The following is a 60948-nucleotide window of genomic DNA, read 5'->3' as shown; positions in this document are numbered from 1 at the left end:
CAATTATACACACAGCCAAATACCAGGTATGGGCACGACTACAGCAAGGAATATTCCAGAAGTGGTTAGAAAAAAGTTGTTATTATAGCATATAAACTTAATGCGAGTTGTAGGTATACAGTGTGATTGTATTGCAGCCATTAAACATTATTTACAAGTCAAATGGAACATAATTTGTCTTCTCCAGCAAGAGGTCATGACTCATGCAGAGGGAGGAACTAAACCACATTTTACTTTCATGTTCACAGCCTCTGGAAATAAAGATCAGAAAGTAGGCTAGGCTGTGAACCACACAGTGTTTCAGCATATCTCATTTTAACTTACTTTTATTTATTATCTAAACACCCTAACTAACTAGCAAATATGCCGAAACTAACGCTCATCAGATTGTGCTTCTGGCTTTGTCTGGCGCGAATGGTGGTCTATGGAGGTAAGTTGAACCGACTGGCCCAGCTGAATGTAGTGTTTGGCATACCTAATATTTGTTAGGCTACTTGTTTGCTATTGTGTGCTAATTGTATAGCCTAGCCTACAACATCACATCATAATCCCCACCAAAAATCTCAAATTTGGACTCATCAGACCAAAGGACAAATTTCCACTCGTCTAATGTCCATTGCTCGTGTTTCTTAGCCCAAGCAAGTCTCTTCTTCTTATTGGTGTCCTTTAGTAGAGGTTTCTTTGCAGCAATTTGACCATGAAGGCCTTATTCACACAGTCTCCTCTGAACAGTTGATGTTGAGATGTGTCTGTTACTTGAACTTTGTGAAGCATTTATTTGGGCTGCAATTTCTGAGGCTGGTAACTCTAATGAATTTATCCTCTGCAGCAGAGGTACTCTGGGTCTTCCATTCCTGTAGTGGTCCTCATGAGAGCCAGTTTCATCATAGCGCTTGATGGTTTTTGCGACTGCACTTGAAGAAACTATCAAAGTTCTTGAAATATTCAGTATTGACTGACCTTCATGTCTTAAAGTAACGATGGAATGTTCTTTCACTTTGCTTATTTGCGCTGTTCTTACCATAATATGGAGCCAGTTTCATCATAGCCCTTGATGGTTTTTGCGACTGCACTTGAAGAAACGTTCAAAGTTCTTGAAATATTCAGTATTGACTGACCTTCATGTCTTAAAGTAACGATGGACTGTTATTTCTCTTTGCTTATATGAGCTGTTCTTGCCATAATATGGACTTGGTCCTTGATTTCTATTTGCCATATCTTTTTAAACTGTGCTGTGATGTTTCACAAAAGTTCTGAACCTTTCTATTCTCATAGATTTTACAGATTGTAAAATATATATATATATGTTTTGCTTTGAGTATTATTATATTATTGATCGATTGACTATGACTTTTGAAATCACCCTATTTGCAGAGGGGGACATAACTTGGCAGGGGGTCTGGGTGTCCTTCCATTGTTGGGGGCATCTAAAGCACATTTCCTGCATTTCTACACAATCTAATATGACCCATGGCCCTTCTAGATGTCTATTTAGAACAACAAAAAGTAAGCAAAAATGTCCACAGTCATCAAGCTAGGTAAGACATTATTAAATATGTTTAAGTGATTGATAAGACTGAACTAGATCCATGATAATTCAATAATCAATATTGTGTTGCACCTTTAACCAATAGCCTAACAAATGAACAACTCTTACAAATAAAGTACAGTCTTAACTTTTGATTGTCTTTAAGACATCCTCTATATCAAATTTCAGCCAGACCGCCTAGACAACCCGAGCTGCCTACACGCCCGACTCCCACCAGTCTAGTCAATAACCTCAACTCTCTCCAACACAACTTCCTTCCCATCTTTTTTTTTTGTCTCAAGGGAAATATTTGGATGAATGAAAACACACATACACCTACACATTAACACACAGAAAGGGTACCCCCTCCATATAATTCATATCTTAGGCCTAATAGTACTGTAGAGCTCTTTCTACTTGCACACAATATAGCTGGGTCACCCCGTCCTGTCCCTAATAACATACTCTTTGCCAGAATTCAGCCAGCCTTCACAAGACCACAACTTATGCAAATATGTCCCCTTTTGTGCTTTACACCTCCAGCAGAATAATACAATGTCTTAGTGCATGATATTCAATTTCACTGGCATATAGTACGTTCTATGGATGGTCTTAAACTGCAGGAATTTATGTCTGAGATTATATGAACATGACTGGGCATTCTAACATATCTGTATCCATTCATCGTCATCAATAGCGTCTCCCAGGTCTCCTGTTTTGTGTCATTGGGAAAAGCCTCTATCAACCCTTGATACAGTTTGGAAATCAACTTTGGAGGTTTGTCAGACTACCTTAAAATAGCATCTGGCTTGTCCAGTGTTTGCTGGACAGAGAGAATAAAGTGTTGTATCTGCAAAAATTCACCTCACCTCTGTCACAGACTGGTCTTCCCTGGCTGCCTGACCCTGCTGAGACCCCTGTCACCATCTGATCCTCCTAAAATGAGGCATGACAAAGAATTACCTTGGTGTACATTTGTACATTATATTATCCAATAATAGAATAAATGGTTCAATAATTTAAATGACCATTATTCCCAGATCCCAGACTGTAGCTTTAAGCTTAAGCTGCTGCCATGTAGCTACTGTAGGTCTACCCATCAAATCAAGATGGAACTTTGTATCATTCACTGAATATACTGCAAAATTCACCTGAGCTCCATAGACTGGTCTTCCCTGTCTGTCTGACCCTGCTGGGAATCTTCCCACTCCTAAAAGGCACAGTAGGCTATAAAAATAGCTCAAGAGAAAGTGCAAGTCTCTCCAACTTCAAACTACATCTAGCATATTGGCTGATATAGCCCAGTAATACAATGTAAGGGCCATGTGAGAATCTCTGGTAATTTAACCTTTTTCTGAAGTTATTTTTGCGCATTTGATATTGCCTATAGGGCGGAAAATTGCTGGGACCATGGCTGGCAATGAGTTGCGTCACATACGCCTAAAATAACATTGCGAGACCGCGGTTGGGTTTGGGACCAGTTCTTGTGGTAGCGGGTGGGAGTCGGACAGAAATCCAGCGGGTGCGGGATGAAGAAATCGGTCCCGCACAGACCTCTACTGTGCCCCATGACAGTGAAGCCTGTAACGTTAGAGCTGTTTATTACTTACTGTGTCAGTGTGAAAGTAGGGATTTGCTATGGAAACTGACAGATCAATAAAGTCACATTGCCATACTGACTAATACAACTCACATTGCAATGAAAAAACGTCAGAATATCAATCTTCAATCGTTTGGCCGATGGTTTCATCATTTGGTTCAGGTCTAGTTTGATTGAGGCAGAAATAATAGCTAATGTAAGCCATATTTTGCCCAGCTCTCTCTCTAACAGTACATCAACTGGCGAAAGCTTGCCAAGTTCATTTACTTCTGAAACAGGAGAAAACAAAGGCTACAAAACATTTCCATACAAACAACTGCTTTTAGATAGTAATAATAGCCACCTCATATTGCTATCTGACAGATAACTAGAGGCTAGAGCTGACCTGGCTGTGGTAGCTACTCACTAGCGTAGCTTATTAATTCACCTCAGTCGAGAGGGGATGAAACATTAGCTAACATTACATGTCAGTTACAATACTAGCTCAGCACTGCGAATAAACACTAGTTTCATTTTTTTCCCGATTAAGTTAAACAGCAGTTACCTTGCCAGCTATATCAGTCAACTAAAGAGTAGCCAATTTATGTTCTGCTACCTTTTACAACTCGGTGAAAGACCGCAACACGAACACACTGAATCATGCTCAACTTTCCCGTGCTGGTCCAGCCAGCCTACCAGAAGCTTTGCCTTCACAGCCTGTCAGCCCGCTCTTTGGTGTCCGCGCAGTCCTAAATCCAGTCGACTAAACACTCCAAACAGCCTACCCGACCGCTCGGAGGCGTCCGCATGGTCCTAAAGCACACTGTTGACGCATTTTGTATCACATTCCAATACTAAAACTGGGGGGGGGGGGGGACAAAAGTGCAATTTCAGAATGTGGGGGGGGACATGTCCCCCTGTCCCCAGTGAAAGTTGCGCCCCTGTATATATGTAAGATAATGTGCCATATGAACACTATGTGCGCTGCAACTTCAAGTTAGAAGCGCAGCAGCCGAGTCGGAATGATTTTAAATGACGTCTATGTGGGTTTCGTTGCGAAATAAGGACTGCACCCTTCTTATTCCGTTTAGCTACACACAGAGCCAACTTCAGGAAGTTATCGGATATTGAGTCCTGGCCTAACCAAGGCTCAAACCTACAGAAGGGTCTGCATGATCATGGCAGGGCTGGCGTTATGGGCGGGCCATAGGGGGGCTGGCCCGCTCTACCTTACCTTCTTGCCCAGCCAAATAAAATATTGAAATATTGATCATTTATTTGATAAAGAATCAGAGTGAGCGAAACAGCGCCCCTCTGTCTCAGTATGTGTAAACAATGTATCTGATTCTGTCTGGACCAAAAGAGTATGGCATGTCATACTATTTCTGTCCAGACAGCATCAGATACATGGGCTATATATAGGATGCTGGCTTCCCCTAAAGTATTTACTAGGGATCCCCATTAGCTGCAGCTACTCTTCCTGGGGTCCAAACACATTAAGGCACTTACATTACACATAAAACAGAAGATAAATCAGTACATCTTATAATATTATTACACCACTGTATATCTACAATACAAAATGTATAATACCACCATACAACAATATTACAATGTACGTGCGTGTAGTGAGTGTGCTAGCTTTTGTGTGTGTATGCGTGTTTCTGTACCTGTGTGTGTGTCTCTTCACTGTACCCGCTGTTCCATAAGGTGTATTTTTTTATATTTGTTATATCTGATTCTACTGCTTGCATTAGTTACATGATGTGGAATAGAGTTCCATGTAGTCATGGCTCTATGTAGTACTGTGTGCCTCCCTTAGTCTGTTCTGGACTTGGGGATTGTGAAGAGACCTCTGGTGGCATGTCTTGTGGGGTATGCATGGGTGTCCGAGCTGTGTGCTATTAGTCTCAACAGTCAGCTCGGTGCATTCAGCTTGTCAACACTTACAAAATCAAGTAGTGATGAAGTCAATCTCTCCTCCACTTTGAGCCATGAGACATTGACATGAATATCATTAATGTTAGCTTTCTGTCTACATTTAAGAGCCAGCATTGCTGCCCTGTTCTGAGCCAATTGTAATTTTGCTAAGTCCCTCTTTGTGGCACATGACCACACGACTGAACAGAGTGTTTTGCCACAATTATATAATTACTCCTGTCTAAATAAAAACATTTAAAATACTTCAACAGAGAGCATGACTTAGCCACAGAGGATCATTAAAATACTTCACCAGAGAGCATGACTTAGTCACAGAGGATCATTAGAATACTTCACCAGAGAGCATGACTTAGCCACAGAGGATCATTAAAATACTTCACCAGAGAGCATGACCTAGCCACAGAGGATCATTAAAATACTTCACCAGAGAGCATGACTTAGCCACAGAATATCATTAAAATACTTCACCAGAGAGCATGACTTAGCCACAGAGGATCATTAAAATACTTCACCAGAGAGCATGACTTAGCCACAGAGGATCATTAGAATACTTCACCAGAGAGCATGACTTAGCCACAGAATATCATTAAAATACTTCACCAGAGAGCATGACCTAGCCACAGAGGATCATTAAAATACTTCACCAGAGAGCATGACTTAGCCACAGAGGGTCATTAAAATACTTCACCAGAGAGCATGACCTAGCCACAGAGGATCATTAAAATACTTCACCAGAGAGCATGACTTAGCCACAGAGGATCATTAAAATACTTCACCAGAAGCATGACTTAGCCATAGAGGATCATTAAAATACTTCACCAGAGAGCATGACTTAGCCATAGAGGATCATTAAAATACTTCACCAGAGAGCATGGCTTAGCCACAGAGTATCATTAGCTTATTAAAAAGAAAATATCTGTGGATTGCCTATGCCTATTTTGGAATCCCACAATTTGGGCAGTGGGCGTGGCAATATGTCTAGCTGATTGAGTTGCGGCTGTCAGTGAAAAGCATCAAAAATATGTGTTAAGAGAATGTGTCTTAAGTATAATTTTTAATGTTGCAACAAGAAGAAGGGGAGGGTTGTGCCGATTCATTGTTTCATTGTGTGAATTGTTTGCCCTTTGATTGTTTATTTTTTTAAAATAAATTCCTCATTACATAAAGTATTCAGACCTCTTGACTTTTTTTACATTTTGTTACGTTATAGCCTTATTCTAAAATTGATTTAAGAAAAACAAAATCCTCATCAATCTACACACAATACCCCAGAATGTCAAAGCAACAACAGGTTAGTAGATATTGTTGCTAATTTATATATAAAAAAAAAAACTGATATCACATTTACATAAGTATTCAGACCCTTAACTGTTGAAGAACCTTTAGCAGCGATTATAGCCACAAGTCTTCTTGGGTATGACACTAGAAGCTTGGCACACCTGTATTTGGGGAGTTTCTTCCATTCTTCTCTGCAGATCCTCTCAAGCGCTGTCAGGTTGGATGGGGAGCGTCGCTGCACAACTATTTTCAGGTCTCTCCAGAGATGTTTGATCAGGTTCAAGTCCGGGCTTTCGCTGGGCCACTCAAGGACATTCAGAGACTTGTCCCGAAGCAACTCCTGCGTTGTCTTGGCTGTGTGCTTAGGGTCGTTGTCCTGTTGGAAGGTGAACCTTTGCCCCAGTCTGAGGTCCTGAGCGCTATGGAGCAGGTTTTCATCAAGGATCTCTCTGTACTTTGCTCCATTCATCTTTCCCTCGATCCTGACTAGTCTCCCAGTCCCTAAAAAAATCCCATGCTGCCACCTCCATGCTTCACTGTTGGGATGGTGCCAGGTTTCCTCCAGTTGTGACGCTTGGCATTCAGGCCAAATAGTTCAATGTTGGTTTCATCAGACCAGAGAATCTTGTTTCTCATGGTCTGAGAGTCCTTTAGGTGTCTTTTGGTAAATTCCAAGCGGGCTGTCATGTGCCTTTTACTGAGGAGTGGATTCCGTCTGGCCACTCTACCATAAAGGCCTGATTGGTGGAGTGCTGCAGAGATGGTTGTCCTTCTGGAAGGTTCTCCCATCTCCACAGAGGAACTCTGGATTCTCTGTCAGAGTGACCACCGAGTTCTTGGTCACCTCCCTGACCAAGGCCCTTCTCCCCCGATTGCTCAGTTTGGCCGTGCGGAAGAGTCTTTGGTGGTTCCAAACTTCTTCCATTTAAGAATGATGGAGGCCACTGTGTTCTTGGGGACCTTCAATGCTGCAGACATTTTTTGGTACCCTTCCCCGGACCTCGACACAATCCTGTCTCGGAGCTCTACGGACAATTCCTTCGACCTCATGTCTTGGTTTTTGCTCTGACATGCACTGTCAACTGTGGGACCTTATATAGACGTGTGTGCCTTTCCAAATCATGTCCAATCAATTGAATTGACCACAGGTGGACTCCAATCAAGTTGTAGAAACATCTCAAGGATGACCAATGGAAACAGGATGCACCTGAGCTTAATTTCGAGTCTCATAGCAAAGCTCTGACTACTTATGTAAATAAGGTATTTCTGTTTTTCATTTTTTATAAATTTGCAAAAAAATCTAAAAACCTGTTTTTGTTTTGTCATTACTGGGTATTGTGGGTAGATTGATGAGGTTGGAAAAATAACAATTTAATCCATTTTAGAATAAGGCTGTAACCTAACAAAATGTGGAAAAAGTGAAGTGGTCTGAATACTTTCCGAATGCACTGGGGTATTGATTTTTTTTAAACAATCAAAATGGCAAAGAATTCACACAATGTAACAATGAATAAGCAAGAATTCAATTGATTAGTTCTAAGCAAGCTCCCTCAACGTTATCAGGACAGAGAAACCACACACATGCTCATAACTCACATGGCAAAAAACAATGAAAAAATGTACAACTCCTAAATGATGGTTATGAAATAAACCAAAACTTGTTTCTCACAAGTGTAGGAGGTTGTAATTTTTGAAAACAACGTTTCCACTCCGAGAATGAGAACGGTAAATGACTGTAATACATAATTAACAGTAATTCATGTAACCAAAGAGGGATTAACGGTACATTTACTAGGCCTACTGGTTGCATGTAATTGGGAATTTATAAAAAGTAAACAATCAAAAAGCAAACAATTCACACAATGAAACAGTCAATGGGCAAGGATTGGTGGGAGACTGCTAAGTGCATTCTGGAGAGCTGAGTGCATTCTGGAGAGAGATGCCCATATCTTCGACACTCCGCTTCTTCTTGTCTCAACATTTTAAGTTATACTCAAGACACATTACCTTCACACATTTTAGATGCTTTTCACTGACAGCCGCAACTCAATAATCAGCTAGACATACTGCCGCGCGGACTGCCCAAATTGCTGGCTTCCCAAATAGGCATAAGCCTATGCACTTGTGATTTGAAACAATCCACAGATATTTTTTTTAAAGATGCTCTGTCGCTTAGCCAAGCTCTCTGTTATAGTATTTTGAATGATTTTATTTAGACAGGAGTAATTATATAATTTTGGCTAAACATACATTTACTTTAGGGGAAGCCAGCATTCGAACAGTGCACTGTGCACCCTCCAACTTTCCTTTCTAATTCATAAGTGGCTGAAACCAGAAATCGGTACATAATGACGAGATACTCATGTCTCCGCCCGTGCAATGCAAGTCAATGTCCCAAAGGCGGGAATGCAGGCGACACGCTTAGGTCTGCATGTTTTTCCAATGAAAACGCATTGGGCTTATTCAGGACAGATTTTGGCGAGAGTGAGCCCTCTTGCTTCGCCACTTCCTCTCTGCTGAAACTAGCGAGAGAAACAGTGCCCCTCTGATTTGCTATATGTAGCCCTGATGCTGTCTGGCCAGAAAAAGTATGACATGCCATACTCCTTTTGTCCAGACAGCATCAGATACATGGTCTACACTTAACTAGACAGAGGGGCGCTGTTTTGCTCGCTCGGACTCTTTGTCTGAGATTGATGCGTCTTTCTGTCGGCACGCATCTCGGTCAAATAAATGATCAACATTTCAATATTTTATTTGGACGGGCAAGGAGGTACGGTAGGACGGGCCAGGCCCTCTAAGTCCCGGCCCATAACGCCTGCCCTGCTTTTGGGCAAATATTGATATAATAACCATCATATCGAAGTAAATTTGGAGTCACGCGATGATATGTTGTGTGGTCCTCACACTACGACTCGGGAAAGCATGCAGTTTATTAGGCTACAGATTAAATAAATTATGATGAACTTCACAGGGTGGTGAATGTGTAATGTGATAAATGTGATGCTCCTTTCCAATAAATATTGACAGTCTTATTCCGGTGACATGATAATATCAAATACAAATACAAATACAAATGACAAATAATATCGATAATAATCTCATAATGTAGATAATTTACCCACAATGTAGCTGCAAACTGTTGGCTAGAGCGCATGTGCCAATACCAGAGTGGGCAGATTTGCTATATAACACAACAGTCTATGTAACACAGTCTATATAACACAACAGTCTATGTAACACAGTCTATATAACACAACAGTCTATATAACACAACAGTCTATATAAAACAGTCTATATAACACAACCAGGGGCGGTGTGTTCATTAGGGCGATATGGGCGACGCACTGCCAAACGGGAAAAGGAAGGGATTTTTTTTCTAATCAATTATATCACGGCAACAGTAGTTATCAGTGTTCTAATCTAGACATCTGATCTGCCACTAAATGTCCAATCAGGCTAAAGTCGTGCTTCAAATGGCCCCGCCCCTTTTGGGGCGATTTCAGTCAGGTTGAAAATCGCCCAGGGGTCTCTCATAGACTATCATGTAAAATCTTTTTTTTTCAAATATCAGAGCTTTCAATACAATCTCTATGGGTTTCTGAGGGCTTGCACTTACGCGCTTTCGTCATACGTAACATAACCATGAACGTAACTAAGAAAAGAGCGGGTAGCAGCGTCAATCAATTCACGTACTACTATCAACATGGCTAGCGTTCAGTGCAACTCGATTGTCTCTTTGAAAGAAGTTCACATCAAAGACTATTCAAAACGAGCTACTGGAGTGTATGCTAGCGGTCATGAGGGAACATATTGTGGAGGAGGTGAAGTCGGCGAACTTCGTAGCTATCCAAGCTGACGAGACCACGGACGTTTCTACACAGACACAGCTGGTGCTTGTGCTGAGGTACATAGATAGCAACCACAAAGTGCAGGAGCGCTTTTTTGAGTTCCTTCCCATCTCGGAATCAACCTCAGTCTCAATCGCCAGTGTGCTTTTGGAGAGACTGAACGATCTTTTTGCCGACGACGTGAAAGTCAAACTGTGGTGCACTGGCACTGTACCAGGTTCTCATGAGCTACAACCTCCAGGAGACGTTCTCTGAGACTGTGACTCTGTTGAACATCCTCATAACTACTCCCATGACAACAGCTGAAGCTGAGAGATGTTTCTCAACTTTGACACGAGTTAAGACATTCCTGCGAAATTCAATGGGCCAGGAACGTCTGAATGCACTGGCCATGCTTTCCATGGAGAGGGAACTAGTCCTCAGCATGCCTGATTTCAATGAGAAAGTCATTGACCGCTTTGCTGCATTGAAAGAGAGAAGAGAACAGTTTCAGTACAAGTAATGTAGCCTCTCTCTCTCTTTGTCCCTCCCTGTCTGTCTCTTTAACACACACACGCCCAAATCAGTTCACAGTTGATGTTGTTTAAAATAGTTATTTTTCATTTAAAAAAAAGTAAAAAAATAAATAATAATCTGTTCATGTTCATTTTTACAAATCTATACAATTGGCCAGAATATGGTTGTTCATATTTACAAATCTATACAATTGGCCAGAATATGGTTGTTCATTTTTACAAAGCCATACAGATAGCTGTGTTTACCTTTTCTAGAAATTATTTTCAAATTCTGTTTTCAGGCAAAATGTCTATCACTGTTCATTTTCACAAATCTATACAAGAGGGCAGAATATGGAAGTCTATAAAAATTTATTATTACCAATAACTTGCATCAATGTTTTCAGTAGCCTCTATCAAAAGCTCCTGCTTGCTTGTTGTGAATTATGCTCAGGTGCACATATTTCCAATTCAACCATGAGGCAAAAAATGTGGTAAAAGCTCTTGTTGATCCTGCAATCTGAACAAATACCAAGATGCTGTATTTTCAGCTGATATTTCATTTGTTTATGGAAATGCATATTGTTTATGCAGTGTTTAGGAATGTGAAAGAACACCCTTGATTATTTTTACTGTGATAACTTATTTTGCTTTTGTAAGCCAACACTTTTGAGATCAGTCAATAAATGCTTCTGGCATTGACTTATATGCTGCCCCTGTCTTCATGTTGTTGCTGGACATATCTTTTTTAAAATGTGTGTAGGTCACCTAAATCATCAGAAAAATTGCCCCCCCTGAGAATATTTTCAGGAGCCGCCACTGAACACAACAGTCTATATATTACAACAGTCTATATATCACAACAGTCTATATAACACAACAGTCTATATATCACAACAGTCTATATAACACAACAGTCTATATAACACAACAGTCTATATAACACAACAGTCTATATAACACAACAGTCTATATAACTGTTATGATGAGTTTCTGGTATTGAGAAGTTCATGATGCAAGAGAATATGGGACACAGATGGAGAGTTAATACAGACATCATTTAATGGTTACAATAATGGATTCAATGACAGGCGGTACGGACGTAGCCTCCTGCCATCTGAATGAATTCCATACAAAATCTCTCAGTTTATATAATGCTCTCCCGATCTACTTCTTGATATATATTATCTGTCACTCATCTACCACAATAGTATCCCCGTACTTGATATTGTGTCACCCTAGCCAGGCCATTCCCTCACGTACACCTTCTAAGATTATCACAAGTGGCCCCCAATCTATCTTGGCACGCATACCTTCTGTCCCTTATCTAGTGACCTCTATAACCCATGACGTGTCGTTGTCCTCTCTCCTACATGCAGCTTAGGAGTTTACCAACATTAAGAATCTTGTATCAAAAGTCATTATAACAATAACACAACAGTCTATATAACCCAACAGTCTATATAACAAAGTCTATATAACACAACAGTCTATATAACACAACAGTCTATATATCACAACAGTCTGTATAACACAACAGTCTATATATCACAACAGTCTGTATAACACAACAGTCTATATATCACAACAGTCTATATATCACAACAGTCTATATAACACAACAGTCTACACTACCGTTCAAAAGTTTGGGGTCACTTAGAAATGTCCTTGTTTTCCATGAAAACATACATGAAATGAGTTTGAATAGGACAGCAAAATGCATAGAAATAATGATTTTTAATACAAAATAATAATTGTGTCCTTCAAACATTGCTTTCGTCAAAGAATCCTCCATTTGCAGCAATTACAGCCTTGCAGACCTTTGGCATTCTAGTTGTCAATTTGTTGAGGTAATCTGAAGAGATTTCACCCCATGCTTCCTGAAGCACCTCCCACAAGTTGGATTGGCTTGATGGGCACTTCTTACGTACCATACGGTCAAGCTGCTCCCACAACAGCTCAATAGGGATGAGATCCGGTGACTGTGCTCTCCACTCCACTATAGACAGAATACCAGCTGACTGCTTCTTCCCTAAAAAGTTATTTCATAGTTTAGAGCTGTGCTTTGGGTCATTATCCTGTTGTAGGAGGAAATTGGCTCCAATCAAGCGCCATCCACAGGGTATGGCATGGCGTTGCAAAATGGAGTGATAGCCTTCCTTCTTCAAAATCCATTTTACCCTGTACAAATCTCCCACTTTACCACCACCAAATCACCCCCAGACCATCACATTGCCTCCACCATGCTTGACAGATGGCATCAAGCACTCCTCCAGCATCTTTTCATTTGGTCTGCGTCTCTCAAATGTTCCTCTTTGTGATCCGAACACCTCAAACTTCAATCCGTCTGTCCATAACACTTTCTTTCCAATCTTCCTCTGTCCAGTGTCTGTGTTCTTTTGCCCATCTTAATATTTTCTTTTTATTGGCCAGTCTGAGATATAGCTTTTTCTTTGCAACTCTGCCTAGGTCAGCAACCCGGAGTCACCTCTTCACTGTTGACGTTGAGACTGGTGTTTTGCGTGTACTATTTAATGAAGCTGCCAGTTGAGGACCTGTGAGGCGTCTGTTTCTCAAACTAGACACTCTAATGTATTTGTTCTCTTGCTCAGTTGTGCACCGGGGCCTCCCACTCCTCTTTCTATTCTGGTTAGAGCCAGTTTGCGCTGTTCTGTGAAGGGAGTAGTACACAGCGTTGTACGAGATCTTCAGATTCTTGGCAATTTCTCGCATGGAATAGCCTTCATTTCTCAAAACAAGAATAGACTGACGAGTTTCAGAAGAAAGTTCTTTGTTTCTGGTCATTTTGAGCCTGTAATCGAACCCACAATTGCTGATGCTCCAGATACTTAACTAGTCTCAAGAAGGCCAGTTTTATTGCTTCTTTAATCAGCACAACAGTTTTCAGCTGTGCTAACATAATTGCAAAAGGGTTTTCTAATGATCAATTAGCCTTTTAAAATGATAAACTTGGATTAGTTAAACACAACGTGCCATTGGAACACAGGACTGATGGTTGCTGATAATGGGCCTCTGTACGCCTATGTAGATATTCAATTAAAAATCAGTCATTTCCATCTACAATAGCCATTTACAACATTAACAATTACTACACTGTATTTCTGATCAATTTCATGTTGCTTTAATGGAAGAAAAAATTGCTTTTCTTTCGAAATCAAGGACATTTCTAAGTGACCCCAAATTTTTTGAACGGTGGTGTATATAACACAACAGTCTATATAGCGAAACAGTCTATACAACATCTATATAACACAGCAGTCTATATAACACAGTCAATATAACACAACAGTCAATATAACACAACAGTCTATATAACACAACAGTCTATATAACACAACAGTCTATATAACACAACAGTCTATATAACACAACAGTCTATATAACACAACAGTCTATATACCACAACAGTCTATATAACACAACAGTCTATATATCACTGCTTTAGCAGACATATACATTATGTTATCAGTAAGTGTTTCTGTGTGTGTGTGTACGTGTGTGTGTGTGTACATGTGTGTTTACGTGTGTGTGTGAAACAACATTTTTCGGTAAACTTTCCAAATGTCGACAAAACAAAATACGCTAGACAAGGTGGGATCTTTAATTGCGCTTTTATGCGCTTTTATGGTTATAATAACCATCATATGGAAATAAACTTGGTCACGCGATGACATGTAGTGTGGTCCTCCTACTACGACTCGGGATAGCATGCAGTTTATTAGGCTACAGATTAAACACATGATGATGAACTTCACAGGGTGGTGAATGTGCAAGGTTATGAGTTTGATGCTCCTTTCCAATAAATATTGACGTTCTTATTCTGGTGACATGATGATCGATGCTTTGTTGCAATTTGATAAATACAAATAATTTCGCTCTTATCCATAATAATCTCATAATGTAGATACCTTAGCTGTAGATAACAGTTATGTAGATAACAGTCTATATAACACAACAGTCTATATAACGCAAAGGATTTGGACAAACCATCAGTAGAGTGTAAAATGCGATGGAAACCCAATTAAACTTGTATTTTTTATTCGGTACATGGGAATTTAATGGCATAATTTGTATTTTCACTACGTCATCATACAGCCTTGTCATGAGCACTCTCTCTCCCTGGTAGCAACATTAATTGCATTCAAATCTCTGCCACTCTGCTCACTCTCTCCCTACTCTGCCTAACGAGCTCCACCTGGCTCCGCCCTGCTCTGCTCTTGTTACCTGGCCAGCTGCACTGCATTTCCCACTCACCATCCTCACCTTGCCTCACTCTGTTCTAATTACTCTGCCAGCTGAACTGCATTTCCCCACTAACCTCTCCCAGTATATCAAGCCCTGTTTTTCAGCCAAGCCCTGTCAGATCGTCTTCAAACCCGGACCAGTAACCTGCCTGTCTGCGCTCTGACTCCTGTTTGTGATACCGATCCTTTCTTGACTGCCTCCTTGTTCTACTGCCCCGTCTATCCCGACCTGCCTTCTGGACCTCGACTACTCTCCGATCTTCAGCCCCTCCGGTAACTCGATTCTGCCTTCTGTCTCTCACCACGATATTTGCCCAGCCCTGATCTGTACTTCTGCCTGCCATTCATATTGCTGTTGTGTGTGTGTTCCCCCAGGTCTCCGACCACCAGATGAGCGTGCCCAGACGCTTCACCACCCTCAGCCCGATACGCCGCTCCATCACTGGGGAACACACACACTAAGCACTTGGACTGGACACCCCCGGACATTTGGTGACCCCCGGAGCACAGGTACCCACAGGACCCTGTAAAACCCCAGAGCCCCAAGCACCCCTGGAACCCCTGACACCCCTGGCACTCCTCTTCCCGCCTGAAACCTTCAATAAAGAACTCTGAATTTGAACTTGCGCTCTTGGGTCCTCTTCTGTCCGTGACAGAACGATCTGACCATCATGGACCCAGCGCACTCCCTGACCACGATGGAAGAAGAGCCAGAGATGACTGCCCTACAGCGACTGGAACGCTCTGAGGGAGACATAAATCGGATGGCTGGCGACATCGCTTCCCTTCTCCAGCTATTCAACCAGCAGCAACAACAGTTCCAACTGCAGCAACAACAGCTAGCCCAAGCCCTGCAACTACTCTCAAACCCGGCTACTCCACCTGCACCCCCCCCTGGTCCTTCTGTTCCTGTACCACCGACACTCCTTCATCCCTCCGCTGGAGGTCCCAATGCTGCAGGCCCGGCAGTGCTGCCACCAGATCCCCACGCTCCTGAACCAAAGATTGGGAACCCGGAACGTTTTGATGGCAACCAGAAGCAAGTAAGACCATTCTTGAGCAGCTGCCGAATCCAGTTTGCACTACAGCCCAGGACTTTCTCAACAGAGGGAGCCAAGGTGGGGTATGTCATCACACATCTCACCGGTCGAGCTCGGTTGTGGGGAACGGCGGAATTCGACCGGCAAACCCCAGCCTGTGCCTCCTTCAGTGCCTTTGAGGAGGAGATGTTAAAGGTCTTTGACCTAGGCTCGCCAACAGCCGAAGCGTCACAAGCTCTGCTCACCATCCGTCAGGGCAATCGGACAGTGGCAGACTTCTCCATTGACTTTCGTACCCTGGCCAGTCAAAGCTCGTTTAACCCAGAGGCACTGGTGCAAGCCTTCCTCCATAGCCTGGCGGACTATATCAAAGACGAGCTTGTTTCCCATGACCCGCCCTCAACGCTTGATGCCGCCATTGACCTTGCCGTCCGCATTGACCGCCGTATACAGACCCGGAGGAGGGAGAAGGGCCGTCTCAGTCAACCTGCCATCCGCACTCGGGTCGATACCGCTTCTGTCCAGCCCCTGCCTGTCAAGTCCCATAGCCAACTCAATCAGCCTGAGCCCATGGAGATTGGCCGTGCCTCTCTGACTCCCGAGGAGCGTCGGCGCCGTCTAAGCTCCAACCTTTGCCTCTACTGTGGTGGCGAAAATCACCGTGTCGCCACTTGTCCGGCAAAAGCCGCAGCTCACCAGGTGTAGGGGAGATCCGGGTGAGCTCAACAAGCCTTCAGTCTCCCTCCATCCGAAAGACCCTGCTTCATCTCCGCCTTCAGCTTTCTGACAAGACTCATACATTGGCCGCCCTTGTGGATTCCGGAGCCGAAGCAAACATCATGGACCCTGAGCTTGCACAGCAACTGGGCGTGAACCATCATCAACTGACACAACCCATTCCTGCACGAGCCCTGGATGGGCATCATCTTGGCACTGTCACTCATATCTCCGCCCCTGTGACAATCCTGCTGTCAGGAAACCACCAGGAGTCCATCCAGTTTCACCTCCTACACTCACCTGGCCAACCACTCATTCTTGGATACCCGTGGCTCCGTCAGCACAACCCCCACATCGACTGGGAGACAGGAACAGTCCGTGAGTGGGGAAGGAGTTGTCACCAGACCTGTTTAAGGGGGGCCACCCTGCCCGTTCACCGGGAAAGATCTAGCGCTACCCCCGACATATCCAATGTTCCGGCCTGTTACCACAGCCTGAAAGAGGTGTTCAACAAATCCAAGGCGACATCTCTACCCCCACACAGACCCTATGACTGCGCGATTGATCTCCTGCCTGGCACAGCACCTCCCAAGGGTCGTCTGTATTCACTGTCAGCCCCGGAAAGAAAGGCCATGGAGGACTACATTAATGACTCTCTTGCCGCCGGGATAATTAGACCGTCATCTTCCCCCGCAGGAGCGGGATTCTTCTTTGTCGGCAAGAAGGACGGTTCTCTTCGTCCATGCATAGATTACCGGGGTCTGAACGACATCACGGTTAAGAATCGCTACCCACTGCCCTTACTTTCGTCTGCCTTCGAACTGCTGCAGGGAGCCACTGTATTCACAAAGCTGGACCTTCGCAATGCCTACCATCTGGTGCGGATGAGGGAGGGAGACGAATGGAAGACAGCGTTCAACACACCAACCGGCCACTATGAATATCTCGTCATGCCCTTCGGCCTCACCAATGCCCCAGCAGTTTTTCAAGCCCTAGTGAATGATATCCTCAGGGACATGCTAAATACGTTCGTATTTGTGTACCTTGACGATATTTTAATATTCTCAAAGACTCTGTCAGAACACACGCACCACGTCCAGTTGGTCCTGCGCCGCCTGCTGGAGAACTCTCTTTTCGTGAAGGCAGAGAAGTGCGAGTTCCATGCCAAAACCGTTTCATTCCTGGGGTATGTGGTGACCGAGGGCAGCATTCAGATGGATCTCACGAAGGTGTCGGCTGTCACTTCCTGGCCAGTTCCTGAGTCTCGGAAAAAGTTGCAACAGTTCCTGGGCTTTGCCAACTTTTATAGGAGATTCATCAGAAACTATAGCACAGTGGCTGCACCCCTCACGGCGCTAACCAGCACTAAACAACCGTACCAATGGACATCAGCTGCTGATAAGGCCTTCAATATCCTCAAGACATGTTTCACTTCTGCTCCCATCCTCCAGATGCCAGATGCAGCAAGGCAGTTTGTGGTGGAGGTAGATGCTTCGGACGTGGGAGTGGGTGCAGTGCTTTCTCAAAGAGCAGCTGAGGATGGCAAGATGCACCCCTGTGCCTTCTACTCCCGTCGGCTAACCCCTGCCGAATGCAACTACGACATTGGGAACCGCGAGCTGTTGGCTGTCAAGCTCGCCCTTGAAGAATGGCGGCACTGGTTAGAGGGGTCAAAGGAACCATTCGTAGTGTGGACAGACCACAAGAACCTGGAGTATATCCAAACAGCCAGGAGGCTGAACTCCCGTCAACAGCGGTGGTCTCTGTTCTTTACGCGCTTCAATTTCACGCTCTCCTACCGCCCGGGATCTCGCAACATCAAACCTGATGCTCTTTCCCGGATGTTTCAGAAGGACGAGACCACCGCCATGACAGCCCCCATTCTTCCCAGCCACTTGGTCGTAGCGGCCCTCACCTGGGAGATCGAGAAGCAGGTCATGGAGGCTCTTCGGGACCAGCCAGGTCCAAGCACCAGCGCCCCCAACCGTCTGTTTGTTCCAGCAAATCTCAGGTCACCTGTGATTCAGTGGGGGCACGAATCCCGTCTGGCCTGTCATCCCGGCATCACTCGCACCCTTCATCTGGTCCGCCAGCGGTTCTGGTGGCGGCGGATGAGACGGGATGTCAGAGAATTCATCCGAGCTTGTCCCACTTGTAACCGAAACAAGACCCCCAACCAGCCTCCTGCTGGGTTGCTGCAACCCCTACTCATACCCAAGAGGCCCTGGTCCCACGTTTCACTGGACTTTGTTACGGGCCTTCCGCCCTCTGACGGACACACAGTCATCCTTACCATTGTTGACCGCTTTAGTAAGATGACCCACTTCGTGCCCCTTCCCAAACTACCCTCTGCTAAAGAGACCTCCCAGGTGGTCCTGGAACATGTGTTTCGTATCCATGGCCTACCCCAGGATATAGTGTCAGACCGGGGCCCGCAATTCTCAGCAACCTTTTGGAAGGAGTTCTGTCATCTCCTTGGGGCCACCGCCAGCCTATCGTCTGGATTCCACCCGCAGTCAAACGGCCAGACTGAACGCATGAACCAGGAGCTGGAGAAGGCACTGAGGTGTGTGGCTTCCCAAAATCCCCGGGCCTGGGCTCAACACCTGCTCTGGGTGGAATATGCCCATAATTCACTCACCAGTTCCTCCACCGGGCTCTCCCCCTTTCAGTGTGTCTACGGGTATCAACCTCCACTGTTTGCCAGCCAGGAGGCGGATGCCACCTGTCCGTCTGCTCTTGCGTATGCCCGCCGCTGCCGCCGCACTTGGGCCCAGGCTCGCACTGTGCTCCTGAAGTCTGGAACCAGCTACGCCGTCGGTGCCAACCGACGGAGGACCCCAGCACCTACTTACCGGGTTGGTCAGAAGGTCTGGCTGTCTGCCCGGGATCTGCCGCTGCGGGTTGAATCACGAAAGCTGGCCCCTCGCTTCATTGGTCCTTTTCTTGTGCAGAAAGTCATCAGTCCAACGGCGGTCCGACTTCAGTTGCCCGCTTCCATGCGGGTCCACCCCACCTTCCACGTCTCCAAGGTCAAGCCGGTCCATGAAAGTCCCCTGGTCCCTGCAGCTCCGGCGCCACCTCCTCCGCGCCTCGTAGATGGCGGTCCTGTCTTCACCGTCCGGCGGCTGCTCCGCTCTAGGCGAAGGGGTAGGGGTCTCCAGTACCTCGTTGACTGGGAGGGATATGGTCCAGAGGAGAGGACCTGGATCCCGGCCAGGAGGATAGTGGACCGGACCCTTATCACTGACTTCCACCGACTACATCCTGATCAGCCTGCAATCCGTAGGGGCCGTCCAAGAGGGGTTCCTAGCCGTCCTGCCCGCCCTGCTTCCTGTCCTGTGCCTGACCCTGCTCCTGTCTCAGTGCCTGTCCTGTCTCCCGACCGTGACCCTCCAGCTCCTTCTGAGGATGAGGAGATTCACTCGGACCGCTCGGAGGAGTTCTGACCCGCCGCCTGCTCCCCTCCACCCTCCCGGCATGATGTTGTTCTTGGGACTTCTGGGGCCGTCCCTTGGAGGGGGGGTCCTGTCATGAGCACTCTCTCTCCCTGGTAGCAACATTAATTGCATTCAAATCTCTGCCACTCTGCTCACTCTCTCCCTACTCTGCCTAACGAGCTCCACCTGGCTCCGCCCTGCTCTGCTCTTGTTACCTGGCCAGCTGCACTGCATTTCCCACTCACCATCCTCACCTTGCCTCACTCTGTTCTAATTACTCTGCCAGCTGAACTGCATTTCCCCACTAACCTCTCCCAGTATATCAAGCCCTGTTTTTCAGCCAAGCCCTGTCAGATCGTCTTCAAACCCGGACCAGTAACCTGCCTGTCTGCGCTCTGACTCCTGTTTGTGATACCGATCCTTTCTTGACTGCCTCCTTGTTCTACTGCCCCGTCTATCCCGACCTGCCTTCTGGACCTCGACTACTCTCCGATCTTCAGCCCCTCCGGTAACTCGATTCTGCCTTCTGTCTCTCACCACGATATTTGCCCAGCCCTGATCTGTACTTCTGCCTGCCATTCATATTGCTGTTGTGTGTGTGTTCCCCCAGGTCTCCGACCACCAGATGAGCGTGCCCAGACGCTTCACCACCCTCAGCCCGATACGCCGCTCCATCACTGGGGAACACACACACTAAGCACTTGGACTGGACACCCCCGGACATTTGGTGACCCCCGGAGCACAGGTACCCACAGGACCCTGTAAAACCCCAGAGCCCCAAGCACCCCTGGAACCCCTGACACCCCTGGCACTCCTCTTCCCGCCTGAAACCTTCAATAAAGAACTCTGAATTTGAACTTGCGCTCTTGGGTCCTCTTCTGTCCGTGACAAGCCTTTTATCCGCAAAAACTCAGTTTAATGGAAACATATCTCTGGTGGGAAAATGTGCATATTGTTTTAATGCAGATTTTTGAATATTCACATGAAAATCAGTCGCAAATTGGATGGAAACCTAGCTGGTGATATAATAGTGGACAACCTCAGAGGCAGGGTGTACCCAAAGATTTTCATCTATGGTGTAGCGTAGATACATTTCCGCTCCAGTGGTGGTGGTGAGGGGGCAAATACTGGCAAAGTGGGCAGACTAGATAGACCAGGTACGCCCAGCAAGCAGAATTCTTGACATAAAAAGTAAAGGTTCATAATAATGTCACTTTCAATGCCAATAAGGTTAGGACCACATATTCATACCCTAACCATAATGTGTTACTCTGGATACATTGATACTCTTTTACATGTATGAAATGTCTGCTTTTCCAGATGATCTTTATCATAAAGTGGGAGGTGAGCTCGTGTTGAAGCCAGACAAGTCTACAGTGCCTGGCCCCATCACAGGCATCATATGGAAGCATGGGAAGAACAAGGTGGCAGAGTGGGACAAGGATTTTGGTATGGAAATCTATGCTCCCTTCAATGGCCGCACAACCCTGGACCAGACTACTGGAGAGCTGAGAATCAGTGGATTGACGAAAACAGACAGTGGAGTTTATTCTGTGGAGTTCAACAGCAAACTGCTTGACAAGACATATAAACTGTCTGTTATCAGTAAGTGTTTATGTGTGTGTGTGTGTGTGTGTGTGTGTGTGTGTGTGCATACATCTGTGTGTATGTACATGTGTGTATGTGTGCGCGTGGTCGTGCACGAAACAGCAGGTTATTCAGTGCCTCACAAGCATTTTCCCAAATTATTCCTGTTTCTTTCCTCTATTTACAGAAGCAGTCCCGAAACCCACAATCACTTCATCCTGTACCCCAGACAAAACCTCCTGCACTCTGACCTGTGAAGGTGACACCACTGATGCTGAACCCATCACCTACAGCTGGAAAGTGGGAGAGGGGGAGTGGGAGGTCTTAGATAAACAGATGAATCTCTTTAAGAGCGACACTGGCAAACCAACCAATGGTTACAAGTACATCTGCAAGCTGAAGAATTCTGTTAGTGGGGAAGGGGAAGTCAGCGAGACAGTTGGAGAGGTGTTTGGCTCAGGTGAGTGGACACTCATAAGTGTGCTACTGTCTTATGTATTGATATGTCAGTAACACTGCCAGTGTTGTAGGACATTTTGAATGCTGCACTATGTTGAAAACAATCAGTGAGGTTTATTATGTGGAGTTCAACAGCAAACAAACTGCTTTAGCGGACATATACATTATTACATTTACATTTTAGTCATTTAGCAGACGCTCTTATCCAGAGCGACTTACAGGAGCAATTAGGGTTAAGTGCCTTGCTCAAGGGCACATTTACGTCATTTAGCAGACGCTCTTATCCAGAGCGACTCACAAATTGGTGCATTCACCCTATAGCCAGTGGGATAACCACTTTACAAATTTTTTTTTTTGGGGGGGGTAGAAGGATTACTTTATCCTATCCCAGGTATTCCTTAAAGAGGTGGGGTTTCAAATGTCTCCGGAAGGTGGTGAGTGACTCCGCTGTCCTGGCGTCGTGAGGGAGCTTGTTCCACCATTGGGGTGCCAGAGCAGCGAACAGTTTTGACTGGGCTGAGCGGGAACTATGCTTCCGCAGAGGAAGGGGAGCCAGCAGGCCAGAGGTTGATGAACGCAATGCCCTCGTTTGGGTGTAGGGACTGATCAGAGCCCGAAGGTACAGAGGTGCCGTTCCCCTCACTGCTCCATAGGCAAGCACCATGGTCTTGTAACGGATGCGAGCTTCAACTGGAAGCCAGTGGAGTGTGCGGAGGAGGGGGGTGACGTGAGAGAACTTGGGAAGGTTGAACACCAGACGGGCTGCGGCATTCTGGATGAGTTGTAGGGGTTTAATGGCACAGGCAAGGAGGCCAGCCAACAGCGAGTTGCAGTAATCCAGACGGGAGATGACAAGTACCTGGATTAGGACCTGTGCCGCTTCCTGTGTAAGGCAGGGTCGTACTCTCCGAATGTTGTAGAGCATGAACCTGCAGGAGCGGGTCACCGCCTTGATGTTAGCGGAGAACGACAGGGTGTTGTCCAGGGTCACGCCAAGGCTCTTCGCACTCTGGGAGGAGGACACAACAGAGTTGTCAACCGTGATGGCGAGATCATGGAACGGGCAGTCCTTCCCCGGGAGGAAGAGCAGCTCCGTCTTGCCAGGGTTCAGCTTGAGGTGGTGATCCGTCATCCATACTGATATGTCTGCCAGACATGCAGAGATGCGATTCGCCACCTGGTTATCAGAAGGGGGAAAGGAGAAGATTAGTTGTGTATCGTCAGCGTAGCAATGATAGGAGAGGCCATGTGAGGATATGACAGAGCCAAGTGACTTGGTGTATAGGGAGAAAAGGAGAGGGCCTAGAACTGAGCCCTGGGGGACACCAGTGGTGAGAGCACGTGGTGCGGAGACAGCTTCTCGCCACGCCACTTGGTAGGAGCGACCGGTCAGGTAGGACGCAATCCAGGAGTGAGCCGCGCCGGAGATGCCCAGCTCGGAGAGGGTGGAGAGGAGGATCTGATGGTTCACAGTATCAAAGGCAGCAGACAGGTCTAGAAGGACAAGAGCAGAGGAGAGAGAGTTAGCTTTAGCAGTGCGGAGAGCCTCCGTGACACAGAGAAGAGCAGTCTCAGTTGAATGACCAGTCCTGAAACCTGACTGGTTTGGATCAAGAAGGTCATTCTGAGAGAGACAGCAAGAGAGTTGGCTAAAGACGGCACGCTCAATAGTTTTGGAAAGAAAAGAAAGAAGGGATACTGGTCTGTAGTTGTTGACATCAGTGGGATCGAGTGTTGGTTTTTTGAGAAGGGGAGCAACTCTCGCTCTCTTGAAGACGGAAGGGACATGGCCAGCGGTCAAGGATGAGTTGATCAGCGAGGTGAGGTAGGGGAGAAGGTCAGCGGAGATGGTCTGGAGAAGAGAGGAGGGGATGGGGTCAAGCGGGCAGGTTGTTGGGCGGCCTGCAGTCACAAGTCGCAGGATTTTATCTGGAGAGAGAGGGGAGAAAGAAGTCAAAGCATAGGGTAGGGCAGTGTGAGTAGGACCAGTAGTGTCATTAGACTTAACAAACGAGGATCGGATGTCGTCAACCTTCTTTTCAAAGTGGTTGACGAAGTCATCCACAGAGAGAGAGGGGGGGGGGTTGGGGGGGGATTCAGCAGGGAGGAAAATGTGGCAAAGAGCTTCCTAGGGTTAGAGGCAGATGCTTGGAATTTAGAGTGGTAGAAAGTGGCCTTAGCAGCAGAAACAGATGAAGAAAATGTAGAGAGGAGGGAGTGAAAAGATGCCAGGTCGGCAGGGAGTTTAGTTTTCTTCCATTTCCGCTCCGCTGCCCGGAGCTCTGTTCTGTGAGCTCGCAATGAGTCATCAAGCCACGGAGCTGGAGGGGAGGACCGAGCCGGCCGGGAGGATAGGGGACACAGAGAGTCAAAGGATGCAGAAAGGGAGGAGAGGAGGGTTGAGGAGGCAGAATCAGGAGATTGGAGGGAGAAGGATTGAGCAGAGGGAAGAGATGATAGGATGGAAGAGGAGAGAGTAGTGGGAGAGAGAGAGCGAAGGTTGCGGCGGCGCATTACCATCTGTGTAGGGGCAGAGTGAGTAGTGTTGGAGGAGAGCGAGAGAGAAAAGGAAACAAAGTAGTGGTCGGAGACATGGAGGGGAGTTGCAGTGAGATTAGTAGAAGAGCAGCATCTAGTAAAGATGAGGTCAAGCGTATTGCCTGCCTTGTGAGTAGGGGGGGACGGTGAGAGGGTGAGGTCAAAAGAGGAGAGGAGTGGAAAGAAGGAGGCAGAGAGAAATGAGTCAAATGTGGACATAGGGAGGTTGAAATCCCCCAAAACTGTGAGGGGTGAGCCATCCTCAGGAAAGGAACTTATCAAGGCGTCAAGCTCATTGATGAACTCTCCAAGGGAACCTGGAGGGCGATAGATGACAAGGATATTAAGCTTAAATGGGCTAGTGACTGTGACAGCATGGAATTCAAATGAGGAGATAGACAGATGGGTTAGGGGAAAAATTGAGAATGTCCACTTGGGAGAGATGAGGATTCCTGTGCCACCACCCCTCTGACCAGATGCTCTCGGGGTATGCGAGAACACATGGTCAGACGAGGAGAGAGCAGTAGGAGTAGCAGTGTTTTCAGTGGTAATCCATGTTTCCGTCAGCGCCAGGAAGTCGAGGGACTGGAGGTTAGCATAGGCTGGGATGAAGTCAGCTTTGTTGGCAGCAGAACGGCAGTTCCAGAGGCTGCCTGAGACCTGGAACTCCAGGTGTGGGGTGCGTGCAGGGACCACCAGGTTAGAGAGGCAGCAGCCACGCGGTGTGAGGCGTTTGTGTATTCTGTGCAGAGAGGAGAGAACAGGGATAGGCAGAGGCATAGTTGACAGGCTGTAGCAAATGGCTACAATAATGCAGAGGAGATCGGAATGAAATGAACTAAACATCTGGGAGAGGAGAGAGCAGGGCCTCCCTCACCAAAACTTCCACCTCAGAAACTATAATTGTTTCACTGAACCACCCGAACAAAAACTCTCCCAACTTCCACCTTTAGAAATCAGAATTGTTGTGAACCACAGCGGTTCAATGTTTAAAGGAATAGACTCAACCCACTTTATTCAGCTAGCTAACTATGACACCATAGCTAACTAGCATGCTAGCATCCAATAACACACAGTTTAGCACCAACACTTGGTGTCACGGTTTCGGCCGAGACTGCTCCTCCTCCTGGTTCGGGCAGGCTTCGGCGGTCGTCGTCCCCGGAGTACTAGCTGCCACCGATCTATGTTTCATGTTCGTTTGGTTTTGTCTGGATGTTGTACACCTGTGTCTTGTTAGTCCTCGTTAGTGTCCTATTTAGTTCTCGTTGTGTGTGCTTGTCGTTGTGTGTGATTGCGCTTCTGTTTCGTGTTTGGAGCTACATTTTTCACTCCAGTGTTTTGTAGAGGGTTGTTTGCACATGTTTGTGCGTCATTCGTTTTGTCGCCTGTGTGCGTCGTGCTTTTTGCCTTCGGGCTTATTGTGCTTCTGTTGTATATATATAATATATATTGCACTAAAGCCTTTGGACTGAGCCTCTGCGTCCTGCGCATGATTCCTACACCACACCCACCTTCAGCACGCCTTGACAGAATCACACACCATACAATGGAATCAGCAGGATCGGCAGTGTCGCTCGGCTGTGTCGCTCGAGGAGCATCTCCGTGGGCAAGAGGACCAGATCCAACAACTGGAGACCGCTCTACAGGAGGTAATCAACATCATGCACCGATGGGAGGCCAGCAGGGTACCCACACCTCCACCTACCCTGTCCATTCCATCGGTCGGTCCACCAGTCCCAGGTTCGGAACCCAGGGGGATTCGGCTCTCGCTCCCGAGGGCGTATGACGGAACAGCTGCCGGGTGTCAGGGGTTCCTCCTGCAGGTGGAGCTCTACCTGGCCACTGTACACCCGGTGCCCTCGGGATACGAGAGCGTTTCCGCCCTCATCTCCTGTCTCACGGGCAAGGCGTTGGAGTGGGCTAACGCCGAGTGGAGGAAGATGGACGCCAACACCATCACCTACGCCGAGTTCTCCCGCCGCTTCAAGGCCGTGTTCGACCATCCACCTGAGGGCAAAGCGGCGGGGGAGCGTCTAGTCCATTTGAGACAGGGGAGGAGGAGCGCTCAGGTGTTCGCTCTAGAGTACCGGACTCTAGCGGCGGATGCAGGGTGGAATGAACGGGCTCTCATCGACCATTTTCGATGTAGCCTACGAGAGGACGTTCAACGTGAGTTGGCCTGCAGGGATACCCATCTTACCTTCGACCAGTTGGTCGATATGTCCATCCGTCTGGACATCCTGCTGGCCACCCGTGGACGTCCCGAGGGGAGTCCGTCCATTCCGCCCTCCGGCACCTCAGAGCCGAGCCCTATGGAGCTCGGGGGTGCCGGCGCTAGAGAACGGAGTAGGAAGAGCCCGAGGGGGCCTGTCTCCTGCACCAAGTGCGGTCGTGGAGGGCACACTACGGCCAGGTGCGGGGGAGGGTTCTCCGGGAGTAACGACAACAGGCCACGCACTGGCGGGGCCTCCCAGGTGAGTAGACGTCCCACTTACCCAGAGCTTTCTGTTGCACACTTTTGTATACCTGTTTGTTTTCCACAGGTTGCACCTCATTCCCAGCATAAGGCGCTAGTAGATTCAGGCGCAGCTGGGAATTTTGTTGATCGTAAGTTTTGTTTTGAGTTAGGGATCCCTCTCCTACCTGTTGACAAACCTTTTCCCGTTCATGCCTTAGACAGCCGCCCGTTGGGGTCGGGGTTGATCAGGGAGATCACAGCGCCACTTCGGATGTGTGCGCAGGGGGGTCATGAGGAGACTATACAGTTGTATCTGATCGACTCTCCTGCGTACCCAGTGGTGCTGGGGATTCCCTGGTTAAGCACCCATAACCCTGCTATTTCGTGGCAACAGAGGGCTCTCGATGGGTGGTCTGCTCAGTGCGAGGGGCGATGTCTGGGTGTTTCCGTGGGGGCGACTTCGGTGGAAAGTCCAAACCAAGTGCCCGCACTGCACATTCCGCCTGAATATGGGGATTTAGCACTCGTGTTTAGCAAAACTAGGGCGACGCAGTTGCCTCCTCATAGACAGGGGGATTGTGCGATTGATCTCCAGGCAGGAGCAGCGCTCCCATGGAGCCATGTGTATCCTTTGTCTCAAGAGGAGAGAAAAGCTATGGAGACTTATATAGCCGAATCTTTGAGACAAGGATACATTCGGCCCTCCACTTCTCCCGCCTCCTCGAGCTTCTTTTTTGTGAAAAAGAAAGATGGAGGGTTGCGCCCGTGCATTGATTACCGTGGTCTCAATCAGATTACTGTGAAATACAGTTATCCACTCCCTCTGATTGCGACCATGACGGAGTCATTGCATGGAGCGCGGTTTTTCACAAAACTGGATCTCAGGAGCGCGTATAACTTGGTGCGCATTAGGGAGGGTGACGAATGGAAGACAGCGTTTAGTACCACGTCAGGTCATTTCGAATATCTCGTCATGCCATATGGGTTGATGAATGCTCCATCAGTCTTCAAATCCTTCGTAGATAACATTTTCCGGGATATGCAGGGACAAGGGGTGGTCGTGTACATTGATGACATTCTGGTGTACTCGTCTACCCGAGCCGAGCATATAACCCTGGTGCGTCGTGTATTGAGGAGGCTGTTGGAGCACGACCTATATGTCAAGGCAGAGAAATGTCTGTTTTTCCAGGAGTCGGTCTCCTTTTTGGGTTATCGGTTGTCCGCGTCAGGGGTGAGAATGGAGGAGGATCGTGTGTCCGCTGTGCGTAATTGGCAAACCCCAACTACTGTAAAAGAGGTGCAGCAGTTTTTGGGCTTTGCGAATTACTACCGGAGGTTTATCCGGGGTTTTGGACAGGTGGCAGCTCCCATCACGTCCCTTCTGAAGGGGGGTCCGGTGCGCCTGCAGTGGTCAGCCGATGCGGACAGGGCCTTTAGGAGACTGAAGGACCTGTTTACGTCGGCTCCGGTGCTAGCGCATCCGGATCCCGCATTACCCTTTCAGGTCGAGGTAGACGCGTCTGAGGCTGGTATAGGGGCCGTTCTCTCTCAACGGTCCGGCACGCCACCTAAACTCCGCCCCTGTGCCTTTTACTCTAAGAAGCTCAGCCCGGCGGAGCGTAACTATGACGTTGGGGACAGGGAGCTGTTAGCTGTAGTTCAAGCCCTTAAGGTGTGGAGGCATTGGCTTGAGGGGGCTCAACACCCTTTCCTCATTTTGACTGACCATCGGAACCTGGAGTACATCCGGGCAGCGAGGAGACTGAACCCTCGCCAGGCTCAATGGAGTATGTTTCTCACCAGGTTCGTATTTAAAATCACGTACATCCCTGGGTCCCAGAATGGTAAGGCAGATGCGCTGTCCCGGCGGTATGACACGGAGGAGAGGTCCGTTGAGCCCACTCCCATACTACCGGAGTCTTGCCTTGTGGCACCGGTGGTGTGGGAGGTCGATGCCGAAATCGAGCGAGCGTTGCGTACCGACCCCAGCCCTCCACAGTGTCCTGAGGGTCGGAGGTACGTTCCGCGCGAGATTCGGGATCGACTCATTTACTGGGCTCACACGTCACCCTCCTCTGGACATCCGGGTATCGGCCGGACAGTGCATTGCCTTAGCACTAAATACTGGTGGCCCACTTTGGCTAGGGATGTGAGGGTTTATGTCTCCTCCTGCTCGGTGTGTGCCCAGTGTAAGGCGCCCCGACATCTGCCCAGGGGTAAGTTACAACCCCTGCCCGTTCCACAACGACCATGGTCCCACCTCTCGGTGGATTTTGTGACAGACCTTCCCCTCTCTCAGGGGAATACCACCATCCTGGTCGTTGTGGACCGGTTCTCTAAGGCCTGTCGTCTTCTCCCTATGTCGGGTCTTCCTACTGCCCTACAGACCGCTGAGGCCCTATTTACCCATGTCTTCCGGCATTACGGGGTACCCAAGGATATAGTGTCTGATCGAGGTCCCCAGTTTACCTCTCGTGTTTGGAGAGCGTTCATGGAGCGTTTGGGGGTCTCGGTTAGCCTTACCTCAGGGTACCACCCGGAGAGTAACGGGCAGGTAGAACGTGTCAACCAGGATGTGGGTAGGTTTCTGAGGTCGTATTGCCAGGACCGGCCGGAGGAGTGGGCACGGTACATTCCCTGGGCCGAGATGGCCCAGAACTCTCTCCGCCACTCCTCTACTAACCTAACCCCCTTCCAATGTGTGTTAGGTTACCAGCCGGTTCTGGCACCCTGGCAGCAGAGCCAGATCGAGGCCCCTGCGGTGGATGATTGGATGAGGCGCTCGGAAGAGACGTGGAACGCTGCCCACGTCCACCTGCAGCGGGCCGTCCTTCGTCACAAGGCGAGCGCCGATCTCCACCGCAGTGAGGGGCCGGTGTACGCACCCGGAGATCGAGTCTGGCTCTCTACCAGAAACCTACCCCTCCGCCTGCCCTGCCGGAAGCTGGGTCGGCGGTTTGTGGGGCCCTTTAAAGTCCTGAGAAGATTGAACGAGGTGTGTTATAGATTACATCTACCTGTTGAGTATAAGAATATTAACCCCTCGTTCCATGTGTCTCTTCTCAGGCCGGTGGTAGCTGGTCCACTCCAGGACAATGAGATAGGGGAGACTCCTCCGCCCCCACTGGACATCGAGGGGGCTCCGGCGTACACCGTTCGGTCCATCTTGGACTCTAGACGCCGGATGGGGGGTCTCCAGTATCTCGTGGAGTGGGAGGGGTACGGCCCGGAGGAGCGGTGCTGGGTGCCGCGGAGGGACATCCTAGACCCATCTCTCCTGTCGGAGTTCCACCGGGACCATCCCGCGCGCCCTGCTCCGCGTCCTCCTGGTCGTCCCCGAGGCCGGGGTCGGCGCACGGCTGGAGCCGCGCGTCAAGGGGGGGGTACTGTCACGGTTTCGGCCAAAACTGCTCCTCCTCCTGGTTCGGGCAGGCTTCGGCGGTCGTCGTCCCCGGAGTACTAGCTGCCACCGATCTATGTTTCATGTTCGTTTGGTTTTGTCTGGATGTTGTACACCTGTGTCTTGTTAGTCCTCGTTAGTGTCCTATTTAGTTCTCGTTGTGTGTGCTTGTCGTTGTGTGTGATTGCGCTTCTGTTTCGTGTTTGGAGCTACATTTTTCCCTCCAGTGTTTTGTAGAGGGTTGTTTGCACATGTTTGTGCGTCATTCGTTTTGTCGCCTGTGTGCGTCGTGCTTTTTGCCTTCGGGCTTATTGTGCTTCTGTTGTGTATATATATAATATATATTGCACTAAAGCCTTTGGACTGAGCCTCTGCGTCCTGCGCATGATTCCTACACCACACCCACCTTCAGCACGCCTTGACACTTGGTCACAACAAACCACCAATAGTGTGTTAACACACTAAGCAGATAATTCGTGTCCGTGTCTAGTTCCTTTCATAACGCAGCAATAATTAAACGTTGGCTAGCTAGCACAAATATATTGTATTTAGCTGCCACAGTACAGCACACAATGGCTACTGTGTTGATTCTGTTCGAAAAACGGCTAGCTAGCTAGCTTCGTGCTACACCCGGCACCGCCGAAAACAATGCCAACCTACAGTAACTACCCACAACAGCCCACGATGCCTAACTATGACACCATAGCTAACTAGCATGCTAGCATCCAATAACACACAGTTTAGCACCAATACTTGGTTACAACAAACTACCAATAGTGTGTTAACACACTAAACAGATAATTCGTGTCCGTGTCTAGTTCCTTTCATAACGCAGCAATAATTAAATGTTGGCTAGCTAGCACAAGTATATTGTATTTAGCTACTACAGTACAGTTAGCTGGTCGTGTTGGCTAGCTAGCAATGGCTACTGTGTTGACTTTGTTTGAAGAACGGCTAGCTAGCTAGCTTCGTGCTACACCCGGCACCGCCGAAAAACAATGCTAACCTACAGTAACTACCCACAACAGCCCACGATGCCTAACTATGACGCCATAGCTAACTAGCATGCTAGCATCCAATAACACACAGTTTAGCACCAATACTTGGTTACAACAAACTACCAATAGTGTGTTAACACACTAAACAGATAATTCGTGTCCGTGTCTAGTTCCTTTCATAACGCAGCAAAAATTAAACGTTGGCTAGCTAGCACATTAACATTGGAAACAACTCTCCACCATTGCTAAACGTTACCAGTAGCTACCCGCTAGCTAGCTAGCCTCGTGCTTCGCCGGGCTCCGGCGTAAACAATACTTACCTACAATAATTACCTACGGAAACCTACAATAACTACCTAAATAACTACCTAAATAAACTACCTACAATACCTAACTACAACTACCTACCTACGATCTACATACATGGTTTAAGCTTTACTCAACACCATATAAGAAGCCAAGCTTACCTCCTGCTAGAGAAAACACAACCTCTCCCGACCACTGCAGAACGACCACGTAAGTGTTTATGTGTGTGTGTACGTGTGTATGTGTGTGTACATGTGTGTTTACGTGTGTGTGTGAAACAACATTTTAAGGTAAACTTTCCAAATGTCGACAAAACAAAATACGCTAGACAAGGTGGGATCTTTAATTGCGCTTTTATGCGCTTTTATGGTTATAATAACCATCATATGGAAATAAACTTGGTCACGCGATGACATGTTGTGTGGTCCTCCTAGTACGACTCGGGATAGCATGCAGTTTATTAGGCTACAGATTAAACAAATGATGATGAACTTCACAGGGTGGTGAATGTGCAAGGTTATGAGTTTGATGCTCCTTTCCAATAAATATTGACGTTCTTATTCTGGTGACATGATGATCGATGCTTTGTTGCAATTTGATAAATACAAATAATTTCGCTCTTATCCATAATAATCTCATAATGTAGATACCTTAGCTGTAGATAACAGTTATGTAGATAACAGTCTATATAACACAACAGTCTATATAACGCAAAAGATTTGGACAAACCATCAGTAGAGTGTAAAATGCGATGGAAACCCAATTAAACTTGTATTTTTTATTCGGTACATGGGAATTTAATGGCATAATTTGTATTTTCACTACGTCATCATACAGCCTTTTATCCGCAAAAACTCAGTTTAATGGAAACATATCTCTGGTTGGAAAATGTGCATATTGTTTTATGCAGATTTTAGAATATTCACATGAAAATCAGTCGCAAATTGGATGGAAACCTAGCTGGTGATATAATAGTGGACAACCTCAGAGGCAGGGTGTACCCAAAGATTTTCATCTATGGTGTAGCGTAGATACATTTCCACTCCAGTGGTGGTGGTGAGGGGGCAAATACTGGCAAAATGGGCAGACTAGATAGGCCAGGTACGCCCAGCAAGCAGAATTCTTGACATAAAAAGTAAAGGTTCATAATAATGTCACTTTCAATGCCAATAGGGTTAGGACCACATATTCATACCCTAACCATAATGTGTTACCCTGGATACATTGATACGCTTTTACATGTATGAAATGTCTGCTTTTCCAGATCTTTATCATAAAGTGGGAGGTGAGGTCGTGTTGAAACCAGACAAGGCCACTGTGCCTGGCCCCATCCCAAGCATCTTATGGAAGCATGGGAAGAAAAAGGTGGCAGAGTGGGACAATGATTTTGGTGGTCTGGAAATCTATGCTGCCTTCAAAGGCCGCACAACCCTGGACCAGACTACTGGAGAGCTGAGAATCAGTGGATTGACGAAAACAGACAGTGGAGTTTATTCTGTGGAGTTCAACGGCAAACTGCTTGACAAGACATATAAACTGTCTGTTATCAGTAAGTGTTTCTCTGTGTGTGTGTGTGTGTGTGTGTGTGTGTGTATATACATGTGTGTATGTGTGTGTGTGGTCTTGTAGAAACAGCAGGTTATTCAGTGCCTCACAAACATTTCCCCAAATTATTCCTGTTTCTTTCCTCTATTTACAGAGGAAGTCCCCAAACCCACAATCACTTCATCCTGTAACACCAACAAAACCACCTGCACTCTGACCTGTGAAGGTGACACCACTGATGCTGAACCCGTCACCTACAGCTGGAAAGTGGGAGAGGGGGAGTGGGAGGTCTTAGACAAACAGATTAATGTCTCTAAAAGCGACACTGGCAAACCAACCAATGGTTACAAGTACATCTGCAAGCTGAAGAATTCTGTTAGTGGGGAAGGGGAAGTCAGCGAGACAGTTGGAGAGGTGTTTGGCTCAGGTGAGTGGACACTCATAAGTGTGCTACTGTCTTATGTATTGATATGTCAGTAACACTGCCAGTGTTGTAGGACATTTTGAATGCTGCACTATGTTGAATACCTGATCAATTTCTTTCAATACAAAAATGTATATATATTCTTTTTCAGAGCCTTCCACAGTTGGTGGTGTTGTTGGTGGTGTTGTCCGTGGTTTACTTGTCGCAGGGCTTGCTATCACCATAATAGGTAAGAACAGCACCTCTATAGTAACAGAGCACTGCACATGTACATATTTCTGAAGCACAGATTGACATAACAGCAGCAACAACAGTGAGCTATACCCCCTGAAGGGGATACCTGTTCTACCTGTATTTACAGTAGTGTTCAGGCTACTGCTACAGACAAGACAGGGGGTTAGATGCACCACCTGCCGTAGGGCACAGTCTTCATAATGTGTCACAGTGAGGCACCAATTTGGACCTCGCACAGTATGGATTAGCCTAATCTGAATTAATTAATTAATCAGCAAAAAGGATGGTAATTACTTTGTGGTAACCTAAAAATATGTTTAGTGTTCAATGGATATTGCATAGATGTGAAATCGCTGGCTAGATTATTTTACCTTTGTCATAGGCTACATCCATCCTGTTTTTGTTTTTTTATCGAGTGGCTCAACAGGCAAGTTTTACTTTAACTTTTATAGCAAGCTCATGTCTGCTACGTAGGCTGAAGACATAGCCACAGTCAACATACTACACAACTGTTTGTTACAAACAAACTAGAACAATTATTTCAAAGAAAAGGCTCACAGTGCCTCATGAAAGCACTGAAAGCCATTAATTACCAATGGAAGAGTAGTGAAGTGTGCGGGGGACAGTTGGTAGCATGGGCGAGGGTCCTGAACAGGGCGGGAACAAAGTTGGGGAAAACTGAACTTTATGCAAATGCTTCCTGCCATCGCTGCATGCTTGAAGTACATCACATCGCAAGTCAATAAAACATAATGTTAGGAAACTGCTAGTAATAAGCCATGTGTAGAATTTCAATTGTTTACTCCTTGCTTCCTTCTCAAAAACCCATTGGAGGAAAATGTCATAGGGGAGGGACCTATGACTTTCTCATCCAATGGGTTTTGAGAAGTAGGAGAGAGGATGCAAGGAGTATGCCATTGAGATTCTCCCCTAGTCGCACAAGTATGCTATGTTTTCGATACCATATCGACCATCCACTATAACTGTACTATGTGACTGTGCATAAGGCCTATCTGCAGGTCCATACAAGGATGGTTCATTTTGGCTGTGTGTGTGTGTGGGTGCCTTTACCATACGAAATATGGAGTTTCCAGGGTTGGTAGGTTACATGTAATCAGTTATTTGTTTTCAGGGTCAGCATTTGAACTCGGCCTTGTAAGCTTTGTTGTAATCTGATAGCCAGGGAATTGGGAGGTGGGGGAGTCCTCCTTTTTGGTGACCATTGGAAACCAAAAGCTATTTTATTGCTATTAAAATATAGGTTGTGATAGCTGTAGCCTAATTGGTACCTTCATTCATTCGGCCCAGTAGGCTAGTTCAATTTTGGTTTCATGTATTGTTATAAAAATAAACACAACTGAACAACTTCCCCAAAATACAAGTCCTTTTTTTTATATAAAGCTTGGCTACTTATGGTTTTTAGTCCTCTGCAGTCGTTTGTGTGCTCTCCTCCTGTGTCATTGAAGACACTATAATGACTTCCCACCAACATTGTCTCGTGCTCTTCCCATTTCTACAAAGACGTTGGTGGAAAGTCATTATAGATCTACACTGTATGCACCATTCCACAAGGATGGCTATAGCCTAGGGGTCAAGGGTGGCTATAGCCTAGGGGTCAAGGGTGGCTATAGCCTAGGGGTCAAGGATGGCTATAGCCTAGGGGTCAAGGGTGGCTATAGCCTAGGGGTCAAGGGTGGCTATAGCCTAGGGGTCAAGGGTGGCTATAGCCCAGGGGATCGGCATCCTTTTTCATCTGGAGTGCCAATTTCTAAAGTTCAGCGTGCCAGTTATGATTTTCATATATGCATTGTAGGCTACCTAACCGTGCCCAGAAAATGTCTAACTGCCCAAAGACTGAATAATTCTATAGCTGTCTACTAAACAGAGGCACTGTCCATTTTGAACCACGCCACGGAGCTCCACTATTCCTACCTGTACCGAGGCACTGTCCATTCAGTGGTGCTGAATTACGGACACAGCCTTACACGCTGACTAGACCGGGCACGCGCGTGCATCCGCGTGCGCCATCGCGCACATGTTGATTTTGTACACACCAGATGCAATCAGGACACGCAGTTTGAAGTGTCAAAACGAACTCTGAACCAACTATATTCATTTGGGGACAGGTCTCCACAGAGGAACTTTGGAGCTCTGTCAGAGTGACCAGCGGGTTCTTGGTCACCTCCCTGAACAAGACCCTTCTCCCCCGATTGCTCAGTTTGGCCGGGCAGCTAGCTCTAGGAAGAGTATTGGTGGTTCCAAACTTCTTCCATTTAAGAATGATGGAGGCCACTGTGTTCTTGGGGAACTTCAATGCAGCAGACATTTTTTAGTACCCTTCCCCAGATCTGTGCCTCGACACAATCCTGTCTCTGACCTCTACGGACAATTCCTTCAACCTCATGGCTTGGTTTTTGCTCTGACATGCACTGCCAACTTTGGGACCTTATATAGACAGGTGTGTGCCTTTCCAAATCATGTCCAATCAATTGAATTTACCACAGGTGGACTCCAATCAAATTGTAGAAACATCTCAAGGATAATCAATGGAAACAGGATGCACCTGAGCTGAATTTAGAGTCTCATAGCAAAGGGTCTGAATACTTATGTAAATAAGGTATTTCTGTTTTCTTTTTTTTAAATACATTTGCAAACATTTCTAAAACCTGTTTTCGCTTTGTCATTATGGGGTATTGTGTGTAGATTGATGAGGATATATATTTTTTCATCCATTTTACAATAAGGCTGTAACGTACAGTTGAAGTCGGAAGTTTACATACACTTAGGTTGGAGTCATTAAAACTTGTTTTTCAACCACTCCACAAATGTCTTCTTAACAAACTATAGTTTTCGCAAGTCGGTTAGGAAATCTACTTTGTGCATGACACAATTGTTTACAGACAGATTATTTCACTTCTAATTCACTGTATCAAAATTCCAGTGGGTCAGAAGTTTACATACACTAAGTTGACTGTGCCTTTAAACAGCTTGGAAAATTCCAGAGAAATGATGTCATGGCTTTAGAAGCTTCTCATAGGCTAATTGACATAATTTGAGTCAATTGGAGGTGTACCTGTGGATGTATTTCAAGGCCTACCTTCAAACTCAGTGCCTCTTTGCTTGACATCATGGGAAAATCAAAAGAAATAAGGCAAGACTTCAGCATTTTTTTTGTAGACCTCCACAAATCTGGTTCATCCTTGGGAGCAATTCCCAAACGCCTAAAGGTACCACGTTCATCTGTACAAACAATAGTACGCAAGTATAAACACCATGGGACCACGCAGCCGTCATACTGCTCAGGAAGGAGAAGCGTTCTGCCTCCTAGAGATGAACGTACTTTGGTGCGAAAAGTGCAAATCAATCCCAGAACAACAGCAAAGGACCTTGTGAAGATCCTGGAGGAAACAGGTACAAAAGTATCTATATCCACAGTAAAACAAGTCCTATATCGACATAACCTGAAAGGCCGCTCAGCAAGGAAGAAGCCACTGCTCCAAAACCGCCATAAAAAAGCCAGACTACGGTTTGCAACTGCACATGGGGACAAAGATCGTTCTTTTTGTAGAAATGTCCTCTGGTCTGATGAAACAAAAATAACTGTTTGGCCATAATGACCATTGTTACGTTTGGAGGAAAAACGGGGAGGCTTGCAAGCTGAAGAACACCATCCCAAGCGTGAAGCACGGGGGTGGCAGCATCATGCTGTGGGGGTGCTTTGCTGCAGGAGGTACTGGTGCACTTCACAAAATAGATGGCATCATGAGGAAATAAAATTATGTGGATATATTGAAGTGACATCTCAAGACATCAGTCAGGAAGTTAAAGCTTGGTCGCAAATGGGTCTTCCAAATGGACAACGACCCCAAGCATACTTCCAAAGTTGTGTCAAAATGGCGCAAGGACAACAAAGTCAAGGTATTGGAGTGGCCATCACAAAGCCCTAACCTCAATCCTATAGAATATTTGTGGGCAGAAGTGAAAAAGTGTGTGCAAGCAAGGAGGCCTGACTCAGTTAAACCAGCTCTGTCAGGAGGAATGGCCAACATTCACTCAATTTATTGTGGGAAGCTTGTGGAAGGCTACCCAAAATGTTTGACCCAAGTTAAACAATTTAAAGGCAATGCTACCAAATACTAATTGAGTGTATGTAAACTTCTGACCCACTGGGAATGTGATGAAATAAATAAAAGCTGAAATAAATCATTCTCTCTACTATTATTCTGACATTTCACATTCTTAAAATAAAGTGGTGATCCTAACTGACCTAAAACGGAATTTTTACTAGGATTAAATGTCAGTAATTGTGAAAAACGGAGTTTAAATTTTTTTGCTAAGGTGTATGTAAACTTCCGACTGTAACAGAATGTGGAAGGGGTCTGAATACTTACCGAAGGCACAGTATGTGTAAATGTATTTTGCAATGCGAGCAGTGTGGTCAGCATGTTAGCGCCCTTTAAAAAGGCATGTGTATATTTTGTGATTTTTGTCATTCTTTGAGTTTGTTTGTCTTCATTTGTCATTGTCGATTGGAGGCCTAAATAAGTCCCTTGATGTATGCCTTTTATTTTGATGCATGTGTAGGATTTATCTAGCATAGTTTGCATTCGTCATCAGCTGTTTTATGCACCGGTTACTTTCACATTGATGTTGGCATTTGAAGTCGGCCTTGTGCAGGTACTGTAAGCGTGCTCTCGGAAATTATGTCTTCTTGTTGCAGCTTAAGCATGTAAATGTGGGTGAAGACATACTCATTAGCTGATAGAATGGTTAATGCACAGACTTGTACTTTAAGAGGGGTTATTACTAACTCTGTTAAACCTAACACATAAGCTACAGAACCATGGATCAACCTGGAAAATAAAATATGTATTTTTTTACCCCTCAGGAATGTTGGTGTGGAAGAAAAAGAAAGGTAGGATGATTCTCTGTCTCTTCCTGTGTCAAAGGCGTCAGTGAAATGCGGTGGGCGAAGTCAAACGCAGGACACAGAGCTGATCCGAAAACTTACTTTACTTGAAAGTAAACTGAGAATACACAATCTCCACACAGGGAGGAAATAACCTGCACACTAACGACTGCCGATCACGAATACAATCACACACAACACACAGTGGAAGACAGAGGGTTAACTAGGGAAGACAATACAACATAATGGGAAACAGGTGTACACAATCAAGACAAAACAAGTCGAACACAGAAACATAGATCGGTAGCAGCTAGTACTCCGGTGACGACGTACGCCGAAGCCTGCCCGAGTAAGGAGGAGGGGCAGCCTCGGCTGAATCCGTAACATCCTGTCTCAATTCTTCATACTCACTGATTCACAAAACAATTAGAACATTTGGATTCCAGTGAAAACCAAGAACCATTTGAATGAAAATGTTAATAATGTCTTACATTTGTGTCTCTTTTTCATCTCAGAAAATCCAGATGACACCATGAGGGAAAGTTTGAGCAAGGTTTTTTGTGGAATTTGTGGTAAGTGTTACCCTAACTTGACTCTGGTCCCTATTCAACCTGCTAACAGGGTCCCCAAAGTAATACAAACACAACATCATTCATTCCTTCCATTATTCCTTTCATATTTTCAACCTTCCATGTGCTGCACACATGCTTCCACACAGAACAGGACAGGAGTGTTGTTTTTGTCCCAACCCAGAAATCCAGAAACCTCTTTTAATCGAATTAGGGCCCCTACTTAGTAACAGGTATCTCCTATCGTGTGCGCTTGAATGCGTGCCTACGTGTGTTTGTGTGAGATAAAGCGAGAGTGCGAGTGCACAGAAGTAATCCCACAACCCACAATATTTCGTTTTCTCATCATAATCTTATGCAAACTTAAAGGGCAAATACATCTTAAATTCAATGAACATCTTCTACTCTATTTGCTGTAAAAAATGTTGATGGATGGTGTAACTTTACAGGGGATGCCGGCAACAATCAGAATTCTGTTGCCCTGGATACTGTTTATAGCAATGTAGGGTAAGTTCAGGTCGCCAACCTTGGATCTTCAGGGGTTCTGTCTGGGGTCGGCATGGATACTGTAGGCACTGTAGGGGAGAAGTCTCCTAGAGAACACTCCATGAATCAGAATAATAACAATCAGCCCACTAACACAGGTAATAACACTAACATACCTTTTACATTGTACTTCTATGGGGCCATTTTGACAATACAGATATGTGGAGATGTAGCCAGAAATGTGGTTCTCATATTATTTGTGGTGGCATTTATTTGAAGAACAAGTTTTTGTTACATCTACATACAGTATGAGAAGGTGATTACTAGCGTGAGTTTAAAGTTAGCAGTCTGTGGACTAGCCTATATAAATGTGTATTATGCAGTTGGAATCTGCAAGGAAAATGTGCTTTAAATGAAGTGCCGTGATGAGTATTTGAAATAACCTGTTTGGTTTTGGTTTCTCTTCACATCTATGCATTTTTGCACTGTCAAAATGTCGCCTATAGAAGTAACACTGTGAATAAAAATTGTCACTGTCGCCCCTTGCTAGTTTGTACTGTTGAAAAGCCAATTATTTCACAATCTTCTGCTTTATTTGATCTGCTACATGGTTGTCAATCAGAACATTTTGAGTTCTGAGAACTGTTTCCATGTTGTTTTGTTTGATATGACTATTACCGGTTTAGAGATGTGCCTTGTTTCAGAACGTCCCAAGACCTTTGCAGGTTTTGTGTCTTTAAGAGCTTATGGTTAAAGCGTTCATCTACTGCAGGGGTAGACAACCCTGGTCCTGGAGGACCGCAGGCACTTCATGTTTTTGATTTAACCGACCTGGAAGACCAGGTGTGTTGAATTTAGGCAATCACTGAACTGATCAATTAACTCAGTTGATCTGGTGTGGTGCCTAGTTGGAAGAAAATCATGCAGTACCTCCAGAACTCCAGGAACAGGGTTGCCTATCCCTGATCTACTGTATGTTACAAATCAAAAAGTTGGATCATCATCATTCAAAATTGTCACAACAAAGATGTTTGAGAATGCTAAACTGATCTCTTCTCTCTTCTTCAGCTAAAGCCAGTGATGGAAACAACCAAACCACAGGCAAGTCATCCAGCTAATGTAAGACGTCATAAAGCAGAAGTAGCATAGATGCTCATCTGCATATCTCAGAATATCACGAGAACATAGATTGATTGCTATTTGATTTGAATTATGTTGTTGATTACTTTAAGTAGGAAGTCGCTGTTTAAGTCAATGAAACTTGATGGTAAGGCACAGTGGCATTCACATGGAATTCTGCCACTTAGCATCCTTTTAATTGTCATCCAGAAGTGAACACAACAAATACTAATGTGGTCTGTGTATGAGAATACTAAGCTCAACTTTTCTCTCTTCTCCTCAGCTAAAGTCAATGATGTAGTCCAGCCAAAACAAGGCAAGTCATCCAGTTAATTTAAGACTGTATAAAGCAGAAGTAACTTCTTTAAGTAGCATTTGATGCAGTAGGAGAGAGGCTGTAGTTGAGGTTTTCCTTCTGTGTGATTCTGCAGAGGGGGTTGGGATAGTGTCCATCAAAACAGGGGACGATGACGCCGACAAATTGCAGGGGAATGGAGGGGTGTATGAGACTTAAGCGGATAGCTTACCCCATAATAGAGCTGGAATCAGTGCTTTGGCAGTTACAGTACACTCAAACCATATTTGTCCCGGATGATTCCTATAACTGACATTTTCTTAAAAGCTAAATACAATATATTGTGTTGTATTACAAGTATAGAGGGTTCATCTAGAACAGGGGTGTCAAACTCATTCCATGAAGGGCTCAGTGTCTGTGAGTTTATTGTTTTTCCTTTCAATTAAGATCTAGACAACCAGGTGAGGGGAGTTCTTTACTATTAGTGACCTTATTTCATCAATCAAGTACAAGGGAGGAATGAAAATCCACAGACACTCGGCACTCTGTGGAATGAGTTTGACACGTGATCTAGAGGGTTACTAGAAATGATCTAATTAGCAGCTGAAGCCAGTGGATCCAACAGTCCTAAAGATGAGTCAAAGCCTGAGGGTAAGACACAGTGGCATTCACCTGGAATTCTGCCATCTACTAGGTTGTTGTTTACCTTGAGGATTGGTAGAGCCAGTTTGTGGTTCAGAATAGACAGGTATCCCTGTACTATTTGATTGTTGTAGCTTATGAGGGTGTGAAAGGAGACCAGGGATGTGTGTGTGTGTGTGTGTGCTTGCGCGCTTACCTGTGTGCCTACTTGCATGTGTGTGCACTTGCGTGCGTGCCTACGTGTGTGTGTCTGTGTCTGTGTCTGTGTGTGATTAAGTCCAACTGTGTTTTCTTGCCAGAAGCCACCCCGTTGATGGAGAAGAAATAATCCAGTGTTTTAGGATGGTAAGTATGAGTCTGAGAGACACCAACCACAACATTTATTAAGAAAGCATTTGGAAGTGCTCACATTGTTATTACATTGTTATTATGTTTGTGATGATCAACATGTGGTATTTGTCTTTTAATTTGGATGCAATGAAAGTCAAACAAATGAACAAGTCAGATTGGTGTTGGTATTCTTAAAGGAAAGGAAGGACACCTGTTGTTGCATTTATAACATAAGACCAAGAGTTTTTCCAGACCATGTGACCTGACCAGGAAAAACTCCTGGCCCTAATCATTAATAATGTTTTGTCTCATGAGCTCTTTCCTCTATTGCTTCTTTCCAGCTGGTGGTCTTCCTGGTGGGGAACTGAGGACCACAAAAATGGGGTTTGAAGGCTCTCAGTACATGCCTCCATATCTGTTACATTGAGACGAACAACCAAAAATAAAGAAACATGTTTGAACTGTTGGATTTTTTTTAAATGAAATATAAATTGTAAATTAAGGAAAACAGGCCAACATTGCACATAGTAACTTGCATTCAATCAGATGAAGTACAGAGCTACAAAAGTATTGGGACAGTGACACATTTGTTGTTGTTTTGGCTCTGTATTCCAGCACTTTGGAATTGAAATTATTCAAGGACTATAAGGTTAAAGTGCAGACTGTCAGCTTTAATTTGAGGGTATTCTCGTCCATATCAGCTGAACCGTTTAGAAATTACAGCAGTTTTTGTACATTGCCCCCCCCCCCCCCCATTTTAGTACAAATTCACTTATGTGTATTAAAGCAGTCAAAAGTTTAGTATTTGGTCTCATTCCTAGCACGCAATGATTACATCAAGCTTGTGACTCTACAAACTTGTTGGATGCATTTGTTTTGGTTGTGTTTCAGATTATTTTGTGCCCAAAAGAAATGAATGGTAAATCATAATGTACTTCATAGTCATTGTATCATTTCAAATCCAAAGTGTTGGAGTACAGAGCCAAAACAATCAAATAATGTGTCACAGTCCCAATTCTTTTGGAGCTCAATGTATAACGTGTTGAGTTGTGTGCTTTATGAATTTACAGTACTTCAGAAATATGAAGGCAATATTTGTATCAGAACATTTTGATGATGGACAAAAACAAGAGATTATCTTATACTTGGAGGTAAATAGCTTTGGATTCTTACCCTTTCTCATTATTCATGACTCATCTTTACAAATCTAAATCAATTTGTGCATATTGTTTTTGTTGTTTGAAGCCATAGTATTAATCACTTTGTGGTTGTATGATACCTTTTCAGGTATTTTCCCCAGAGCGCTTTATGCCAACCCACTCCACTTTCTGTTTTAAATCGCAGCTTTTGAATTTCTTATATCATTTCATAATTTCATAATTCTTCAAGACTTCACTTGACTTAAGTCAAGAAATTTGTACAGGTTGTTATTGTTTTAGTTATTTTTCTCAGAGTATTTTATGCCAACCCCCACAATAGGCAAAGTCTAGTGTAGGGATAGAGTGTTGGTTGAGAGGAACCAGGCCTGAGAGGTAGAGCTCATCCTCATCTGCCTTGTAAAGGGATAGAGCTAGTTGACTCTAGACTTAAAGATCAGTCTCGTTGCATGCACTGGATGACTTCTCAGCCAGGTTCGCCAAACGGATCACACCACAGGACTGACGATTCCTAAATCAAGTGTCAGCTCCTTCCTTCCGAGACATGCTGCTGTGCAAAACAAATGCACTTCAAAACGCAGTGTGACGTCATCTATCTGCAAGGTGTGAATTCCGGCCTGTATATATTGCCAATCCTTTGTGAATTTGAGGTGTTTGATATTTAGATTTTTTCAATAAAGGAGTTGAGTTCTATATTGGATTTTGTTTTATTATTATGACCTCAAAGTGATAAAGTTGGACTCTGTAGCTCAGCTGGTAGAGCACGGCGCTTGTAACGCCAAGGTAGTGGGTTCGATCCCCGGGACCACCCATACACAAAAATGTATGCACGCACGACTGTAAGTCGCTTTGGATAAAAGCGTCTGCTAAATGGCATATTATTATTATTATTATTATTATTATTAAAGTGGATTTTTTCCCAAACCTGATTGGTGAAAGCCATTGTCATCCGGTCACAAGGAGCCGCCAAAGAGTAATATACACGACTAGGCAGGGACTCTTCCGGAGAAGGGGAATCTAAGGGCTACATTGTAACAATTAAAAAATGTGTGTAGCTTGTGATATAGGATACATTGTAACAGTTATATAAAAAAAAGAGTTGACAAATTCTTAGCCACACGATAGTGCAATGTCATTATCAAGAAGTGATCTAGTAGCAAGCTGACTCACTTCCACTTCATAGGCTACGAAAAGGGGGTTTTCTCAGAAAGATAAGCACGCAATATAGGCTAGGCTACTGCAATAGCAGCGGTAAACATATTTGACGAATTATCAATGAGACTTCAAATAATATGTCGACTACACTTCTGACTGTCTTTCTGGCGGGAGCAATACTCTACGCAGTTTCAGGTAGGTTTTGTTGCGCGTGGATTATCCACGTTTTTCGATTGTCATGTTATGGGTGGCGGCAAATTCTCTCGTTCTAGTTTTTATTAGGCTATTGTGTGCGCCTTACAACCACGGTGCATATGTCAACAACAACAAACCACAGGAAAAACAACGTGTGTGCTACACAAGCTACAAAAGTTGAAAGCATCGGGGTGAACTGAAACTTTTACAACGTAAAGTAGGCTACCTACAACCAGCATAGTCTTATGAAAGTGGTAACAATACGCTTTTTTAGGACTATGGATAAGAAAAACGACCGCACCCTTTACTGTAGGCTACATCCACTCGACAATTCAACGTCTAGTCCAAGTTGGTTCGACGTAATTTCATTGTTTCCAGTGGGATAGCTAAGCAAGTGTGTGCCCAGTGGGATAACGTTAGATAGGCTTAGTGTGAGCTGGTTACCTAGAGGCAAAGTAATGATCAAGAAGATATTTTGTTAATGAGGTATAACTTCTCTCTCATTTATAAATATGTGGCAGAAAACAGAACAATATGGTTGGAACGTGTTCATGCAATGGGATGAGAAGGCCACACTAATCTGCAGGCCTTGTGTATACATGTATAGATAGATATAGGCTATCAGACTCCTCCTAACCTGGATAGGCTACACCTCCTTGGTTCACCTCCATGGTTCATCTCCTTGGTTCTCTGTTACAAGTATGAGATATTGTCTGGTTTTCAGCTCAACAGCTCAACAGAAAAGTGGGAGTGGATCTTGTGTTGATGCCGGACAAGTCCACTATACCTGACTCCATCACAGGCATCCTATGGAAGCATGAGAAGAACAAGTTGGCAGAGTGGGACAAGGATTTTGGTCTGGACATCTATGCTGCCTTCAAAAACCGCACAACCCTGGACCTGACTACTGGAGAGCTGAGAATCAGTGGCTTGACGAAAACAGACAGTGGAGTTTATTCTGTGGAGTTCAACAGCAAACTGCTTGACAAGACATATACACTATCTGTTATCAGTAAGTGTGTGTGTGTGTGTGTGTGTCTGTATGCTTGCCTGCCTGTGATTACAAGCATTTCCCTTTTTATTTATTTTTTCTGTCTTGATCTTCTCCGTTTACAGAGGCAGTCCCCAAACCCACAATCACTTCCTCCTGTAACTCAGACAAAACCTCCTGCACTCTGACCTGTGAAGGCGACACCACTGATGCTGAACCCGTCACCTACAGCTGGAAAGCGGGAGAGGGGGCGTGGGAGGTCTCAGGACAACAGAAGATTGTCTCTAGGAATGACAGCACTAAAATCATCTACACGTGTCAGCTCAAGAACCCTGTGAGCGAGGCCAGTGAAGACTTTGATAAAGACCTTTTTGGGACAGGTGAGAGGACTGGACACTCATAGTTTTTACGCTGCCCAGTATGTTGTTATACTAGTAGTAATTATATGTTTGGGTATAAATCAGGGTTATTGTTGATAGGTGAGGTATTTGGGTAGATAGGAAAGCATCTGGAATGGAATGTTTTATTAAATGTTCATGTTAAATGTATTCCTTCCTAACTGTAGGTGGCTGGTTGACCAAGGCCAGGTTATTTGGTATTTCTCTCTTTGTTCTGGCTGTTGCCGTTGTTCTATTGTTCATTTTTGGTCATAAAGCTAAAACAGGTAAGGGCAAATTATGTTTATTTTAACGTTTACTTACTTACACCCGTATGAGGTGGGTTGTCTTGGACAATAAATGTATTCTTCTTTTTCTACATCACAGGAGTTTGGTTCTATGAGAAAGGTAGGATGATTCTCTGTCAGTTTTTCACGTTTCACATTTTATTAGTCGTGTGTACAGGATACACATGGTATACACCGTCCAACGAAATGCTTACTTGCAGGTTCCTTCTCGACAATGCAACACCAATAAGAAATAATAAAAGATACGAATATGAACATAAAGTAAATGGCTCAGTAGAATAGAATAAAGATTTTAGCATAAGTATAATTTATAGTCCAGTGTTTTAGGGAGCAAGTGTTTAAATTGTGGAGTATTTAACAATAATAATAATACTGTCTGTCTGTAATCTTGGGTAATAGTTGTGATTTGATGAAAGTATAGTAATCACCTTTTGCTTTTTTTTCAGAAACAATGCCATGGAATGGAGGTAGGAAACATTCATTACTTCTGTTTTGTAGAAATGTTCATTTATGTTCCATTAATTGTTTTTGCTGCCATCACGATTCCTCACGATCATGTCCCTTTGCTCCGGTGAAAGGGAGATGAACATGTTACGTGTGTGTTACTTGTATTAGTCACTATTGACTTCATTGACTTAACTGAATATCTCTTCTCTGTTTTCCATTACTAGAATTTTGGAAAAAACAGAGAGAAGTGGGAACTAGTAAGTGTTTCCTTTACTTGACCACAACAAACAGGATCTGTGTATGATAAAGCTAAGCTAAACTATTCTCGCTTCCTTGTTTCAGCCACTGACGCATCAACTGGAGTTTCTGCATCCACAGGCACGTCATAAAGCTACTTCTAGACTGCATAATGCAGAAACGGCATCAGAAGTATCATTAGATGCATATCTCAAAATATCTGAAAATCTTGATTAGTCTATTCCGTCATAGATGGGATATCTACAGTATTACACCAAGTACTGAGTGTAAAAGTCACAAAGCAGACATGATCTTTATTTGATATCAATTATTGTGCTTTTTAGCTTGTTTATTGGTCGTTTATAGACTTATATAGATGTTTATAGATTCTTTATAGGGGGGCTGTAGTCAACGTGTTTCTCCTCTACGTTTCCTCAGGTGTCTCCTACTCCGTTGTTAACACACCCGCAGCTGAAGAGGGGCGGGGGAAGGATGGTATGATGCCCAGTATCTTCCACTTCTATGTTTGATCTGAAGGGACCAAATAGGAGTTAGGAATATAACTTTAACCTCATGGGCCACCCAGGTGAAAAATGTATGCACGCATGACTGTAAGTCGCTTTGGATAAAAGAGTCCACATATGCTAAATGGCATATACAGTATTATAGTTAGGTATTAGCAATATGGTGGTGGCTCTATCTGGCTTGGCAATGGGACTTTGTGCGCTCCAACTATACTGTTTTGTGTGTTATTTTGCAGAGGAAGACCTGGCGAGGAAAAATGATCATAAAGATGATTCAGTAATGAATTCAGTATTGTAGGACGGTAAGTTTGACTGTAAATATAATATATACTGCATCCACCTCATTTTCTTCATTGTGAGCCAATTTAGGCCTGGCTCTGGCCAACTCTACCACTGTGTTACCAACTGTTGTTCCTACTGATGTGTTTTAGCTGTGGACCTGTGGGCCAGAGTATCACTGTGGATCAAGAGAAACGAATCTAGACAACGAGCACTGGATGAAAAAGGGAATGCTCTACCACTTTATTGTACCCATTAAAACAATGTTACATCCCGATCTGAGAAATAGAGGTCAATTTGAGTTACAGATGTAGGATCTTAATTTGAGCTAGTTTGTTACTGCAGGAAAATAGTCCTGCAGCAACAGGAAATGTAAATTATGTGGATTATAATACATTTTTAATTTATAATACATTTTGTAGGGGTTGCTACATTTTTCGGACAGGAAAATCAAGTCAGAAATTTCAAAGTGGAAATTACAAACTTCAGAAGCCTCTTTAAGCCCTGAGTACACTACAGGTTGTACATGCATTGCAGGAAAGTTCTCAGGATGATCAAATTAAGATCCTACATCTGCAAGCTTACAAAACAATTTGCAAACTCAATTACAAGTTGCAAAGTAAATTGATAAGCCTTACAAATTCTTAGGATCATAGACAAACCTATGACACCAATGACTACTACATTGAGTATGTTTACATGCACACTAATTATTCAATATTAAGCTAATTAGGGTAATACTCTGAGTTTGGCAATAGTCATGTCCTCTGTAGCTCAGCTGGTAGAGCACGGCGCTTGTAACGCCAAGGTAGTGGGTTCGATCCCCGGGACCACCCATACACAAAAAAAATGTATGCACGCATGACTGTAAGTCGCTTTGGATAAAAGCGTCTGCTAAATGGCACATTATTATTATTATAACACCTTACTCAGATTTTCTTAATTGGCGTAAAGGTCATAAGTGAAGTAAGCATATGCCGATTAAAACACCTAGACATAGATTGTTTTGATTATATTGGCATGTAAGAACCTTAATATCTCTTCGGGGGACCAGTATGAAGAAAAAAATATATATGTATTCACTAACTGTAAGTCGCTCTGGATAAGAGCGTCTGCTAAATGACTAAAATGTAAATGTTAATCTGAGTTTCAGTGGTGTATTTGATCTGCGCATGTTCTGGAGCAGCGCGAGCCTCCCTCTGGCACAAGTGAAGTGAGTTTGTAAAATCTGAAAGTATGCATCTTAGAAATAGTTTTCACATGCAAACTTTATACAGTATGTCCAAACTCTGAATCAAATAGGCTTCCCAAAAATTATATGATCGATGTGATAGAACATGTATTGTGATTGGTGATTTTCAGGTTGCCTGATTATGGCCTGTCCATGTAAACCGGATTGTAGGGGAAATCGTTCTTCTCGCAAAGCATGTAAACATTTTAATCAAACTATTATAATAATCAGAGTATTCACACTAATCATATTATTGAATTCAATAATATAAACATACCCATTATTACATGAAATGCAGTCGTTTGTAAAAAGACTTAACTTAAAGTTTGTGCTTATATAGAAATATGCAGTTAAGTGCAATTGCTCAAACTAAAGCCGTGTGCCTTTAAAGCCTGCACACACTTCTGCTCTGCCAGTGTGTATCTCTGTGTGTATCTCTGTGTGTATCTCTGCTTCCACCTCTGTTCTTTATTAAGCTTACTGCAGTACTAGCAAACTTTACAGTGACAATCTTAAGATGTGTGATGTGATTGCAAGATCACTGCCTTACCTTTCATAATCAATAATAGCAAAGTCAATTTTTACCCAGTGCTGTCTAATTGGAATGTAAATATCCTATCGTTTTACATGTTTATTTCCTGCAGCTTAAACCAATGTTGATTTTGTGTTGAATGTACCAGTATGTTTTATGTACAGTACCAGTCCAAAGTTTGGACACACCTACTCATTCAAGGGTTTTTCTATATTTTTTACTATTTTCTACATTGTAGAATAATAGTGAAGACATCATGTAGTAACCAAAAAAGTGTTAAACAAATGTATTTTATAAGTGAGATTCTTCAAAGTAGCCTCCCTTTGGCTTGATGACAGCTTTGCACACTCTTGGCATTATTATTCTACAATGTAGAACATATTAAAAATAAAGAAAAACCCTTGAATGAGTAGGTGTGTCCAAACTTTGGACTGGTACTGTATATATTTCCATAGTGGCCAAGGTCTCAGTTTTGTACATGTATTTTGTGGGAGTGAAGCCTGTCTTTTTAACATAATTGTAAAACTGTCACTCTTAGAACAGTAGTAATAAAGCAGTGGTTTTCTTTTTAATCATTTGAATGTGCCTGATACCATAGACATCCTACAAGCCTGTTCTGTACCTGGCATTGCGTGGTACACCAAAGATACTGGTAACTAACCCAAGATATCCCATCCGTGTCGTTTCCAATGAGAGCAAATGAAGCATAGTAGACAGAACAAGCAAGGAGGTGGGCAGAGCCAAACACGAGCTAGCAAGATCCTATTGGCATGTGTTTGCATGTATTTAAATATTTCCGTTAGTGCGTTGTGTGCAATAACTCAATTCGCCCTTGCACTCCTAAACAACACCATTTTTTGAAACTTTGGCAAAGGGTCAAGTCTACAAAACTTAGTGAGTGGAACTTCTAAATGGATGCTTCAGATTTATAAATCCTGTGAGACATCTGGCTACTTCTATCTGTGGGACACTTTGTGACAGTTGAACAAAAGAGTCTCTATTGCACCCCCTAGTCAACTCACACGATCACTGCATCATAAAAAGAGGAAGGGTGTTGCTTAGTTGTTACTATCTGATCATGCTAGAAACAACGGAACTTTCCAACCACAGATTCTATTTAACCGCTACCCCTAACCTTAACTATTACCCAAACCTTAACCCTAACTCTAAAACGAGTACCAAAAATGTACGTACTTACAAATTAGTTCTGACAAAATCGCAACTTTAGTTCTTTCTAGCATGGCCATCTACATTAGTAATAACTACAAAGTTGTTTTTCTCTGCACTCTTTCAGTTACTCACAGATGCACCCTTCTGGATGTATAGCCAAAACCACTATGGACACCGTTGTGGCCAGTTTGTGTTGTTAGAGTATGTCTAGTAGTGTGTGTGTGTGTGTGTGTGTGTGTGTGTGTGTGTGTACCCACAATGCCTGCATGTGAGTTTGGAGCCCCACTTGTTGTTCAAGTCTCTACCCTTGAATGACACTCACCTTGAGGTTCCGTTCCCTGCCCTCAGCAATCGATTAATAAACTACAAATGTCTTGATCTTCTGAACCTTCGGTTTCACCACACCTCCTGTTCAGTTTTAATAGTAACCCTTTCTGCGCTTGTCAACTGCTGACCCATCTCATTTACCCTTCAAAGCTAAATGACACAGTGTCCCAGAGTCCACTTGTTTATGACATCCTCCATAGTTAATCCTAGACTAAAGAACAAGGATTTTCTGAACCTTTCATGTCTAGGTTGATGAACACCGACCTTCACAATGTGTGTAATCTTTGTGCTATTGCCGGTTAGTGTCAGAGTCCTAATAGTGATCTTTTCAAACTGGCAGAATCACAGAACAGAACCCTGCAAACGGAATGTTAATTTCGGAGTAGAATTCATTGTCAAATGTTACAGGTCCGTCTCTCTTACTTGACTGTAGACAGCTCAGACTCAATTATTCAACTGGAAAATGTTCCTTTGAAGGCCTAATAATACTCTATATGTTACACTGTAAGATCAAGCCCATTGACATGCTGTGTGATTCACAGTCTCACACATTGACCTAATGTACTAAGCGAACTGACTTCAGGGTGAATATCCTTCATCTCTGTGACATTGTTTATGACCTGGTAGTAATGGTCTTTATTAATGTATAACTATGGCAGAGGGATCGGCAGCTTTCATGGTACGTAGTTCCACTGACCCTGTGTAATAAAGATAACCTTGTCCCCAGAGAGAGAGAGAGAGAGAGAGAGAGAGAGAGAGAGAGAGAGAGAGAGAGAGAGAGAGAGAGAGAGAGAGAGAGAGAGAGAGAGAGAGAGAGAGAGAGAGAGAGAGAGAGAGAGAGAGAGAGAGAGAGAGAGAGAGAGAGAGAGAGAGAGAGAGAGAGAGAGAGAGAGAGAGAGAGAGAGAGAGAGAGAGAGAGAGAGAGAGAGAGAGAGAGAGAGAGAGAGAGCCGGCTGGCGGACGAGAGTACAGTAAAGATAACTTGATAAGACAGAAAGAGCTTAAACAAGCGCTGTGTGCGCGCATGTGTGTGCATGAAGCCCTGACAGTGCTTCCCACTCCAGAACCATGCGTGCCAAGTGTGTGAGTACATGCTGTGTGTGTGTGTAAAGCCCTGCCAAAGAGCACAAAGTGCTGCCCACTCACATGACCATGGCATCTGGTGGCTCTCTAGAGCAGGACATTTTCACTGCAAATAAAGAGAGATAGAGGGAGGATATTCAGTAATGGTAGAGTCCAAACTGCACAGTTGTATTGTTAGTAATGCCAAGGAGTGAGAGAGAGGTGTATTTCTTGTTTCTACCAGGAGGAGGCAGTACTAAGCCAAGCGTTTTGCACTGCTGGCTGCACCCATCAGTACACACAGTGACTGGGAGTAGTGTGTCAAACACACACAGAAATAAACACGTTTATTTACCCATTAATATTGTATACTGTAATGTCTTGTAATGATCATAGGATTTCCTGGAATCAGACTAGATTCTAGAGAGACATAAAGAAGGATTATGGAAAGATTATGTCCTATAAGAAACCAGGAAGTTCACATGGGAGCCAACTGATCCATTTGTGTCACTCAGTGGGAGTTGGTGTCTAACCTCTTCCCCCTTCTCATTATAGGAATCAGTATGACGGCTATGAGCCATTGACCAACTCATCATTTTCAGCTGCTGACGCCACAAAATCTACACTAGTGTCCACATCACAGTTCCACATGAGTGACTGCCATGTCCGCTCTGTCTCAAAATGTTTAACCCAGAACCACTGCATTATAACTTGCTTATCCTCTCAAAATGTTGCTTCCTCAACAGTTTCTTCAAACTGTTTTGTATATATTTACTGTATATATTATCTAGCTATTAAACTGTCTTAATGACATCTCTCATTTCCTTATTACTGTAGTGCCTCCATGGTAACAGCGTGAGCATCCTTAGATTATTCCGCAGCCCACTAGTGAGCTAATCTAAAACCAGCATGGGGGAGGCAGACCTCCTATTATAACCCTTTGTAGAGGGAGTTTTTAGAATGTTATTCTCAGAATTCTACCCCACTCACAGAATTCTGCATTCTACCTCCCTTTTCCAAGTGACGCTAGATAAAATAATGCAAGCAATTCTCTTTCCAAAACTGTCAGGTTCCCCCCACCTCCTCAACATTATATGTAAGCTGTTAGAAGCTGGTGTTTTCATTCTGTGTATCCATGGAGCTCACATCTGACCATGGTCACTGAGCGATGGGCTGTACATGCCATGGTGATATAGGGGGACCATGGTTTAGGGGAATGCTATTGTAGATTTTGATGTATTGGGGTTTGCTTTTTGATGAGTGGTGAAATGATTATCCCAGACAGTGTGGAAATGTAATCCAGATACCGGTAAATTAATCATTAGATATGCAAATTTTTCATACCAAGTAATTAATTAAGCTTTCATTATGTGTGTGTGTGGGTATGTGTGTGTGTATGTGTGTGTGAGGGAAAAAGAGAGCAGGGAAGAGTGAGAAGCAAGAGAGAGGGGTGAGAGAAATAAGGAAGAGAGAGGGGGATAGAGTAGAGAGAGAGAGACACACACAGAGAATGCATAGTCTGTATAACCTCACAATTTACTATATTTGTTGATAGTGTTTTAGAGATGATAAGACCATTTCCCACACATTTGGAGTGGCCCTTTCTATCACCTATAGCCACCTCCTACAGTAACATTCATCTCAAAATCATCAAATCTCATTTTATTTGTCACATGTAAACAGGTGTAGACTAACAGTGAAATGCTTACTTACGGGCTCTTCCCAACAATGCAGAGAGAAACAGAGAAATCATTGAAAAATAATAACATGAGGAATAAATACACAATGAGTAACAATAACTTGGCCATATACATGGGGTACCAGTACCTAGTCGATCTGCAGGGGTACGATGTAATTGAGGTAGATATGTACATATAGGGAGGGATAAAGTGACTAGGCAACAGGATAGATAATAAACAGTAGCAGCAGCGTATGTGATGAGTCGAAATAGTTCGTGCAAAAAGGGTCAATGCCGATAGTCTGGGTAGCTATTGGTTAACTATTTAACTAACTATTTAGCAATCTTATGGCTTGGGGGTAGAAGCTGTTCAGGGTCCTGTCGGTGCCTCTTGCCGTGTGGTAGCAGAGAGAACAGTCTATGACTACGGGTGGCTGGAGTCTTTTTAGGGCCTTCCTCTGACACCGCCTGGTCTAGAGGTCCTGTATAACAGGGAGCTCGGCCCCAGTGATGTACTGGGCTGTACGCACTACCCTCTGTAGCGCCTTGCATTCGGATGCCAAGCAGTCGCCATACCAAGCCAGTCAAGATGCTCTCAATGGTGCAGCTGTAGATCTGTATCATCTCTCACAGAATATACTGTATATATCTAGTTATCACCTATAGCCACCTCCTACAGCAGCGTTCATCTCTCATAGAATGTACTGTGTGTATAGAGTTCTGATCTGGCTGAGGGCTGTGGGCTGTGGGATTATGCAACCTGATTAGGCCCCAGGAATCTGAGAGAGACCTCCCATTGTTCACAGCCATGTGACAAAGGTCAGGGTCAACTGTAAAGGCATGCCAACACAGGGGCCGGCCGGACTGTAGAAACACACTGAGGAGATTGGAGAGGAGATGTTTCACGTCGGTGCAGCTGAGTTGAACTGGCAGGTTGCTCAGAGAACACTGAGACAAGTGCCGTGGCAAGCAACAAGTGATTGAATGTTCTTGAGAGTTAGCCACAGAGATAGAAGTTTGTCTGACATTTGGTTTACTTTGACTGTCAGTGAGAATGTAAATGTCTAGGAGATAGAGAGTGTAGGAGGTAGAGAGGGTCTGGGAAGAGAGAGAGAGAGGGAGAGGGAGCGAGAGGGAGGGAGGGAGAGAGAGAGAGAGAGAGAGAGAGAGAGAGAGAGAGAGAGAGAGAGAGAGAGAGAGAGAGAGAGAGAGAGAGAGAGAGAGAGAGAGAGAGAGAGAGAGAGAGAGAGAGAGAGAGAGAGAGAGAGAGAGAGAGAGAGAGAGGAATGAAAATAAGAAAGTGTGCTCTACATTACTCATTTATATGAATGGTATTAGGCTGTAGGGGAGAGTAGGAGGAAGAGAGAGAGAGAGGGAAGAAGGAGAGGGTCCAAACTCCACAGAGCTTTCTTGTTAGTGTTGCCAAGGTCAGGTCATTTAGAACCCAACCTCCCTCACCAGGCACAAATGGTTAACCCTTTCCTTGGTCCAGTTCCCACTTCCCAGCCCTGTCTATGGCTATAGGCCTGGCAATGATATGAATGTGGAACTCGCTCAACTACTTTCTAGACAAAAAATATAATTATGGCTGGTTGCTAGGAGCTAAGATACCTTCAGTTATGTCCATATACAATTGTAAGGGCAAGCACTCATTTGATGTAGTTGGAACAATTTGCTCTAATGCTTCCTCGAATGCAGCATGTCATGATCACTGTTGCGATATAAAGGGAGTGCCCTTTTTTACACTGTGCATATAAAACTGACAAGCAAGGATACCTCTATCCCTCCCTTTCCTCACCAGCCATTTTGTGACATGCAACCATCTATCAACAGATTGTAGATCAGCGAAGAGACATTTTAGCTAATTGCACTAACGGGTATGGCGACCCTTGCATCAGGGCGACAGAAATCATAGTGTGGCGACAACAGGGTTGGCACTCAACTGCTACAATATGATATGTATAGTGTGTGTGCGTGTTTGTGTGTGTGAGTGTGGTGGTGAATTCAGCAGCACTGGAGAGAGTAATCTGATCATATAATGTTATCAATAATGAAAAGTCTTTCTAAACAGATCTCGCTGTACTCAAAGCTCTCTTCAAAACTCACGAAACAGTATGATTTACAACACAGAGGACTCAAATAAAATGAAGAAGAACAAGTATCACTTCTTTCCCTGCGGGTGCAATATAATGGTTCTTACATGGATCTCGGGCCAGCTCGACCTTTCTCTGATAAGCGTTCAGCTAAGAGTCTGCAGTATCTGAACACTTTGAGTATTTCATTAGTAATCCTAAATGTCCATAACAGCCTTAGCTCAGCTACACATACCAGTGTTTTTGCTACACTCTCCCTAGCTCTGGAGCCCCTCAGCTCACTGGAAAACATGGCACCGGACTCTAGACCCTGAGTGGGTGGAGACTGAATAATGTAAAACATGGTACTGGATTCTTGGCCAAACTGGATCAGGTACCAAGTCTGCTGGATCATTAACAAAAGTGAATGATTGGTTCAGTTGGCAATGGGATGGGAATTGGGAGAGGGGCCATTGTGTTTGCAATAACGACCTTTATTATGGCTAGCTCTGCATGTTAGCAACAGAACAGTTCTGCGTTGGACTCAGATGGACTTTATGGCTTTACTGCTATCACTGTATATCAGCTGCAGCTAGATTCACTACATGTTGCAGGGCCAGTGGATCATTAAGGATGGTTAACGACTGGCTAACGACTATGTTCCAGAGAAAGAGATGGGGATGGAGGGTTGACAGTGGAAGCAGAGTTAGCAGCAAAAGGCTTGATTACAGCTATATTAGCAGCGAGGGCAGTAATTGAGTACAGGGGCGGTGGTTGGTGTTGATGAGCTTGTACATCACCAGACTAGCAGCAGCTGCAATGTTTTTTTTTGTCTCGTGATGTCTTCTACGACTCTCAGGGGAACCCCTGGCCCTCTAAGCTAGACTTCTATCGACCAAACGCACGATGCATAACGCCCCTGCTCCCCCTGTTGCACTGCTCTAATGTCTGAAAGTTGCGTGTCTATTTGAGAGTTAGTGGATGGTAGATGGAAGGAAGGGACCTGAGGGGTTAGTTCAAGTGGGAAGAAAATTACCATCTGCAAGATTCAGTTGATTGGCTATTTACAATTTACAATTCATACATATCCCAGTCAACTTCTTTTTTTTTTAAGGTAAAGGTAATCCATTGATTCTACTTCACTCTGAAAACAAGACTTTAGAATCTGAGTTATTCCTCTTACCCATGACTGTTGTTTAACACTGAAAGACAACAAGGGGCAGATATACCCAGCCTCAGTGTCAGTCTTATGTTACACAGAGAAGCCACATTAACTTTATGGTATCCTCTTGGCATGGAGGTTGTTCCCCACCCACCCTGTCTCTCTGCTCCCACCAAAACAGTCATTAGCACTAATGATAGTAATTGTTGAAATCCGTGGGAATCCTAACAATATAGGTACCCAACACACAGCATCATAATTCCTAATGCAGAGGGGTATCAGTGTGGGTGTGTGCGACTGTGCTTTACACAGGGCAATAAACTGCCACAGCCCTATATTTTCTGACGAAGTAGCTATTGATTACCCTCAGCGAACAGCACCGGATAATTCAGCTGATTTACATGATGTATTGGTGAATACTGATCATCACCTCAGTGGAAAAACCCCAGTTTGGTCAAACACACGTCCCTATGATTCCTCCTTAAATGAGCCAGTGGTGGGTATAGACCGTGGTGTGGAAGGGCTCAGCTGTAGCCTTCACCGTCCATTATCTGATCCTTTCATCCATATGGTGAGCACACCTGTGCAATCTCAGGAATACAATACAGGAGATAGGGGTGTTAAATGCAGACGTTATGGCTCTATATCAATGCCTTGTATGAAATGGTGGGAAATGGTGAGATGAGTAGGAAATAAGTAGGATAAAAGTAGGAAATAAGTAGGAATAAGTAGGAAAATGGTGGGATGTTTTTTACTTTTTTTAGTACATCCTCATCCACTCCATCTCATTCTGCCTCTCAGTTTCAGCTCGTTTCTTTCTCTCGTTTCTTTCTCTCGTTTCTTTCTCTCGTTTCTTTCTCTCATTTCTTTCTCTCATTTCTTCTCTCTCTCTGTTTCGTCTTTAATCTTCATCTTTCTTCTTTTCTTTAATTGAAATGTTCTTCCTCATCACCATGCTTATCCAAATGATGGGGTCTAAATAGAATATTGATTGAGCTGGCGATGCGTTCATCACCATTTACAGAGAACAGAGGCGAACAGAGACTGGTTTGTACTCATTTCCTGAAGAGCGGGAGAACAAAGCGTCTCATTTCCTGAAGAGCGGGAGAACAAAGCGTCTCATTTCCTGAAGAGCGGGAGAACAAGGCGTCTCATTTCCACTGTAGAGGTGTGTAGGTGGAGATGAGAGACTATGGGTACATCACAATAGTTCCAAAAGGTCTCCTTTTATGTTCACGCAGAAGAAGGAAAGGAGATGAGGATACAAGGAGAGGAAGCCACTGTGGACTATTGAGAAGCACCCTAGACTGCTGCTGCCTTGGGGGGGGAGAGAGAGTGAGAGGTGTATTTCTTGTTTCTACCAGGAGGAGGCAGTACTAAGTCAAGCTTTTGCACTGCTGGCTGCACCCATCAGTACACCCTCCCTCCATTTCCTCTTCTCTTCCTGCCTTTCTCTCTTTTTCCTCCTGTCTGTTTTCCTTCTCTCTTTCTGACTCACTTTCTCGCTCTAATCTTTTTGTCAAATTACTCTGAGGACACAGACTTTGCATCTTTGTGTTGTGATAGAATGACGGCCGATGGGGTTCAGAGTTGCAGGAATATTTCATGTACAGTAGGAATGTAAAGCGAACACCAGACCAATCCTTTCTGCTTATCAGAGATGTTGTGGTGAACTAAAACATCACTCATAAGGCCTCATTGCCAGTGCATGTTTACTCCAGAGAGAGAGAGTGTGAACGAGAGAGAGAGAGGATTTGCCAAGTAATTTAGTGAGGAGAGAAGGGGATTGTCAGGGATGGCTGGGTAGGGATCAAACCCTGTGTGGTGCCCGGTTTGGAGCGAGGTGGGTGGTCTGGTCTAGCACCACACAGCACAGGGTAATGAGACAACTATGACTGTACGATAGAAGCAAATTGCTCAAATTAAGCATGCTGTTGTATTCTATCTAATCTATTCTGTTTTGGGGCGTACCTGGGTTCAAGAGTGCAATACTCAAATCAAAAACTAATAATAATTGTCACGCGCTGAATACAACAGGTGAAGACCTTACCCTGAAATGCTTACTTACAAGCCCTTAACCAACAATGCAGTTCAAGAAAGAGTTAAGAAAATATTTACTAAAAAACAAAAGTAAAATTAAAATAAAAAGTAACACAATAAAATAACAATAACAAGGCTATGTACAGGAGGTACCGGTACCGAGTCAATGTACTGGGGTAAAGGTTAGTCGAGGTAATTTGTACATGTAAGTAGGGGTAAAGTGACTATGCATAGATAATAAACAGCGAGTAGCAGCAGTGTAATAACAAAGGGAAGGGGGAGGTGTCAATGTAAATAGTCCGGGTGGCCATTTGATTAATTGTTCAGCAGTCTTATGGCTTGGGGGTAGAAGCTGTTAAGGAGCCTTTTGGTTCTAGACTTGGCGCTCCGGTACCGCTTGCCCTACTGCACAATGGTATGCAACAATTCCCACTTCACTGTTTCAATTCCCGCTTCACTGTTCCGCAAGTGTTTTGTATCCACAGAGCCAATCCAATTCAAAATAATGTTGTTTTAAAATCATTTACAGTTTTTCAGCGATGCTGAACAGAGTCCAGAAATCGGACTGTCAGCAAAACCTGCAGCCAATATACTGCAGCCAATATATTGCAGCCAAAATACTGCAGCCAACATACTGCAGCCAATATACTGCTGCCAATACTGCAAGAACAAAGATATATCAATGGGGATATTCATGGCTGCGTTTAGACAGGCAGCTCAATTCTGATCTTTTTTTCCACTAATTTGTCTTTTGACCAATCAGATCAGCTCTGTAAAGATCTGAAAAGATCTGATGTGATTAGTCAAAAGACCAATTAGTGGCAAAAATATCAGAATTGTGCTGCCTGTGTAAATGCAGCCACTGAAGCCTGGAGACTGTCACAGAACAGCAAGCTGAACAAAAAAGGAATATGATGGTCAGTCAAAAGATAGATGAGGTGGCTATTAAATGGGAAACGTCTCAGAGGACAATAAGATAAGAAAACTAGAGCCTACAGTTACTATCCTGCAGTGGATGAATTCAAGAGATTAAATTCTCTAAATTGAATGTGCAAAGAGATATTCACTCAGCCATTCTTGGAGGAAAATGGAAGCTCAATAAAACAAGTTTATTTGTCATTAAAAACCAATCTCTTTCAGTATTGCACACATCATCAGCACGTGATGGATCCTAACGCTGAGCGGCGGTGCGTTGAGCGCTAACTGTCAGAACCATCTGTGGTGCCACTGAGCCAGCAGGGAGCTATCCTAGCACATTACATGAAACGATCAGCAACCAAACTCTAACGTTGCCACAACGCTGTCATAACCATACAGTAGTGAGATGGGGGAATAGATGTACAATGAAACGTAACTGTTGGCAAAGTGAAGTTGGCAGATTGGATTACTTGAGTATTCTTTATGTAACTGTTCTCTGTCTCAGTATATCTCTCTTTCTGTCTTTCCCCTCTCTCTTCATCTCTCTGTCAAACCGCTATAAATGTCTCTTAACAAAGTCATGTAATATTGATGATGTATGATCTTAAAATGTGATACATTGATTTACCCCCCCCCCCCCCCGCCTCACTCTGT

At 44.5% G+C, this 60948-nt stretch overlaps 2 protein-coding genes and 1 long non-coding RNA gene across 3 annotated transcripts; all 3 read left to right on the top strand.

The window, feature by feature from the left end:
- Positions 1 to 414: 414 nt before the first annotated feature.
- On the top strand, positions 415 to 33939 carry LOC311109562 (cell adhesion molecule CEACAM5-like; the record flags this gene model as incomplete). The annotated part of the gene is made up of 5 exons (XM_084152482.1): positions 415 to 430; positions 21454 to 21738; positions 21908 to 22180; positions 33144 to 33428; positions 33579 to 33939. The coding sequence occupies 5 exons, from the start codon at positions 415 to 417 to the stop codon at positions 33902 to 33904; spliced, it is 1185 nt and encodes a 394-aa protein (XP_084008608.1). The 3' UTR covers positions 33905 to 33939.
- A 56-nt stretch (positions 33940 to 33995) lies between these two features.
- LOC311109883 lies at positions 33996 to 39567 on the top strand. The gene is made up of 3 exons (XR_014610651.1): positions 33996 to 34077; positions 38971 to 38997; positions 39507 to 39567. It is a non-coding gene; the product is annotated as an uncharacterized lncRNA (long non-coding RNA).
- A 4998-nt stretch (positions 39568 to 44565) lies between these two features.
- Positions 44566 to 50437, top strand: LOC311109846 (uncharacterized protein). Its single transcript, XM_084152851.1, has 11 exons — positions 44566 to 44939; positions 45664 to 45951; positions 46056 to 46310; positions 46496 to 46594; positions 46695 to 46715; positions 47062 to 47082; positions 47287 to 47319; positions 47405 to 47440; positions 47738 to 47794; positions 48060 to 48125; positions 48255 to 50437. The coding sequence occupies exons 1-10, from the start codon at positions 44882 to 44884 to the stop codon at positions 48119 to 48121; spliced, it is 930 nt and encodes a 309-aa protein (XP_084008977.1). The 5' UTR covers positions 44566 to 44881; the 3' UTR covers positions 48122 to 48125; positions 48255 to 50437.
- The last annotated feature ends 10511 nt before the right edge of the window (positions 50438 to 60948 follow it).

The sequence above is a fragment of the Coregonus lavaretus genome (assembly GCF_964263955.1).
Source record: "Coregonus lavaretus genome assembly, chromosome: 35".
NCBI lineage: Eukaryota > Metazoa > Chordata > Actinopteri > Salmoniformes > Salmonidae > Coregonus > Coregonus lavaretus.
This window is presented reverse-complemented; position numbering and strand designations above follow the sequence as displayed.

Bases quoted from the DNA above. Each gene is read 5' to 3' on its own strand.
- LOC311109846 (XM_084152851.1), top strand. From the start codon at position 44,882: ATGTCGACTACACTTCTGACTGTCTTTCTGGCGGGAGCAATACTCTAC. The intron at 46,311-46,495 runs GTGAGAGGACTG...TCCTAACTGTAG, and splicing joins TAAAGACCTTTTTGGGACAG to GTGGCTGGTTGACCAAGGCC. The intron at 46,716-47,061 runs GTAGGATGATTC...CTTTTTTTTCAG, and splicing joins AGTTTGGTTCTATGAGAAAG to AAACAATGCCATGGAATGGA.